Source organism: Vicia villosa, linkage group LG6, assembly GCF_029867415.1.
Source record: "Vicia villosa cultivar HV-30 ecotype Madison, WI linkage group LG6, Vvil1.0, whole genome shotgun sequence".
NCBI classification, from domain to species: Eukaryota; Viridiplantae; Streptophyta; class Magnoliopsida; order Fabales; family Fabaceae; genus Vicia; species Vicia villosa.
The window spans coordinates 111,924,543-111,995,865 of NC_081185.1; the positions used below are offsets into that span (position 1 = coordinate 111,924,543).

The 71,323-nt window shown below is 33.6% G+C and overlaps 6 protein-coding genes across 19 annotated transcripts; 1 reads left to right on the top strand and 5 right to left on the bottom strand.

Moving 5' to 3' along the window:
• The first annotated feature begins 3,511 nt into the window (after positions 1–3,511).
• Positions 3,512–7,741, top strand: LOC131609610 (uncharacterized). Its single transcript, XM_058881356.1, has 3 exons — positions 3,512–3,739; positions 6,912–6,966; positions 7,167–7,741. The coding sequence occupies exons 1-3, from the start codon at positions 3,572–3,574 to the stop codon at positions 7,427–7,429; spliced, it is 486 nt and encodes a 161-aa protein (XP_058737339.1). The 5' UTR covers positions 3,512–3,571; the 3' UTR covers positions 7,430–7,741.
• Positions 7,742–13,567: 5,826 nt separating this feature from the next.
• Positions 13,568–17,420, bottom strand: LOC131614352 (acyl-CoA hydrolase 2-like). Its single transcript, XM_058885948.1, has 17 exons — positions 17,405–17,420; positions 17,118–17,264; positions 16,955–17,022; positions 16,790–16,880; positions 16,672–16,718; positions 16,435–16,560; positions 16,263–16,340; positions 16,091–16,178; positions 15,906–16,018; positions 15,726–15,791; positions 15,584–15,639; positions 15,379–15,483; positions 15,216–15,272; positions 15,031–15,132; positions 14,881–14,929; positions 14,727–14,795; positions 13,568–14,636 (listed from the first exon to the last, which is right to left on the bottom strand). Exons 1-17 carry the CDS (start codon positions 17,418–17,420, stop codon positions 14,559–14,561), a joined length of 1,356 nt encoding a protein of 451 aa, XP_058741931.1. The 3' UTR covers positions 13,568–14,558.
• Positions 17,421–18,205: 785 nt separating this feature from the next.
• Positions 18,206–22,916, bottom strand: LOC131609611 (acyl-CoA hydrolase 2-like). Of its 12 annotated transcripts, none has more exons than XM_058881363.1 (18): positions 22,772–22,916; positions 22,510–22,602; positions 22,218–22,285; positions 22,053–22,143; positions 21,939–21,985; positions 21,714–21,839; positions 21,530–21,607; positions 21,359–21,446; positions 21,098–21,210; positions 20,912–20,974; positions 20,772–20,827; positions 20,586–20,690; positions 20,347–20,403; positions 19,953–20,054; positions 19,806–19,854; positions 19,641–19,709; positions 19,361–19,507; positions 18,206–18,846 (listed from the first exon to the last, which is right to left on the bottom strand). In XM_058881363.1, the coding sequence occupies exons 1-17, from the start codon at positions 22,785–22,787 to the stop codon at positions 19,430–19,432; spliced, it is 1,299 nt and encodes a 432-aa protein (XP_058737346.1). In that variant the 5' UTR covers positions 22,788–22,916; the 3' UTR covers positions 18,206–18,846; positions 19,361–19,429. The 12 variants fall into 12 exon arrangements, with proteins under 12 accessions (XP_058737346.1, XP_058737347.1, XP_058737343.1 ...); XM_058881364.1 differs by having other exon boundaries at positions 22,062–22,143; positions 22,772–22,915; XM_058881360.1 differs by lacking the exon at positions 22,772–22,916 and having other exon boundaries at positions 18,206–18,677; positions 18,809–18,846; positions 19,412–19,507; positions 22,510–22,765.
• A 9,302-nt stretch (positions 22,917–32,218) lies between these two features.
• Positions 32,219–35,284, bottom strand: LOC131609613 (acyl-CoA hydrolase 2-like). The gene is made up of 15 exons (XM_058881370.1): positions 35,099–35,284; positions 34,944–35,025; positions 34,817–34,863; positions 34,580–34,705; positions 34,375–34,452; positions 34,205–34,292; positions 34,018–34,130; positions 33,841–33,903; positions 33,698–33,753; positions 33,519–33,623; positions 33,329–33,385; positions 32,966–33,067; positions 32,816–32,864; positions 32,646–32,714; positions 32,219–32,550 (listed from the first exon to the last, which is right to left on the bottom strand). Exons 1-15 carry the CDS (start codon positions 35,234–35,236, stop codon positions 32,473–32,475), a joined length of 1,251 nt encoding a protein of 416 aa, XP_058737353.1. The 5' UTR covers positions 35,237–35,284; the 3' UTR covers positions 32,219–32,472.
• Positions 35,285–38,521: 3,237 nt separating this feature from the next.
• Positions 38,522–46,852, bottom strand: LOC131609614 (acyl-CoA hydrolase 2-like). 3 transcript variants are annotated; one of them, XM_058881371.1, is made up of 18 exons: positions 46,499–46,852; positions 46,305–46,397; positions 45,993–46,060; positions 45,671–45,752; positions 44,518–44,564; positions 44,292–44,417; positions 44,014–44,091; positions 43,847–43,934; positions 43,175–43,287; positions 41,213–41,275; positions 41,073–41,128; positions 40,917–40,933; positions 40,224–40,311; positions 39,942–39,998; positions 39,318–39,419; positions 39,136–39,184; positions 38,848–38,916; positions 38,522–38,758 (listed from the first exon to the last, which is right to left on the bottom strand). In XM_058881371.1, the coding sequence occupies exons 1-18, from the start codon at positions 46,512–46,514 to the stop codon at positions 38,681–38,683; spliced, it is 1,290 nt and encodes a 429-aa protein (XP_058737354.1). In that variant the 5' UTR covers positions 46,515–46,852; the 3' UTR covers positions 38,522–38,680. The 3 variants fall into 3 exon arrangements, with proteins under 3 accessions (XP_058737354.1, XP_058737355.1, XP_058737356.1); XM_058881372.1 differs by lacking the exon at positions 46,499–46,852 and having other exon boundaries at positions 45,993–46,106; XM_058881373.1 differs by lacking the exons at positions 40,224–40,311; positions 40,917–40,933 and having other exon boundaries at positions 46,499–46,851.
• Positions 46,853–52,898: 6,046 nt separating this feature from the next.
• Positions 52,899–59,059, bottom strand: LOC131609615 (beta-amylase 7-like). The gene is made up of 11 exons (XM_058881374.1): positions 58,707–59,059; positions 57,854–58,520; positions 57,154–57,444; positions 56,278–56,355; positions 55,874–56,077; positions 55,586–55,780; positions 54,885–55,049; positions 54,336–54,596; positions 53,731–53,949; positions 53,335–53,554; positions 52,899–53,198 (listed from the first exon to the last, which is right to left on the bottom strand). The coding sequence occupies exons 2-11, from the start codon at positions 58,304–58,306 to the stop codon at positions 53,170–53,172; spliced, it is 2,115 nt and encodes a 704-aa protein (XP_058737357.1). The 5' UTR covers positions 58,307–58,520; positions 58,707–59,059; the 3' UTR covers positions 52,899–53,169.
• Between the last annotated feature and the right edge of the window lie 12,264 nt (positions 59,060–71,323).

The window sequence follows — 71,323 nt, forward strand, 5'->3', positions numbered from 1 at the left end:
CGGTAATGATTGTTCAAATTTGTACGTAGCAAGGTACTTGTTTATCGCTTTCAATAGCATAACATGTTTATGAGACTTTTCATTTGTACAAATTTCATATTACACATTCTTTTTGCATAACTTGCTCATGACTTGAATCACAGTTAGTTTTCCCTTTTTACCATAAATGTGAGGTGTCGTTCCATTGTGTACATATGCGAGTGACCAACATTTCTTGTTTTAACTGGATGTTATTATGTTTAATCTTTCGTTTGTATTGATTTTGTGAATGCACGAAAGTGATCAAGGAACTTGTTTGATTTTGAGCACAACTACCATAGCCAAATGTCAATTCACCTTGTGAGTGTGTGACCATTAGTACCTCCTTTGAGCCTTTTTGTCAATATCCATATTGTTTTTACTTAATGCTTGTCTATGAGCGTTTGGTTTTTAATTTTTGCATGGATGTTGATTCTTTGTTTCTTGAACCCTCAACTTTGTGTTGATGTATGAGTTTTTACCTTGCCTTATAAAGTAAGGAGTATTCACACATTAATGTTGATTGAATTCAAGTTGGGGAGAGATTGATTACTTGGTTGGTTGGTTGCTATGAGGTTAAGAAAAAGAAAGAAGAAAAAAAAGAAGTGAAAAAGAAAGAAAAGAAAAAGAAAGAAAAAAGAGAAAAATTTGAAAAAGAAAAAAAAAACAAAAAGAGAATGGAATGAAAGTGTGCAATAAGTATTGTGTTTGGTGTGAAACTTGGAATAAAAGAAGAAGTTTGATTGAAATTCCATTGTTTGAAACTTTGTGGAAGTAATTACTCCCTTAGGTTTAGGCAAGTTTTTGTTTCGATTAGCTTTAAGACTTATCCCTTGTTTGTTAACCGAGCCACATTACAACCTTGAAAGCCCTTGTGATTCGTGTTGTTTCATTTTCAATACTATTTTTGGATGAACGCGTAATTTTGTCTATTTTTGCAAGATTGTTGGGTGTGTGTCAAAGTCCTCACCTTTCGGTGTTTTTCATCTGCCGATGAGTTTCTGTTAGGCGTTATTCATGATTGAGCTTGTTTTGTTTAGAATGTTTTGTATGATTTTTGTACTTAGGATTCGTTTCATTTTCATGTGTCGTTGTAGGATTGTGGTAAGTTTTTACTTTGATTGTGCATTTTTGATTTGAACCGTGCAATTGTTTCGTTTTTCTAAACTGTGTTGATTCTTGATTCTTCGGGTTTTTACTTTTGATTATTTGGGTGTTTGGCCTTGTTTGAGGACAAACAAATTCAAGTTAGGGAGATTTTCATAAGTACCAAAATGTAGTTATTTTGTGTTTGTAAATAGTGGCACTTATCGATATTTTTTGTTAATACCGTTTGAATAATTCTCCGTTTTGTGTATAAATACGTATACTTTGTGAATAGTTGTATTTTCATATACTTTTATATCTTTTGATAGTTTTTGTGTCTTTTTGTAGGTATTCTTGTGTATTTGGAGCATGAGCAATAAAGTGTCGAAGACACGGCTTCAAACGCGCGATTTTGAGCAACGGAACCAACTCGTCGACGAATAAATCTCAAAAATCAAAGAATAATAAATCATAAATTTGGTTGATATTTTGTCATTGTTAAATAGGAAATTGAATAAGCTTTCCAACGCTTCGAACCAGGTGCAAATCGGAGTTACGGTTCTCAAGTTATGGCCAAAACACTAAAGCTGGTTTTTTCAAGTCAGCGCGCGGCGCGCCCTCATGCGCGCGACGCGAGCTACATTAGATCCAAAATTGCATAAATAGGGGAAAAACACATTTTTTAGGTTATGGTTTTGGGGTATTTGTTCCCAATCCATCAAACCTTCATTTTTTGGTCTAGATAACTTAGAAAACATCATTGAAGGTTGTAATCGGATGATCCGGAGTCAAAGCTTCTTTGCTCGTGATTGACACCGCGAAAGATTTGGTTTTCTTCTCTTCCTCTTCTCTTTATAACCACTTTTGTTGGGTTTGTTTGTAAGTTTACTCTAAACCTATGTATGTTTGTTACTCTTTCTACTAGTTGTATAAAGTTTGCTTTACAAATCTTAATCGGTGTTTCCTTGATCTTTTTTCTTAAATGCTTTGGATTTGTGTTGTTGTAGAAATAGACATCATAAATCTTGATTATGAGGATATCTGTTAGCATTAGATTCTAGACATAGGGTTTGGGGTTAACATCCACATAATATCTAAGTTTACTATCTCTGTGTTGTTCGATCGGTTGAGACATCGTCGAAAGAGCAATATAGTTGAACTCTCGTCGGTGTTGCAGAAATGGACATTGATGTGAGGGATATGTGGTGATTCTGATGAGTATTGTAGATTGAGTAAGGCGGAGTGATAAATCTAAGTTTGTGAGGAGTAGTTTAGATTCAAACCAGATAAGTTATTCTCTATCAAGAATGAATTTATTTTATGTTCACATGTTATATTTTTCCTGTTTACTTAAAACCCATTTATCCCAAACTCAAGAACTCAGAATCCGTCGAACGGCAGTTCAGTAGCACTAATCTCAGTGGACACGATAATTTTCTGGATAAATACTTCCAAAACTTTTGTTGCTTGCTGCTGTACCGCTCCAACACCGACTGGAGCGGATGTATGAATTGAAACAGCAGCTGAGAGCCCCTCAATTGTGACAGATGTAGAAGTCCCAGCTGGAGCGGGTGTATCAGGTGGAACAACAGCTCCATCAGTCACTTGAGATATAACACGCGCCCGTTCACGACGCACAGATGCGTGCTACGCCGTCTTCCTATGTATATCTCTATCTGGTCTGTGAGTCATAATGTTTGCATTGTAAAAACATCTACTTAACTAATAGGTAACCATACATGAACAATGAAATATAAATAAACAAGAAATTTAAAAAAAAACTTTTTCCGTAGATGCACCTACTGAAGTATGTTTGTTTCAAAAATATTGGGTGCTTCCGTAGATGGACCTACGGAAGTATCTTAGTTTCAAAAACATTAAGTGCTTCTGTAGATGGATCTACGGAATGCCCTAACATCCATCTCTTTCGTAGATGGATCTACGGAAGCAACTAAAACTCATAAATGCAACAATGGCGTCTGAGTACTTTTCCAGCCACTACAAACTCTATTTTTTGTGGCTTGATCGTCCGTTTAAAACGTCAAACAACCCCTTCATTGTCTCTAAATACTATTGCTAAACTTATCAATTCATTTCTACACCTAAATATCACATTCTAATTCAATTTCAAATCTACATTGTCTTTAATTCAATATTTGATCTTATTTTGCTATTGTGTTCTTGACTATCTTACTTCTTTTTTGTAAATCATTCTTTTAACTTAGAACATACTTTTCATACTATTAATATCTTATTAATAATTTTTTTAATGATTAATTTCTATTTTTTGTATGCAATCTGACCAAACTTCCTTACTACAATTTTTAATATAGTTCAAAAAATACTATAGTATAAATAATACACTCAGATGATAGCACGAATCTGTGACTAATTTTTTTATAAAAGAGTAAAGAGTGAAATATAACCACTATTCAAGAAAGAGAAAAATCATTTCACTTCATCAGCTATGGAACAACCAGCAAAAGCACACGTAGCTGTTGCTCCAACTCAACACACTCTTCAAACTCAAATTCCCACATCCAAGAAGAGACCTTTCGACTCTCTTTCCAATTCCACTTCCAATTACTTCAAGATTCGTGCCCTAATTCGTGACCTTCGCCCTCATTTCATCCAGGTACGTACATATTACTACCCCTATTAAAGATTCTAGCTTTCTGTTCTTTTGTCCATTGTAGAGTCTTGTTAATGTCAAATTTGTAATCTTTTTAGCTGTTCCAACTTTTTCATTTTTATTTTGGATTTAGGGCTGGATTTGTGTGAAAAAGCTTCTAGCTTTCTGTTTTTTTTTTCATTGTAGAGTGTTGTTAATATCAAATTTGGTATGTGTGTGCTTTACCGGTGTTAGGGATTTTATTACAGCTTTAGGGTTTTCCATTGGTTGTCAATAACATATAAGAAGGACAATTTATAAGGGGTTCTAACAAGTTATGGTGGACCTAGTAAGATAGTTAGGTCTTTCTAATCTCACTATCTTATATATAGAATTTTCTTGAAGTTGTAGTACTTTTTTATGGTTTAGCATTGGCAGTGTGTTAATTTTATGGTATGAGAGACCTAAGTTAGGTTGAGTTTGTATACTTGGATTGTAAACTTCTTGTTACTAGCTTGATTAAGAGATGGCTTATTTTTGTTTGATTTAAAGGAATTAATTGAAAAGATAACGGAATTTGAGTGCGGCGCGGCGTGCTTTCTAGAAGTAGAACCAACTTAAGGAAATTAAGATAATGTGTTATATTGTTGGTTTTTTATTTTATTTTAAACTTTTGCATCATCATAGGAGACCAGAGTCCCTACAATTTAAATGGTATTTTCTACTGGCCTTCCATTTCAATGGTCATACTTTGCTGAGAGACTTATTCTAAAAATGAGTAAGGTATTAAGGTGGGAAAACGAATGATTGGGTGATTGGTTGATTCGAAATCTAGTGTTAGAACGACCTAGGGTTTTTCGACACGACACTTTTCACTGGCTTCCCAATCACACCCTGAGGTTTTCCAGCCTATGTAGTCGTCAGTGGCGGATTGGGGATCGTTACGTCCGGGCCCCTAAACGCTATTGACTATTGCGGTGAAGTGGGTGGTGGTATGACCGCTAGCCGAAGCTTAGGGAAACAAGACAAGCAGTTTAAGATCATCACATATACGAGCTCAAAAATAGAAAAATACACAAAATTAAACACATTCATAACTAACAGTCAAAGTTCTTTGTTACTTATTTTCAAAACTGATATAAAGCAAAAAAGAAAATATGCAGAGAGAAAGGATGGGTTCTTTTGCAAACAGAAGAGCGGGGAAACTACTTTTTCATGTGCAGAAGAGAGAAAGTGACGTTGTTGGGGTTTATTTCTCCAATCAGACTTTCTGTTATTTGGGGATACAAAATGTTTGAAAAACGGCTATAAAATAAGGATATTTTTGGGTTTTATTTCATCTTCAGTTTTGTGGCTGGTGCATTCTCACTTTGGCCGCAATTTGGGGTGCTATGGCCACAACCCTAAAACGCAATGTCTAAGTCTGTACTGTAGTGCCCTGCCTCCACTGCTGTTAAATGCGGCCATGGCACCATCATGACGGAATGATGTGGCAGGGTTTTTTGATGACCACCATAGTCAATTTGTGAAGAGTACCCACCATGGCGGTGTTATAGGCCACAATAGTGAGTTTATACGGCAAACTTTTGACCTTATTCCATGTTCCGTCATCAACAACACTGCCTGCATTTGCTATGCAATGCAGTTATGGTCACTGCAGGTGCAATTAAGTACATAGTTTCAGACCAGCTCCCTCGCCTAGAGGGAAAATGAAGATTCATGAAGAAGAAAATAAATAGAAAATTATGGTCCTGTTTCCTTCTTTGTTAATTATGAAGCTAATAGAATTTTTTTTATATTTTACCAATTATTTAGTCTTAATTATTTAATAAATTGAATTTATTATTTATAGTTATACGCCATACTGTTGTTCTAGTTTTGGGTTTGACTTTCCGGGATTAACAACATAGCATATATTATATATGTTTATTATTCACAATCCTAAGCTAGTTGATCTCTTTTGCCTCAATTTATAAAAATAATTGATGAAGTTTTCAATTAGACATGAAGGTGAGTAATCTTGAAAACTCTTTTTATTTAAAACTTTATTATCATAAACATATATAGAGGATAATTTTATATACACAGAAATGGAAGGCTAGCGGGCAGCCAGCTACGCCGCTACCCATTAAAGAGAGGAATCTTGAAAACTTTTGAAGATTCAAAATCTTTAATGCAAGTAGAAAACAGTAGAGGGCATCAACTGGACAGAGCAAACTAGTCCGCGCTTGCATATTGGGTAAATAACCCTCAAATTACAACTAGTTGAAAATAATAATTAAAGGGTCTAATAAAGACCCACAAAAGGTGAAAAAAAACAACTACAGTCTTTCCTCACCCTCGAAGCCTGAATACTCCAAAACAAATGGGATAAGTATTGCGTTGGATACGTATCGTAACCGATACTCTTGGTATACTCTCAAATGTGTCCTAGAAGTATTCAAATTGTGTTTTTACTTTTTGAACAATGCATTACATGATACATTTGAGATTTGATGTTGCATGGCTGGATATGACATTACATTTTTTAAACTATCTTTACAAGTCTTTTGTGACGCTTTTTTTAACCATTTATTTTTTACATTTTGAAAGGTAAAAAAATCTCACCCCAATAAACATAGAAAATCTCCACAACCTCCTTTCGACATTACAGCGTCTGTGTTTATGTTGATGTCAAATATATTTTGATTTAGGTGAAAATCCTACAATTTTTGTTATGATCACAGCTATCTTTTCATTAACTGTGATCATTATAGATATATATTAATAAGAAATAATAAATGTTTCTTTCCTTACAAGTATTTTGCTTCTGTATAAGTTTTTCTATAAATTTTTGTGTAACATATCAAGACTGAATATTATCTTGAATTTCAAAAATAATCTATACCTGTGTCGGTCGTATTGTCCCCGTCCCCATGGTAAATATCTGAGCATTATAGTTCTTCAGTACACATTTTGGGACTTCCCTTTTTTGTCTCTTTTCTTTTATGGTTGCAAGTGTATGCTCCTCTTATGATGATGTATCATTAATTATAATAAACTCTTGCATTGACTTTATGATGTACTGGATTATTATGCATTGAACTATTGAAGGATGATGTCTCAAATAGTTGAAGTTTACTCGTCATTAATGACTATTTTTTTGTTGCTAAAATATCTATAACAAGTGTCTAATAGTTGCGGTTTGATCTTGCAGGTTCTCCAAACTCCTGACTACAAAAACTGCAAGGCGTCACATGAAATTCGAGACAGTAAGTTGACCAAATTTTCAAATCATAGTTCAGATTACGTAATCATAGTTCAAATTACGTATACCAGTAATACTTCTGACGTGTTGAATACACTTTCTCCATGTTTAAAGTTTCTTATACTTATAGATTAGGTAGTGTAAAATATATTTGTTTTGTGTGGTTTCTTGAATTGCAGTATTGCTTTTGGCTTGTAATTGCAGAGCTGAAAACCGTGCTGAAGGTATACAATGATCTGAAAGTGGATGTAGCTTCAGTAGGGAAGCAGCAGCAACCTCAACGTTTCAAGTCGTCGGAGCAGACTCATGTAGGGCGGCAATCTGTGGCCGAAGAAAGTCAGACATCGAGCACATACGTTATTGGAGGATCGGCTTTCGGCTGGAATTTCATCACTTTTCCAGTTGCCAATTCCGTCTATTATGGTAGGACGAAGGAACAATTTCGATCAGATAAAATGACCGAGTAATTCTTTGGTGCCATGGCGCAGTAAAGGACTTACTAACTGTGCAACATGTCTGTCCATTGGAACACCTATTCATTCAACCGAAAGTATTGTGTATCAGCTTCCTTAAATTTACCTTTTTTTTTTTTTGGAGGTTCTTTTGGCAGTGTCTGTTATATTTTTACTATTAGTTGAACTTCATTTTGAAAGCAAATCATATGATTTTTTTTTTTTACAAATTTACCTAAAGGTTTTTTCTTGTATCCTATGCAAGTTATCTTGCTCTTTTACAATGAACTCCTATTATCTCATACTAAGATCATTTTAGCAGTGTTATTATTTACTCTAAACTTTCTTTACAATTTCCGGGCTCCTATTTTTCAATCTAATAATATATGAAAAATATACATTCTTACATAATCTATTTCTATTCAGTTTTGAATCTTGAAAATGGAAATATATGAGTGTACTTTTTACAATATTCTATTTCTATTGTTCTGGTTTCAAACTGAATTAGATGAACACGAATTCTAAGAGTTTTCTCAATTGCACCACTTTGATGCGAGGCCTTAGGCCTTGCACTTTATCTTCATCACTTCTATCCCTTTCTCTAAGCATTAAAATGTTATTATTTAGAGGATATATGGTAGCACATCCATTATAAACTGAAAAAAACATTTATCGCAAATTTATTATGGCAGTTCTTCTTCACACACTGCAGTTTTGATGAAAAATATACATATAATAAATAGATATTGTTTTTCTAAATAGTGATTTTTTAAAAAATTAAAAGTAAAACCAAATTTATTCATTAAACACTATGGAGCAGAGACCCGATGATGAAGACTATGTTGATGGTAAGGGAGATGAGGAAAGGGTCCTCATTTAAGGGCTGCGCTAAAAGAAGAGGATTTTTTATTACATCCTATATAGTTTAAAAGAATCCTTTAAAAAACCGAAATTGTCCCTCAGTTTTCAGAATTATATTTTTGAATGCACCATTTGCATTATACAAAATCGAGCAAATTTGGTGTCACCCTCGAGTTAAATTAAAAAATATTTCGGAGATATATCTCTCGAAATGTAATATAATAAATTACTTCAAAACCATTACAAGAATAATTCCGTAGATGTAACTGCAGTGATATTGTGTGGAAAATTGAAATTCTGTCACCTTTGCATGTCAGATTATTTCGGAGATGCATTTTCAGAAAAATCAAAAGTGAAATTGCTAAAAACAGAAACCTGCATGATCAATTTCATTTGCCATATTTTTCTTAAACCCTCTCCAAAAATTCTTCTATTCTCAATCAAATTTTTCACTCTAAATCTCCAGTCTTGTGTTTCAACAAATCAAAAGGAGCTAAAGGAAGCGGAATTTAAGGTAAAGTTCATTCATTTCAACCCTCATTCCTCGTATTTATATGGTTTTGAAACAAAAAAAAGTCACGCTTTTACCATAAGTGTAGTTCCGAAATTTCTATGAACACGTCCAGAGATACATTTCTAGAAGCTGTCTGTGCGGATTTACCATCAATCTTTTTTTGTGTTTTGGATGTTTCTTAATTTTTATGTTTTTGTTTACATTAGGTATGCTGCATCCCGATGCTATCCCCAACCCTATTGTGTCTTAAGATGCTTCACTTGTCCTAGTGAAGGTTGTAGATATTCATAACCATTTTATAAAAATCAAGAGTATGAATTTCGTGATGACATGTTGCAATGGATTCATACAGAGCCACCAAACTGGGGTTTGATGTTGATTGGAAGGTTCGATAATGGTTCGGATAGAAGAAGTGCATTCGTGACATTTGGATGTGAAAGAAGTCGTAAATATAGACCTCCCCTCCGAAATTTCAAACGAGATGAAACCGGTTCAAGAAAATGTGAATGCCTATTTAATTTGTGTGGTTATCGCTTGACAAATAATAAATGGAGATCTAATGTGATACGTGGTTTACATAACCATGATTTATAAGCAAAGTTAGTCGGGCATCCAATTGTATGTTGCCTCTTGTCGAAAGAGAAAGAATGTGTTTCCGACATGACATTGAATTTGGTACCTCCCAAAAATATACTTCCGACCTTGAAGCGCAAAAGACCTAGGAATATCTCAATATCAAGCAAGTGTACAATAGGCGCTATCCATACAAATTAGTGTTTAGGAGGGATAGAACCGAAATGCAACACCTCTTGAAACTTCTAAATGATAACAATTACGTATCTAGGCACCAGATATGCAAGGATGGAGAAACAATAAGAGATATATATTGGACTAATCTTGATTCCATAAAATTGTTCAATATGTTTCCCACCGTGCTTATAATTAATTCAACGTATTAGCCAACAAGTACATACTTTCATTATTGGAAATTGTTGGTGTTACGTCTACTAAGAAGACATATTCTATCAGTTTTGCATTTCCAGAGTGCGAAAAAAAGAACAATTTTGCTTGGGCTTTAGAGGAGATGTTAGTTTTTATGCACAATTACATTAGAGGAGATGCTTAATCCCTACACCGCCTCCACCGAAAATCCCATTCATTGAGGAGATGCCAGTTTTTATGCACAATTACATTGAACGGGTCGTCAATGTCAAGGATGATGGTAACTGTGGTTTTCGGGTTGTTTCTGCTTTACTCAGTAAAGGGGAAGAGGATCACACACTTTTCCGTCATACTCTTATCCAAAAGTTGAGGAGCAATAACGAATTATACACACGGGTGTTCTGGAATAAAGAAAAAGTTAAAGAAATTTATCACTCTCTTGTACCTTGCATTAGTGAACATGCACCGGAGGATAAATGGACGCGATTCCTTAAGATGGGTCATTTCATAGAAAATGCGTATGAGAGAGTATGTATTGATCTTACAAGATGCGGTTTCCCGTAAAAAAAATTCACACTGCGCACTGCTCCACCACCAAATCCCAGTGATTGTATCATCTGTATTAGGTGGGTTTCATATCAGTGACATTTTATTCAAGTGTATTTGAAACCGAGATGCCCTATATCACTTTCATCACCGAAATGAAATGCTCATTATACAATCAAATTTGAGACCTTTACGAACCAATTTATTGAAATGATGCAAGAGTACATCAAATTGAGCAAGGTTGAAAAAAAAGAAAAAAATAAAGAAAAGTCAAAGGGGGTACCACCTATAGATTTGGCCAGCGACAATTATTTCGGTTCATTTAAGTAGTTATTTATCATTTTATTGTAAGTGACATTTCATTAATGTGTCATGGTTTCTAATATATACATTTTGTAGTTTGTCAAAAAATATCTTCATTCAATACAAGTTTCTGCTTGTTCTGTTTCTGTTTGCTATGCTAGGAAAGATTCCAAAAATACACTTTCGAAATAAAGGAATAAAGGGTGGTTCCGGAGTTACATTTTCGAAACGTTTTCTCTTGCAAGATGGGATTTGTGAGGTCCACGTTAGCCTTCAACTACTATAAATCAGCTCACTTAGCATATTGTTTCATACCAAAACCCCAAAAGACATAATATATCATTTGTCATGTTGGAAATGTTCACTTTACCGACAATACACTATTAAGAGAATTTAAGATCACAGAGTACACTCCTCTTGAAGATCTGCAATACACACTGCATGACCTTCTACCGAGGAGGAATTCATGGAGGGAGCATCTCAATTTTTATTGTTATCTTTATTGTTAACATTGCATTAGAGTTGGTTTAAAAGTTGCAATCAAGGAGGAATTCATGGAGGGAGCATCTCAATTTTTATGTTGCTGTAGGGATGAGCTTCCATTTAAATTCGTACGCATCACAGTAGGATCCAATCCAAGAAGATGTGACTCTTGGAATCAGGTGGTTCGCTCTCTCAAAATTAAACTTTCAAATTGGAAGGCACGATTTTAATCTATAGAGGGAAGAGTAACATTATTGAACTCTATTTTATCAAGCATCCCCATTTATACAATGTCCTTCTATCGAGCACCGGTCAGAATTATCAAGGAGATTATTCAAATTCAGAGTAGATTCCTATGGTGTGGAAATGAAGACAAAAAATGTATTAGTTGGGTTAGCTGGGACAATATCTGTAAACCGAAGGCGGAAGGGGGTCTTGGTATCAAACATATTGGAGCTTTCAACAAAGCTTTATTGTGCAAGTGGAAATGGCGGGTTCTTAGTGAAGAGGGAACTTTGTGGAAACAAATTCTGGTTACGAGATATAGTGATGTGATAAAGGTTGTTCTATTGGGTTTTGAATCTAAGGCAAACCAAAAGGCTTCAACTTGGTGGAAAGATCTCATGCAGATTAGCATGGAAAAAACTAACATGTTTGACTATTTTGCAGGTAGCATTACTTGTGGCCTTGGAAAGGGTAATTCGATCCTGTTCTGGATCAGTCGATGGTTCGGTGGGTCTCCTCTAAAAGATTGCTTTCCCACTCTTTTCAGTTTGACACAAGTTCCATTTGGAAAGGTGAACGAGATGGGAGAATGGATCGCGGAGGAGTGGCAGTGGGATTTTAGGATAGATGCAGATGCAATTCTTGATAATCCGGTGGCACCCTCGAAAGCGTTAGAGCTATTGGAACTTTCAACAATCCAAAAACCGTTGGTTGATGAAGAGGACACATACAAGTGGTGGCCTTGTCTAGATGGTTTGTTTTCTGTTAAAACCTGCTACACTTTGCTGCGCAACAATCATCTGGAGGTCGCGACAAATGGGTTTTCACCTTGGGCTCTGAATCAATTTTGGCTCTCAAAAGTTCCTTCAAAGCTCAAAATTTTTGGATGGAGATTTGTCCTCAATCGTCTTCCAACGAAGAATCAGTTGGTAAAGAGAAACATCATTCACAATGAAAATGACAAGGTATGTCCTCTTTGCGGTGTTGAGGGTGAAGATCGTGATCATCTTTTCTTTTTGTGTGATTTTTCGAGGAAAATCTGGCTGTGCATTTCTGTTTGGTTGGATGTAAAGGGGCTGGATGGGTTACAGGGGCTTAACCATTTTGATTTTTTCTACAATTCTCTAGCTGGGAGGATTAAACAGAAGCAAGTCTCAATGTTTTGGTTAGCCACTTTGTGGTCTGTTTGGTTGGCTAGAAACAACCTCTTATTCAAGGGTATTCCAGTTGTTGTAGATGATATAGCGGAAAACATTAAATTTGTGTCTTGGCCTTGGTTTTCCATTGGCAACAAGGGGGTAAAATGTCCCTTGTGGTACAATTGATTCCATGCACCATTAACTTGTTTTTCTTCTTGCTGATTGTATTTTTCTTGAGTACTGTTTGTACTCCTTTATAATACATCTCTTTTGCTTATCAAAAAAAAAAAGAATTGGATTTAGGTTCCCGTTTGACGTGAGTAAGTGTTAAAGTTGAATTAAAGTCTCACATTGTTTAATTTTATGAATTGTTGGGTGTTGAAGTTGTATTAAAGTCCTACATTTCATATGTTAAGAGAAAAATAAATCATAGACAAAAAAAGGAACACAATCACAACACAAAACATAACGTAGAAACTCTCAAACCGGAGGAAAAATCACAGTCATTGTCAATAGACAACGAGAGAATAACATAATATATGAAAATTATTACAACACATAATATAACCTCAACTAACTCAGACCCCCAGTACACGAACACCTTTCAAAACAAATATTTAACTGCATCTCACAACACTCTAGTATAAGAGTATAAGAAAACAAAGAAAATCAAATGCAAACTTAAAGTGCTTTTGATTGATGCATTTGGTAATGAAGATATTAAATCCTATATATAAGCTTGGACTTCATCTTCCTTCAAAAAGTTAAGCGATGCGGGACTTTAAAGAACGTGTATCCTATATATAGCCTTGAAATCCCTCTTCATTCTGAAAATTAAGTGATGTGAGACTTCGTCAACATGTTTATTTTCAACAAGTCCCAACAATCTCCACCTTGATTGAAAATATTACATAAACTTTTATTGTCTTCACCGACAATCATACTCAACTATAACGAATATAGTCACTTGAAGCTACAACACTCCAAGAGTTTTCACATTGTCTTCACCGACAATCATAGTTTTAAAAACTATCATACTCTACCTAAAGAGTATAGTCACTTGAAGCTACACCACTCCAAGAATTTTCACATTGTCTTCACCTACGATCATAGATTTAAAAACTATCATACTCTCTCACGAAAAATATATTTCACTTAAAGACAAACCACTTCAAGAATTTCACATTGTCATCACCAACCATCATATGTTTTATCATGAAGAATAAACTTCACTTGAAGTTAAATCACTCCAAAAATTTCACATGTCAAAAACTAGGTTGAAAACTTATGGGGCTACTTCCTAGTTGGCAGGAAGCTCTTGTGGTCCTGGCGCGTTAGTTCCATTAGTGCTCTGGATTCTCTTTGACTCCCCAAGAGTAGTATCAGAGCCGCAGTTCAGCTTGGTGGGTGAACGGGAGCTGGATCTGACGTTGGATCCTATTATAGGATGTGAGGGACTTAGATATGTGGGGAAGAATCTTAGGTGCAAGTGTGAGTGATTAAATTTCCACATTGCTTATGAATGAGTGAAATGTTGAATTTATAAGAAAGAGAACTCATATACCTAACACATTAAGGTTTTAGGTATAGACGTGACGTGTCTCTCTCTTATGATCCTAGAGCATTGGTTCCATTTGTACTCCCGACTACCCCGGAGTCCCCAACACCGTAGTCGGATTAAGAATTGCGATGTGAGAATTAAACTCAAACTCATGCTTGACATGAGGATGTCTATTAAAGATGTATAGGAGTCTCAAATTGTTTAAGTTCATGAAACATTTTTAAATGTATAAGTGTGTTTGAACAATTTCATCTATTAAGCAGTTTCTGGATGAAAACTAAACTCATTTAAGAAGTTGAACTAGATCTCAGGATAAAAAAAAACACTATATAATCTGAAAAGTTACTGCTATAATCATTACATTGAATGACAGGAAATAATCTCCCGGACTATTCTTGTTTCTTATTTCTTATTACTACTCACTGACTGCATCCATACATAATCTAGTCACATGTAATCAATTTTCATATAACACCTGCATCAAAAGAGAACTAAAAAGAAAACCACTTATCATGTGAATTTTCAGTTGTTCAAACCTCAGGAGTTTTGACTTATTTTTTTGGCAGAAATTCACAGCTTAGAGTTAGTAGCTGATCTTTTCGGAATATATTTCATCGTAAGGCCTTCTTGAACCAATGATACAAGTAGCTGCAATTCAACAATGAAAAATCTTAGACTAGTTGAACTACGGAAAAGAAATGGAGATAGAGGTATAGATGAAATGATGTGATCCTTTACCTCTCCCTTCTGATTGAACATTTGGCCTATAACAAAGCCGCGCGCATTAAAGGAGGTAGGACTAAAGATCTGTAGAACAAATTTGGTTCAATCCACACACAGTTTTGTTGTTGCAGGTTTACTTTCCCAAAAAATAATGAAAACACTCACTCACCACATATAGTACCCAGTCATCAGCTCTGAAAGGTCTGTGAAACCACATGCTGAAAGAAAAGGTAAAAATTGAAACATCAAATATTAATAAGCTTCAAAGCTTGAAAATTGTTAGGCAGGTCGGTAAAACCAAAAGGACTGTGATACTTACGAGTGGTCCAAACTCAAGGCGCGCATCTTTATACCCCTCCTGCGATGAGGATTCATACTTACATGAAGAAATATTAGATCAGAAGTAAATGCAGCCACACACCTGCAATGCAAACCATACGCAGATTGTTTGATATACGAATTTCAACATGAACTCAACACTTTCAAAGATATGTAGTGTAGTACCTATGCAAGGCCTGATCATCTGACAACTTTCCCTTTGATCTAAACCAGAATCTCAAACTGCATTCAACTTTCAAATAAGTTTAGATGATGATTAACAGAAGAATGAAAGCAAGGGATTGCTGTATAAATGTAATAAAAAATCAGGTGAGAGCACCCAACCAACCTAGGAGGAGTCTTGGTCTGATTTGTAGCAGGTATAGGTTCACAGAACCGTATCTCTATCGGCCAGGGAATGAATTCAGCTGTAGCAACTTTGTTGCGGTAAGTTCTGAAGCAACCAAATTCGTAAATACAGCATAGAAAATCATCATATAGACACACACACACATGCACATCCTTATCTGGATATGCAGGATAATAAATCTTACCTTGGAAGACGAGGATCAGTAAGACGTTGCTCTCTTAACTCTTCCATTGATAAAAGCTATAACAGAAAGCAAAATCAATTAGTCCATATTTCAAAGCAGCATTTGGCCGTTTTCTTCATCAAATAAAAATTGTGTTACTTGCCTCATCTGGAGTAGGGACAGATGGCATAGACACTTCCTGGTGATGAAACCCTGATTCCTCCTCTTTCTGTAGAATTAACATAAGAACAAAAATAAATGTACCTACTTGAAATCATCGACTAGTTATATTTTTAAATCATGAAAAACTGAAACTGCAACTACAACGAAGAACGAGGAATACCTGAAATGAAGCAAGCAAAGTGAATATGACCTTTTCCTTTTGAATGGCATCCACTTTCCTCATAGCAAAGCATCTCCCATCACGCAGACGCTTAACTTTATATTGAATTGGTACTGAAACAAGAAAGAGCACACAATGTATGACTATTGTAAGCAAACTATAGTAGTTAACATAAACATGCTTACCGTTAAAATCCCCTGCTCGAAGAAAATACGAATGCAAGCTATGAGCAACTTTTAGACAATCAACAGACTTTGAAGCTGCAGCCAGTGCCTGGGGATTACGCATTACCTCATAAGAAGTCTACCATTAGAAAGTACTATTTTATGTAGAAGAAAAAATAATTTTATCGCGCACCTGTCCAACTAACTGCCCTCCAAACATGTTTCCATAGTTTGGAGCATATGAAGGGGTTGTTCCTTGAAAAATATCTACCTTTGAAAGAGAAAGAGTTGAAAATTTCAAAAGGCTTAATGCTGGAGTAACAGAAATCAATTGTAACATATCATGTGTGTTATTTATTGAGCACCTCTATTGGTTCCAAATGCAATATATGCTCTACAAGTGAGCCTGTCGCAAGAGAATTTTCTGCACTACCGATAGACTTTCCCTGCAACAGTGCCGAGTGCTCGCTGGGAAGCACTAGACAAGATAGCTGCATAGCAAGCAAAATAAAAAAAAAAAGAGTTGCTGTCATTTTATTTACAACTATGTCATGTTGATATTGGAAGGCAATAATATGGCAATAAACCGAAAAATGGAGAACCTTAGTCAAAGCTACGACATCAGCACGGTGAACTGCATTCGATAAACCTGCAAGTTGCAAGTTCATATTAAAGAGCAGTTTTGAACATAGCTGCATAAGCACGAAGTTTATTATTTACCAGTAACGCTAGATCCAAAATAGTCATATCTTTTAAGATGAAAATCTTGATCCTTTTCATCATCGGCGATACCAGGTCTAATAACTCGAGCCTGCAAACAAAGAAACCAAAACGTTACACACAAAACAATAAAAATTTATAGAATAATTCAAGTACTGAGCATACCTCTCCTTCCGAAATGAAGTAAAGACCTTCACCGGGCTCACCCTTGCGAACAACATACTCTCCTGGCTCTACACAACAACCAACCATTCAACAACTCAAAACACTAATGCATGTAGAACAAAGTATAACTATCAAAATAAAAATTTCATTAGTGATTAATTACCATAGTTTTTGACGATAACATGTTGAGATAAATTTTTTAAAGACGATGCAGGAAGCCTCTGAAGCAGAGGAACACGACCGAGGAACTCCAAAACTGCAACAAGATCAAACAAACTGAACCAAACTAACTGAAATTCAAATGCATACAGAATAAAGGTTTAAATGTAATTTTAAATATTTATTAAAAAATAACAAAATTTTGATCTTTCATTTTAAAGACCATCTACCTAGACTAATTTAATGACATAGCCTATATTACATTAACAAAATATTTGCAGTGAGTCTCACCTTCTTCTGTTGCCATTACACTGAGATAATGGATTCAAGGATTAATATAGTGATTTTTTAGATATTAACGCCTTTGCTAAGATTTTAAAACAAAGCCATAGATTTCAAATTATTATCCTCGGATTATGTCTATAAACAACAACATTTTTTTAATAATTTAAAATATAAATAAAATTATTATAAATATGAATAAATATGTATATTTTATAAATGTTACTTTTATTCATTAAACGGTTACTTTTTAATTTTCTTAATAAAATTAAATTTTTAGTTAATTTATGTTAATATAATAAAATTAAGTAAATTATTGATTTTTGTTTTTATTTTATAAAGACTAATCTTAATGCATCAATTTTTTTCCATCAAAATTTTTCTTTTTTTCTTCAATTCCAACAAAATTCCCACCGTCCATCTACTACTCTGTGCCACTTCAAATGTTAGGTTCACTGAATTTGAAGATTAGTATGAAGATAATAGTAGAATTGGAAATTGGGAGTGCTCTAAATGCATGACATACTACAAACTTTTAGAAACAGATGGGTTTTAACATTAGATTTGAATTTGAAAGTGTTCTAATTTTGAATGTCTGGATTTTAATTTTAATGAAACACTAAATTATTTTGATATGTCTTTAAAACCAGTTCATTTAGTAGATCTGCAGAAATATTCAATTAAAAGGATATGAATTCGAGTTCATAACATCTTATTCTCCTTTAAGAGATAAATTATAATCACGAGACTATTACACTAAAATAATTTACTCTAATATCCTTATAATTATACAATCATTTGAAACGTATATAAAGTAAGAATATTTTCTCCATGATTAACACACCATTTTTTTTTAATGACAAATAAATTATAGTAATAGAATGACGAAAACAAATACAATTAGAAAGTATAGCTAAAAAGGCACAAGATGTGCACTACAAGCTCACCAACAATTACAAGACTAGAGAAAATAAAATAAACAGACATATCAAAAGAAAAAGGACCACCAACAACAGAAACCAAAGCTACCAATAGAAGAATCAGGTTAGATCTCAGAAAAACAAACCACCATCAACAAAATAGAAGTCTCTGCATGCAGCTTAGACCACACCCTTAGGGAACCAGAAGACACACTCGAACCGCTATTGTCGCATGCAAAGAATAGGGTCTTCTACTACTCTATAGGAGAAAGAACAAGCACACCTCAACGACATACCAAGAAACCATTTCTAGGCAAGCGAGATGCACTTATCTTCCAAAGCCTCCTCGTCATTCGGTGATCCTGAAAAGATTAAATTGTTTTGGGTTTTCCTAAGAGTCCACACCACTAAATGTTAAATCATGATAAGACCACTTCTAATCCTAGCCACATCTCCTAGGGAAGTAAAAAGCTCATACAAAGATACAATTCACCTGGTAAGACAACTATCTTCTCCAGCCACCGAAAAATCCTATATCACAAAGAAGTAGAGATAAATCAAGAGACAAACAAGTGGGAATCCGACTCTAAAGATCCAACACATAACCCACAGGAACAACCAGCATGATCTAAAACTACCCGCTTAATACAAATATTCTCCCTAGTTAGGATCTTATCTTGAAGCAACTGCCAAGAAAAGTAATGGATTCTTTGTATGTGCAAGTATACTCTGTCAAACTGATAGGAAATGTTAAAAGTAAGAGTATCGATCACACAAAGATTGTACTAACTTAAGTTTGTTTTCAAGTCAAAAGTTGTAAATAGTCATGAGCAAAAAATAATAATAGTTGGTGTTGTCATTGGATTAGAATGAATAGTATTATCTAAACGTAAGGAGGTTTAACTTAATTGAGAGTATGTTGAACAAGGATCTATTTAATGACTTCACCTAATTTGGTATTGTGATGAGATATATTGTGACAAATGAGGTCACAACGTGACCTAGTGGTGCAAGCCTACAACAATATAGTAAATGCATCAAATACCTATGGAACAAATTCCTAAGTCTCACAATAACATCAGTGCATGTCTTTTACTTATTTTTTGGCAGAAGTTCACAACTTAGAGTTAGCGGCTGATCTTTTCGGAATATACTTCATCGTCAGGCCTTCTTGAACCAATGAAACAAGAAGCTGCAATTTAACAGTGGAAAAACTTAGACAAGCTGAACCAATGAAAAGAAAGAGGTCTTATGCTGATAAAACTATAGAACACACAAACAGATAGGAAGATAGTGATAACAGATGAAATGATGTGATCCTTTACCTCTCCCTTCTGATTGAACATTTGGCCTGTAACGAAGCCGCGCGCATTAAAGGAGGTAGGACTAAAGATCTGTAGAACAAATTTGGTTCATGGTATTAATAACTTTACAACACACCATACACTATATTGTTGTTGCAGGTTTGCCAAAATAATGAAGACACTCACCACATATAGCACCCATTCATCAGCTCTAAAAGGTCTGTGAAACCACATGCTGAAAGAAAAATAACAAGTGAAACATCAAATAATAAGCTACAAAGCTTGGAAACTTGCTAGGCAGGTCGGTAAAACCACAAGGAATGTGATACTTACGAGTGGTTCAAACTCAAGGCACGCATCTTTATACCCCTCCCGCGGTGAGGATTCATACTTACATTAAGAAATATTAGATCAGAAGTAAATGCAGCCACACATCTGCAATGCAAACCATACTCAGATTGTAAGCCATAAGCTCAAAGGGTTTTAATTAAGGGAACTTGTTAGATGTAAAACCAGTTCTGTGCATTCACCGTACACCTCGCAACTTAAGGCTTTGTGATTTGGATCTTGACATAGGTTCAGCTTAGATGCATATGTACAATAAAATCAAATTTTCTGCAATCTCACTTTTCACAAATTCTTCAATCAAGTTCTTTCTCATAGCAAAAGTTTTCCAGGACAAAACAAATTTTAACATAAACTCAACACTTTCAAAGATATGTAGTACCTATGCAAGGCCTGATCATCTGACAACTTTCCCTTTGATCTAAACCAGTATCTCAAGCTGCATTCAAATTTCAAATAAGTTTAGATAATGATTTACAGAAGAAAGAAAGCAAAGGATTTCTGTATGCCTAAAGTTACACTGATGCTTTCCTTTGTCCTCTTTCCAAATCTTCCATAAAAAAAAAGCATATAATAATGGTATAAATGTAAGCAAAAAGTGGATGAGAGCAGTCAGCTAACCTAGGAGGACTCTTGGTCTGATTTGTAGCAGGTCTAGGTTCACAGAACCGTATCTCTATCGGCCAGGGAACGAATTCAGCTGTAGCAATTTTGTTCCGGAAAGTCCTGAAGCAACCAAATTTGAAGTTTTAGCATAGAGAAATAAACAAATATCAAAAACCATTGCATCAGGATAATAAATCTTACATTGGAAGACGAGGATCAATAAGACGTTGCTCTCTTAACTCTTCCATTGATAAAAGCTATAACAGAAATCAAAATCTATTATTCCAAATTTCAAAGCAGCATTAGCCCTTTTTTCATTGAATAGGAATTGTGTTACTTGCCTCATCTGGAGTAGGGACTGATGGCATAGACACTTCCTGATGTTGAAATCCTAATTCCTCATTCTGTCAAATTATGGTAATAACAAAAAATAATGAACCTCGAATATAAACTAGAAGTCATCAACTAGTAATATTCTTAAATCATGAAAAGTTGAAACTGCAACTACAACGAAGAATGAGGAAGACCTGAAAAGAAGCCAGCAGAGTGAATATGACCTTTTCCTTTTGAATGGCATTAACTTTCCTCGTAGCAAAACTCCTCCCATCACGCAGACGCTTAACTTTATATTGAATTGGTACTGAAACAGGAAAGAGCCCACAATGTATAACATTTTCACTATTATAAGCAAACAAATGAATTAGCTGAACTCATAACACACATTAAGAAAACATTGCTTGATTTACTAAAACATGATCTGTCATCCTAAAAGACATAAACATGCTTACTTTTAGAATCCCCCGCACGAAGAAAATACGCATGCAAGCTATGAGCAACTTTTAGACGATCAACAGACTTTGATGCCGCAGCCAGTGCCTGGGGATTACACATTACCTCATAAGAAGCCTACCCTAGAAAATACTATATGAAGAATACAAAGTAATAATTTTACCGCGCACCTGTCCAACTAACTGTCCCCCGAACACGTTCCCATAATTTTGTGCATATGAAGGGGTTATTTCTTGAAAAATATCTACCTTCGAAAGAGAAAGAGTTGAAAGATTTAAAAGGCTTAATGCTTCCAAGACAATATATTTTCATTCTCTAATTCAATTAAACCATATCATATGTGTAATTGAGCACCATTATTGGTTCCAAATGCAATATACGCTCTACAAGTGAGCATGTCTCATGAGATTTTTCTGCACTACCAATAAACTTTGCCTGCAACAGTACCGAGTGTTCGCGGGGAAGCACTAGACAAGATAGCTGCATTGCAAACAAAAGAAAAAGTTGCTACCATTTTATTTACAATTATATCATGTTGATATTGGAAGGCAATAGGACAACGAACCAAAAAAGGAGAACCTTAGTCAAAGCTACGACATCAGCACGGTGAACTGCATTTGATAATCCTGCAAGTTGCAAGTTCACATTAAAGAGCTGTTTTGAACATAGCTGCATAAGCATGAAGTTTATTACCAGCAATACCAGATCCAAAATAGTCATATCTTTTAAGCTGAAATTCTAGATCATTTTCGTCATCGGCGATACCAGGTCTAATAACCTTAGCCTGCAAACCAAGAAACTGATCATTATGCGCAAAACAGTAAAACTTTAAGATCAACAGAAAGAAAATGAGCATACTTCTCCTTCCCAAATGATGTAAAGACCTTCTCCGGGCTCTCCCTCGCGAACAACATACTCCCCTATCTCTACACAAGAAACAACCATTCAGGAACTGAAAACATTAATGCATATAGAATTTGAACCCTGGTTTTAATTTAACCCTTTTCAAACCGGTTGAATTACCAAATAACAGAACATTTAGTTCGAAACATTTTCGCTCATAAATAATTCATTGAATGAAGTTGAATTAAACAACGGAGCAAGGTAAAATTAACAGAATTAAAATCTCAATAGTGATAAATTTAATTACCATAGCTTTTAACAATCAAAAGTTGAGATAAATTCTTTAAAGACGATGAAGGAAGCCTGTGAAGAAGAGGAACACAAGCGAGGAACTCCAACACTGAAACAAGATTAACCAAACCAAATAATCCTAACTGAAATTTAATATTCATATCATATCATAGATATTAATAATTGAAATTAGAAAAGAAAAATTAGTTATAAAATAGGCATCAAAATTCTAAATATAAAAAATCAGACTATAAAAAAGTATTATGAGTGAGCTTCACCTTCTTCCGGTGCCATTTCAGTGAGAGAATGATTATGGAGATAATAAAGTTGAAAGTGGACAAGGAATTGTTACCTAACTTTTAGAAATAACATTAGATTTGAAAGTGCTCTAATTTATATATTTTGATTTGCTCTTATTTTGTCATTACCCCTTTTTCGAAGTGTTTTAGTTGACATTAGTGGTTAAACTTAGCATATTTATATTGTTATAGAAATCAAACTAAATCAATTTAATCGTTTAATTATTTAATATTATATTATTATTATTATTATTATTATTATTATTATTATTATTATTATTATTATTATTATTATTATTATTATTATTATTATTATTATTATTATTATTATTATTATTATTATTAATATTATTATTATTATTATGTATATAAAATTTCAAACAATTTAATCATATCTTTAATATATTCTAAAAGTTGATATTTTATATATATTTTTTAATTAATTTATGTTACGGAGTAGCCCAATTGTTTCAATTGGTCCAATTCACTCATAAGCATCAGCGGCCTAATAAGCATTGGCCCTCTCCCCCGAGCAAGCCAAGGACGAGTCTCCCTTCGACCGAGCACGGCTTATCAATGGTTCCCCCATAATGTAGGGTTATCCGAGCACGTTGGACATTCGTCTCCGCCAACGGCTAATTCATCTTGCTCGGTTAACCAAGACTTAATCAACGGTTTCCTATATTTTGGGCCCTGGAATTACGCTCAGGCCCACAAATATAGGACAACCTAGTTCAACACCCAAGAGAACCTTATAAATAGCCCCTACATCTAGAGGGCAAAGTAATCCAAACTTTGCCCAAAACTTCATATTTTCCGTTGTACCTTTGTTCTCTTTCTTACTTTGACATCGAAGTATCTTGCAAGTACAATCCTTTTTTCCTCAACCATCACTGAAGATCAAGTCGTCGTTGTTGGCCATCTATTCCGACTCTTCCCGAACAATTTATTATATGTTACAAAATTAAATAGCTCAACAAAAATTCTAGTAACTCTTATGATGAAGAAGTTGATAGACATCTCATAACCTGCAGGAATGATATATGAAGGAATCAATAGTGATCTTTAGAGAGATATAATAGGTAAAACTGAAACATGAAAAGAATATCTTATCAAGGGAGTAGGAAAAAGTTATGTTGGACTCAAAAATGGAAGTAGCTAGTAGTTGCATGGTTAAATTTAAGTGTTATTTTTCATGTAAATAGTATAGTGATATAGAAAGGTAAATAAGAAAATAACAAATCTAAGTGTTATCTAGATAATGCTATGAAACACTTCTTTGAAGATAATATTGGTTGTTTGAGTTAAGATGTTTTTCTTTGTGATGAATAAATATTTTCAATTCAGCTTTACTCTTGACCCTTAGAATTGTCACATTTGTGATTGAGAAAATCTTTAGGCAAGTATTGTTGTAGATTATGTCCACCCATGCAGCTTGATTCCATCTTTTTGAAATGATTAATCTTTTTCCTGCAAAATAATAAATAATTATATAAACCTGAGGCGTGTAAAAACACTGTCCTTAAGGATTTATCCGCCTCATAAGCGCAAATCCCTCAGGATTCAACAGGTTCTTCTCAAATTCTTAATAAGACTCTGAGGCATCAGAACAACAAGAAACATATTGACCGGAAGATGTAACCAGGAAAAAATAAAGAGAGCTTTTCACGTTATATGTTCTAGTATTTTTTTATTTTTCTCCTCTCTCCAAAATAGTAGGAAAATTGTTATATATAAAGAAAGGAAGATGAAGTAGTAGGTTTGACTAAGTCAAGTCAAACTAATTAATTGCAATTATTTGATCAAGCCAAATTATTATAAGTCATAAAATAAATAATAATATTAATAATAACATTAATAATAATAATAATAATATAATGATGATTGATATTTAAAAATATTTTTCTATATATGATGTGAGATAATATATTTAGAACTTTTGAAATATAATCAAAATTTTCAACAATCCCCCACATTTTTCAAAAGTTATAAGGAAAGGTAACAAAAAAAAATTCCTGGATTAACATCTTAGATGTGATGCTTCAAACTGGTGTAGCAAGCTATATGAATCAGTCCTAGAATGATAGTACTTAACACACAATGAAATTGGTGTAGCAAGCTATATGAACCAAAGTCACTTAGCGTATGTTAGAGGTCTACCACTCACATCACACCCCCATAATTCTTGTTGTTGACGATGTGACGCGCTAATAGGCCGTGCGCATGCCTGGTTATTTTCATGAGTGCTCTAGAGATTTTGCCAAGATCTCATATAAGCGGCCCCACTCAACACTCATATAGGTGATTTCATGAAGTGTATGCTGCAAATCATACACCACCCATAAGGAATATGAAATTCATTAAAAGCTTCATAAGCTTATCCTCTCGGTAATGCAGTGTCTAGCACTTTCCCATTTACATCATAAGAAAAGGACGCAAACAAAAATTAATCAAATAATTTTTGGTGCTAGCAGAACTAACAAGCGACTTGTTCTTACCCTTATGAATCATTTTCACGGGATCTCCAATCATAAAGGTTGGGTTCCCATCACTTGTTAATTTCAATTGGCTTAAGTCCAATTCTCCTCGATGTGCCACAAATTTATTTCGTCCTAGGGATTTGTCAAAGGATCGACTAGGATCACTTTGATCTGACTTCATATAAATTGACGATATTATCTCATCGTTTAGTAGCTACTTTTATACACAAATGAGGAAGTCACCATTTTCCTTCCTAAAAAATTATTGACTAAGACGTCTCTAAGTCAATGAATCTCAAATATTACTCAAATTTTAATATTAAACTTGGTCTCCATAATTAAATTTATACAAGTCTGCTTATATCATTTATAAGCGACATTGTTATTTCCAAATAGAAATAAATATAAATCCACTTAAGATATTATTATAAATGTGTCCTTGAATATTTTTCAAGTAACAACACCCCCACAATGAAAAAATAGTTTCATATTAGTTTTATTTTTATTTAAATCATATATTAACATTAATGTATTATTGTAACACATTGGATCATCCACACTATAAGAAATATCACAATTATCACTTAAAATATATCATATATCACGTGATTAAAATTCACCCTATGTATATTTTTCACAATACTCAATAAATAATAAATAATCAACAATACAATTTTTTTCCCACATTGAGAACAATATTATCTCGAGTTTCTAATTATTATATCTTATAAACTTTTCAAAAATGTATCAATAATAATAATCACATTTTTGTTTCATTTGCTTTTCTCATTCATATCATATATTCAAAAATATTTAATCACTCAATAAAATAATTAAAAATAATTAAATAATATTTGATAATGAAACAAAATATCTCAATTTTTTTATTCATACTTGCATAATCACGTCAAATAAAAGTCTCCTAATATTATATACCCCACAATAAAATATATTTTGGACAAAACCAAAAGTATATCCCAATTCTACACTTTTAACACAATTCATTATTAAGATTAAATAATATTAATTAATTTATATTTAATTAATATCAATGAAAGTTAATATACTTGATTCAAAACTACTAAAATACATTAAGTTAATAAATGAATTATCATTAACATCTAAATTAATTTCAATATCACAAATAATTCTTCATATATAAACCTAGCACAAAAACTCCATATTATAAATAGATAGTTCATATCTATTAAGTTACAAATTACAACAGAAATAAACACGCGTCCATAATTTTAGAGATGTGCCACTTTTGATACTCTAACAAAATTATCCAACCACAACACAATTTCAATAAACATTAGAGTTAATAGGCATTTACACTCCTGTAATGTTAGCGAATTTTGCTTTTCCCCCCTCCGTTGCCAAAGACAGGTTTTGGCAACGGTTTTTCGTTGCCAAAACCTGTCTTTGGCAACGGAGGGGGAAAAACAAAATTCGCTAACATTACAGGGGTGTAAATGCCTATTAACCCTAAACATTATTATATTCACAAAATAAATTTATTATTTATTTATAAATATTCACTATTCTTGTAAAATTAAATTAAATACCCGACGTATTTAATTTATAGACATAGTTAAAAAAAATATTAATAATATAATGTGTTGGAATTCAAATAGGAAACAATTTATGACACACGTATTTAACACACGAGCATTATAATATTATAGTTATGATTTATGAAAATCAGATTCACAGTCACTCTTTGCATTTTTTATTTTATTTTAATTTAGATATATGATTTTAACTATATAAATTCATTTAAATAGATTAAAAAAAACTAAATCTACATTTCACAATCTTCATTTATTTATCAATAATTGTGTTTCTAATATCACAAAATAAATTCAATAAATATTATCATAATAAATATTTAATATATTCAATAATTCATAGAAATTAAATTAATTATATACTAGAAAGACCATTAATTCACCATCAATATATGTATCTAATGTAGGAATAATTACAATAATATCCTACAATATGTTTCTAATAGTCTGTTTCTAACGGTAATAAACTAGTCAAAGGAGAATTTATTTACTTACTTTTATTATATAAAAACATTATTTTCATATGATAGCATAATATTAATGCAATAATGAATATAATAATTTATATTAATATTTAAGAAATAATATAAAAAAATACTCGCCCCCGAACCGGACTAAACCGGTGGTATAAAGCCAAAAAAAAAACGTTACAACAACAGCAATAAAATAAAATCTTAATTATATATATATATATATATATATATATATATATATATATATATATATATATATATATATATATATATATATATATATATATATATATATATATATATATATATAACACTTTTCATTTCTTTCTCAATAAAGATAACATATTATATAACAATAACAATGAATATTAAAAAAAAAACAAAACCATATATAATTCATTCCAATGATGTAGAAAAAAATTTTAATCCAAATAAAAAGAATTCATTTTGTTTTCTCATCACAAATGATCAAGCCAAATTATTATAAGTCATAAAATAATTAATAATATTAATAATAACATTAATGATAATAATAATATAATAATGATGATTAATATTTAAAAATATTTTTTTATATATGATGTGAGAAAATATATTTAGAACTTTTGAAATATAATCAAAATTTTCAACAAGTATAAACTAACATAGTTTAATTATTAACCTTAAAATGTGTTTATTGTCATAGCAAATGAAACAATAATAAAGAATTGTCTTCTGAGAAGTTTGAATAACTAAAGAGATTAAGAAGGAGACAAAGACATACTGGGTATATAAATGATGTTTCTAATATTTTTACCTGAAATGATCTTTGCTTCATTCACATGGTTAGCAAGTATATTAATAGTCAGCCTAGTACCATTGTAGAGTTATTCAAATTAATCCAAATTCATTAACACTATAGTTGTCTAACTGATATCCAAATTTTATATCCGAAACAAATTAAACTCGCTAGTACAACCCATAAATGTGTATTCATTAGGTATGCATTAAACAACAATGCTTATAAGTTTTATGACCTAAATTCTAAATTGACCGTAAAATCAAACGATGTTGAACTTCATGAAGACAAATTTCCTTTTAAATCGAGAAATAGTGGGAGCACTGAATCGAATCACATTTGTGTAATAAGAAGCATTGAAAGCAATGACGAAGTAGAAATAGAACTTTAACTAAGTAAAAATAGTAAGATTTATTAAAGACTATGGGTTCAATTATGCATCCTATACAATACAAGAAGATCCAATAATTTTTAAGAAGTCATGTCATCTCTGGATGCACATTTGTGGCAAGAAGCTATTAACGATGAAATAGATTTTCTAGAGTCTAACAGGACCTGACACTTGTATTTTGGTTGCAAACCAATCGGTAGTAAATGAGTTTTGAAAAAGAAACTAAAACTTAAAGGAATAGTTGATAAATACAAGGCTCGTCTTGTAGGCAAAGGTTTTAGGCAAAGAAAAAATATAGATTTCTTCAATACTTTTCTCTAGTCATTAGAATCACGTCCATTATGGTAGTGATTTCAATTGGTGTTATTTATAATTTAATAGTACACTAAATGGATGTTTAAATATCTTTTTTAAATGGTGACTTAAAAAAATAAATCTATATGGACCAACCAAAAGGGTTTGTGATTCATGGGCAAGAAAGCAAGGTCGGTAAGTTAGAAAAGTATATGTATGGTCTAAAACAAGCTCCAAAGTTATGATGTGAAAATTTTGATAATTTAATGATATCGAATGAGTAAAAAATAAATGAAAGTGACAAATGTGTTTATTAAAAATCTGAAAACAAATTCACAATATCATATGTTTCTATGTATATGACTTACTCATATTTAGATCAAACATTCAAGTTGTTAATGATGTGAAATCATTGTTGTGAAACAAATTTGATATGAAAGACCTCGAAGAAACTAATGTGATTCTCATAATCAATATCATCATATGAAGGGAATATCTTTGGCTCAATCTCTTTATGTGGAGAAGTTCTAAAATAAATATAACTACTTTGAATGTAAACTTGCATTCACACCATACAATCCTGTAAAACTATTTAAAAACACTGGTAATAATGTTAGACAAAATGATGATGTGAGTATCATTGGCAGTCTTAGGTATGTCATTGATTGTACTAGACCCGATATTACATAAGTTAGAGGATTAATTTGCAGGTTTACTAGTATACTAAGAAATGAGCATTGGCAAGTCATTGAGAGAGTTATGTGATACCTTAAAAGGACCATGGATGATGTTCTACATTATTAGAGATTTCTGGTCGTACTTGAAGGATACAACGATGCGTATCGGAATACATCATCAGATGATTCTGAAATAACTAGGGACTATATATTCAATATAGCTGGAGGAGTTGTATCTTACAAATCAAAGAAACCGACTATCTTTGCTCAGTCCACAATAGAGTTTGGAATCACAGCAATAGCAACAGCTAGTGAAGAAGCAAATTGGTTAAAATGCATGTTTGTTGAGATTCCTTTGTGGGAAAAAAACCTATGCCAAATGTATTAACCCACAACGATGTTACCTCGAATATTGGAAAAAAAATGAGAGCCGTTATTATAATGGTAAAAGGCGTCAAATAAGGAGAAAACACAACATTGATAAAGACGATAGCTCTAAAGGAGTTGTAAGAGTGGACCATGTAGGCACTGATGAAAACTTAGCAAATCTTTTGACAAAAGGATTAACTAAAAAGAAAGTTTATACATCCAAAAAATTGATCATGATGGTAACCCTACTTAAAAGATGGTAAATCTCAAGAATTAGGTTCAATGGTGATAAAAAATTCTTAGTAATATGAGATGATCATGCTAGTATAGATAAAGAGAAACATTAATCTTGAAGCAATAAAAGGATGAGACAATAGTAACTCTTAATGTGGTTTGTATTATGTACGAGTGAAGTGCCTAGCTACATGGATACTTTTAATAGACTCAGTTGTGTGATTGTAGAACTTAGGTTGGTTCCTATGGAATTTTGAGGCAAAATTCTTAGACCTTTCACTAAATAGGAATAAATGTGCCATTAAAGCACATGCTTTTACAATACACCCTAAAATAATATTGTGTACGAGTATGATGTATGAGATAGAATTAAAAATTTATTATTAAATTAATTTATTATTAAATATAAATGGTTTAAATCTTTTAATAAAATTAATTAATTAATTAAAATGAAAATTTTAAAATTTGATATAAAAAAAATATGATAGGATACATAACAAAATTAGAAAAAAAAAACATAAACAAACATAAAAGAGTTATAAAAAAAATCAAAAAAGTGAAATGATTATGATTTATATTAAGGACAAAAATTTCAAAATAATTTGAAGGTGGAGAATAATTATAATAAGTTAATAGAAGCAATCGAGAAAAATTACACAGAAGAGAGCAATAATACAAAAGAAAATGAAAAATTTTGAAATATTAAAATAAAATTGAGGATATTATAGTAATTATTATAATTTTTAAAATATTAAAGTTGAGATTCTCTCCCCTCCCCTCCAAATCCCTCCGATTTGGAGGGACGCAAAAAGTGTGTTTTGGAGGGGTTTTGCTCCCCTTCCCTCCCCTCCCCTCATAAAATTTGAACCAAACACATTTAATTAAAAATATTCCCTCCCCTCCCCTCTCCTCCCCTCCATCTACCCCGAACCAAACACACCCTAAATCTCACATCGCTTGGATATCATACTTTATCGTTAACAAATTTTTAATTTTCTGAATACTATAACAAGATAGATTATATTTAAACAATATATCTAAGCTTTTCAAACCCCTAATTTTGTTTTTTAATTAGCAATTTGTATCTAGCGTGTTTCGAAACTGAGACCTTGAGAGGAGCACACTCTCATGACCCAAGCGTTTCACCACTAGACCACACACACGCACACTCAAACCCCTAATTTAGAAAAAAAAATTAATTACCCAAATTATAGAAATTTTGATTTTTGTATTAAAAATAAAATTTCTAAAACCCTCTTCACTTAAATTCTTCAATTCTTTTAATTTAATCTTTTCCTTTTTTTCTAAGTCTTCACCTCCCTACCCTTATAACTCTCGAACAAAATCTTAGAGAATTATTTGAGTTTCTTAGTGTTTGAGAAACTATCAAGTTTTTTTATTCTCTTTGAAGAATTATTTAAAATTTTCTTTGAGAAATTATTTTGAGTGATCAAATAAACATTATTGAATTTTCTTTGGACAAATTTAAATTTTCTCATTTAAAAAATTATTACAATGGGTCTTTCTACCATATACTACGAGTATTATTTGTACCATATTTAATCGTCCTTTGTAGCATCAGATAGTGTATTTTTAGGCTGATTGTCTACCACACAAGTAGTTAGGGTGGCAAACGGACATGCCCACCTCGTTAAGGCCTGCCCATAAAAGCGGAGCGATGCGGGCCTAAAACATTGTTCCGCCCCACAAAAAATGAGTGTGGGGCGAGGTGGGCCCATAGTCATTTCACCTTTTTAGCCTAAAATTGTAAATTTTTATATTAATGCCCGCGCATGCAAAAACTTGCAAAGAAACGGAACAGTGCGTGTCCAACAGGTCAGATCCGTCTTGCCACCCCTGAAATAGTCATAGATTAATATAGAATTGAGTTGTTTCATTGTGGAGATGTCGTGGTTGATTGTTAGCCTATCACAATTTTAAACACCGACGCAAAAATGTCTTAAAGAGAGCGACCTGATCCGCAATTAGACCTGATAATTTCTTGGCGGCATTTTTTTCAAAATTATAAAACAACCAAAAAAAGAAAATTTCTCAAAAAAAAAAATGCATATGCCATAGAAAACTTACTTTATATTCTAAAAAGCTGCATCAATAATCATTACACTGAATCACAAGAAATAATGGCACAGGTTATATCTTATTTTTTTTATTACAACTACTACTGACTACACCCAAGAATAGTGTCTATAACTACATATAAAGAATTATCAACAATCATCCTTCCTTCTATTCGTATAGAAGAGGTTTTTTTAAGCAGATTAGTATAACCAATGATTGAATTGCTTATCAAACTTTTTTATTTAAGACCTGCATCAAAAGAGATCTAAAAAGAAAACCACACATCATGTGGAAAACTTAAGAGTTGGTTAATATTTTTGTTGGGGGTGATAATTCATAACTTAGAGTTGGTGGCTGGTCTTTTGGGAATATGCTTCCTCGTCAGGCCTTCTTGAACCAATGAAACAAGTAGCTGCAATTCAACAATGGATAAACTTAGACGAGCTGAACCAAGGAAAAGAACACACAAAGATATGAAAAGGAAGATGAAATGATGTAATCATTTACCTCTCCTTTCTGATTGAACATTTGGCCTGTAACAAAGCCGCGCGCATTAAAGGCGGTAGGACTAAAGATCTGTAGAACAAATTTGGTTCGGGGTATTAACACCTTTACAACACACCACACACAATTTTGTTGTTGCAGGTTTACTTTTCCAAAATAATGAAGACACTCACCACATATAGCACCCAGTCATCAGCTCTAAAAGGTCTGTGAAACCACATGCTGAAAGAAAAATAACAATTGAAACATCAAATACTGATAAGCTACAAAGCTTGAAAATTAGCTAGGCAGGTCGGTAAAACCAAAAGGACTGTGATACTTACGAGTGGTCCAAACTCAAGGTACTCATCTTTAAACCCCTCCGACGATGGGGATTCATACTTACTTGAAGAAATATTATATCAGAAGTAAATGCAGCCACACACCTGCAATACAAACCATACACAGATTATTTGATATAAGATCATTGATAAGCTGAGTCAATTTTCCAAAGTCTCTACTTTCACAAACTCTTCAGTCAAGTTCTTTCTTTGAACAATAGTTTTCCATTAACTCAACACTTTCAAGCACAAGGCTCCTGGTTTAGTACATCAGTAAAAGCCCTCCCAGTTCATGCATTAGAAAATTTCACTAAACTGTTTGAAATCAGAATATCTAACAAAATATTAAAAAAAGGTAGTACCTACCTATGCAAGGCCTGATCATCCGACAACTTTCCCTTTGCTCTAAACCAGTATCTCAAACTGCATTCAAATTTTAAACAAGTTTAGACAATATGTAGTACCATTAAGAATCCCAGATATCAAGGCTATGAGAAAATGATTCACAGAGAAAGGATTATTGTAAGCGGAAACTACGAGAGAGCGCCCAGCTAACCTAGGAGGAGACTTGGTCTGATTTGTTTCAAGTGTAGGTTCACAGAACCTTATCTCTACGGGCCAGTGAATGAATTGAGCTCTAGCAACTTCGTTCCGGTAAGTTCTGAAACAAAAAAGTTTGTAAATATGGCATAGAAAATCATCATATAGACACATACCTATGTGAGATTGATTTACATTGGAAGACGGGGATCAGTAAGAAGTTGCTCTAGTAACTCTTCCAATGATACAAGCTATAACAAAAAAGCAAAATCTATTATTAGTCCAAAATTCCTAGCAGCATTTGGCGTTTTTTATTGAATAAAAGTTTTGCTGCTTGCCTCATCTGGGGTAGGGACAGATGGCATAGACACTTCCTGGTGTTGAAACCCTAACTCCTCTTTCTGTAGGAGTAAGTTAATAACAAAAATAATGTACCTCGAATATTAACTAGCAATCATCAACTGGTTATATTTTTAAATCATGAAAAATTGAAACTGCAACTACATGAGGAATACCTGAAATGAAGCCAGCAAAGTGAATATGACATTTCCCTTTTGAATGGCATCCACTTTCCTCATAGAAAAGTTTGTTCCATCATGCAAACGCTTAACTTTATATTGAATTGGTACTGAAACATGAAAGAGCATACAATGTATAACATCAAAGCACTGTCAACATAGTTCAGTGATTAAACATACTTACTGTTAAAATCCCCCGGAAGAAGAAAATACGCATGCAAGCTATGAACAATTTTTAAACAATCAACAGACTTTGATGCTGCAGCCAGTGCCTGGGGATTACACATTACTGCATAAGAAGTCGTCTACCCTTAGAAAGTACTATATGAAGAAGACATAGTAATTTTACGATACCTGTCCAACTAACTGTCCCCCAAACACATTATCAGACTTTGGAGCATCTATAGGGGTTATTCCTTGAAAAATATCTACCTTCCGAAGCGAAAGAGTGGAAAGATATAAGACTTATTATCATCAAAGATAAACGAGGACATGATTTTTTCATTATCTAGTAACATAAATCAGTCAATTATAACATATAATGTGTGTTATCGAGCACCTCTATTGGTTCCAAGTGCAATATATGCTCTATAGGTGAGCATTTCTCAAGAGATTTTTCTGCACTGTCGATAAACTTTGGCTGCAACAGCGCCAAGTACTCATGCAGCAGCACTAGACAAGATAGCTGCATAGCACAAAAACAAAAGTTGCTAAAGGACTGAAAAAAAAACATTTATTTACAATTATATCATGTTGATATTGGAAGGAAGTACACAATAAACCAAAAATGGAGAACCTTAGTCAAAGCTACGACATCAGCATGGTGAACTGCATTAGATAAACCTGCAAGTTGCAAGTTCACATTAAAGAGCAGTTTTGAACGTAGCTGCATAAGCACGAAGTTTGTTATTTACCAGTAACGCTAGATCCAAAATAGTCATATCTTTTAAGTTGAAAATCTTGATCCTTTTCATCATCAGCGATATCAGATCCAATAACCTTAGCCTTCAAACCAAGAAACTGAATGTTAAGCACAAAATGTAAAATTTTAAATGATAATATTACATAAACAACGCACCAATCCTTCCGAAATGAAGTAAAGACCATCTCCAGATTCTCCTTTGCGAACAACATACTCTCCAGGCTCTTCACAAGAACCAGCCATGCAAGAACAGAAAATGTTAATTGCGTGAAGTTGAAGTAAACAACGAAACATTCAAAATTATGAATTTACCATAGTTTTTTATAATCACATGTTGAGATAAATTCTTTAAAGACAATGTAGGAAGCTTCTGAAGCAGTGGAACACAAGCGAGGAACTCCAACGCTGCAACAAGATCAAACAGTGTGAACCAAATCAAATAATCCTAACTCAAATTCATATTCATTTTTAAGTTTTTTACGCCCGAGTTTTAGTCTCAATCATTTTCGGTGGATTATATGAATTTTAAATGTTTGTGACAATTTTGCTAACATTAAGAAAATTGACTTTAAAATAACATTAAAAAAAAAAAGGTTCATTTCATAAAATAAGTAGAGGACCAAAAATGTCTAGAACTAAACAAAAAAGTGAAATCTCGACAGAAAAAAAAACTAAGAAAATATTTTTGGTGAGGCTCTCACCTTCTTTCCTCGTCATTATAGAGAGACAATCGAATTAAGGATTTTGAATTTTTGTCATTTTTATATAAACAACAACAACAAAATTTAATGATTTCAGATATAAATAGAATTTAATTACAATTATTATAATTAATTGATTTATATTTTTTTTATGTTTTTAATTTTTTTTTATGGTTTTTAATATACACTAATTCAAGTGGTGTAATCGATTAACACAGAGAGTTTAACCACCGGTTACATCTTGGTGAAGCATTTCTGAAAAAAGTATTTTAGGAGTTGGTGTGATTATCATTCTCACCGTCAATTTTTTTTTTTCTATTTCTCTATTTCTGTTATAAAAGAATTACAAGTGTGAGTAATATGAGAGGAAGTCCCATATTAGTTCGGAATGTGAAGACTTGAGCATTTATAAGTAAGAGAATCAACGCATCTATCACCTCAAGGTTTTAGGTGAGTATGTGGTACTAGTGTGTCTCTCACAAATGTGTGTTGCTCAAAAATGAAATGTCCGACGAGTAAAAATTCTTCCTAGTGTTGATCCCCCGATTTCCCCACCAAGCGCGAACCCTTCACTTTGAGTTGAAGACGGAAGAAGATTTAAGAGTTGTGAAGAAACCAATGGTCTAATTTAAGTGGATGTAATAATTACAAGACCGACAATGATGTTGCAACGTCCTGATGAAATGTAATATTAAATTTTTGATATCGATTATCTACGTAATGTTACCTATTTTGATGTTAATTTATGTTTTTCTTCAACTTTCTGCATTTGTTACTGGTTTTTGTTTGAGCTACTTAACATAGTGTATTTTAGAGATGCATCTCCGTAAAAATCTCTGAATTTTGAAATAATGCTATTACTGAGATACACCTCTAGATTAACCTTAATATAGATACAGAGATGTATCTCCGAACAAGTTTTTTGGGCAACCTCAGGGTGGCTCACTCAAGAAAGCATTGGGGAGCATAATATACATGCAACTAGAGATAGATCTTCAAAATCTAGGGATATTTCCAGCATGATGAACTAGTACCTCATGGAGTGAATAAATTAATGCCCACCATTAATCCCTCAAACCTCCATCCTTTCCAACAATCAATTCTCATTCTCAATCAGGCTCTAGCCCATCCCTACCCTTAAGTCCAAACATTTCCTTTCGGTCAATTTATTTTCCCACCCTTGTATTTTCTCACAAATTCTTTGGCGAAATTTCAAAAATGCCCTTAAAATTTGAAGATTTTTCTCAGGATGTACCCTTTTTTTTACAAGATTGATAGCAAATGAGTGAGTCACCCTATTATAATTCTTTCAGGGATGTATATCCGAAAATACCTTATTTTCTTAACGAAAAGTAGTGTTTTCCAATATGCATATCCGAAAGTTCCTTATTATATTTTTGAAAATTTAGTATTGGGTACATCTGGATAGACAGACCTAGAAGTCATGCTCATGCATCAACAATGCAACAAATATTTAAATATCATCAATTCCTCTATTAAGAAAAACAATTGAAAAATAAAAAAACGATTAAAATAAAATTATAAAAATACAACAAAAAAATCAAATAAAATCAAATTAATTGTCTACAAATTTTTCCGAAAACTTTCAAAAATATGAAAAACAAAAAATAAATCAGATAAAATAGAAAAACAAGGAATTTAGGGTTTTTAGGGTGGTGTCACATATTTTAAATAGTTTCAATATACAGGACTTTGATCCTTGATTTTTTCTGATTAAATAACACGTTAAATTTTAATTCAAAATCAATTTTTTAGAAAATCGAGTTTTTACGCTAGATTGTGTAAAAGTCAAATACGCAGAACGCTATGGCCAAAAATACAATTCCTATGACTCTAATATTATTTAAAATTGATAGACAGTCCCCAACAACAACGTTAATTTCAATGAAAAACATGTAGTAAATAAGATAAGGTGTTTTTGAGTATGTATCTCCAAATTTATCCTAAAAATTTTCGAAGATGCATCTCTGAATCAATTTTTAACAAAAACGATGTAAGGTGCACTCGGTGATGCATCTCCAACATTTTTTATGGACAATTTTATATTTTTAGAGGTGTGAGAAACACCATAAGATTGGGAAAAGAAATTGTCATCCTTCCATGCTGCTGAAAGGAAGAATTGTGATATTAGATCTTAGTCATCACAAAATGAAAAGTGATATAAGATCCATCGACTCAAATCTCTCTCAATACCACAAAGGTTTTAAAGTACATAAAACTATACTAATGGCAGATGATATACGAGCAATGTTATTAATCAGATGTATGGTTAGGTCTCATTGTCATATAAATCAAGTCTCCCAATTTTGTATACGAGAGAAAACACATTTAAACTCAAATATAGAGTTCATTACAAACACAATCAAGAAAGATTTCCCATTGATGAAGGTTTGTAATTACCATACAATTGTACTTTTCAATATCTTCCCTCTCAGTAGGCCCCTGTAACTTACATACAATTGTTAATGAACCATTAGTTCATTTATTCCTTGCATAAATAAACATGTCAGTTTTCAACTAAATGTCTAAACTCTTTTCCAACAACGCCTTCACCTTTTCCCACAATTCACAAAGTATACCAATTGACATTGATAAATCCGTCCATTTTTCCCCATCATCTTTCTCTCAAGCAAATCCATCATCCTCTACTATGGAAGCTTTCAAATCTTATTCATCCCCTTCTCATCATCTTCCTTTTTCTACCCCCCAAGTAAGCTTACCATTTTTCCTTCTTATAGTAGTATAGTCATTGAAGTAAATATTCCTCATTTATTAGGATTTCCAGTAAGCATAGCATTGTTCCTTATCTCATAATTCTATTTATAAAATGGTCTAAACAATCTTAAACACTATAATATTAAAATAATATATTACAATTATTTTATATATTAAAAATAAAATAATATTTGTCTGAATTATTCAACAAGTGTCGAGCTACTATGCGTATCCAACACTACAACAAGTCCAGAATAGAGCTTTCTTCTATTACTTTTTTTAATTATTTTTTGGTAAAAATTCATAACTTAGAGTTGGTGGCTGATCTTTTGGGAATGCGCTTCCTTGCCAGGCCTTCTTGAACTAATGAAATAAGTAGCTGCAATTCAACAATGGAAAATCTTAGACTACCTGAACTAAAGAAATGGAGATAGAGGTAATAGATGAAATGATGTAATAATCCTTTACCTCTCCATTCTGATTGAACATTTGGCCTGTAACAAAGCCGCGCGCATTAGAGGCGGTAGGACTAAAGATCTGTAGAACAAATTCGGTTTGGGGTATTAACAACTTTACAACACACCACACAATTTTGTGAATAATTTAAATTTAGTAAAAGTCAACTATTTAACTAGTTAAATAATTAATGACCTAATAAAATATACTTGGATAGTTTAATTGTTATTAAAAAATTGTTTTCACCAAGAATTTTGTTGTTGTAGGTTGTGACATTCCCAAAATAATGAAAACACTCACCACATATAGTACCCAGTCATCAGCTCTTATAGGTCTGTGAAACCACATGCTGAAATGAAAATAAAAATTGAAACATCAAATACTGAGCTACAAAGCTTGAAAACTTGCTAGGCATGCCTCACATTTTATCATTTTAATATATAAATAACTTATTTTACAACCAAAAAGAGTGTGGTACTTACGAGTGGTCCAAACTCAAGAGACCAATCTTTAAACCCCTCCGACGGTGGGGATTCATACTTACATGAAGAAATACTAGATCAGAAGCAAATGCAGCCACACACCTGAAATTCAAACCATACACAAATTGTTTGATATAAGACCATTGATAAGCCTATTGTTTAAACTTATGGGATATTTGGTTTGGATGTGACGTAACAGTTGAATTTCAGCAAAGTAAAATGGACCAGTGCATTGGTAAGCCATAAGCTCAAAAGGGTTCTTGTTAAAGGAACTTGATAGATATAAAAATCAGTCATGCACATTCACCTAATAACTTCCAACATAAGCAGTTGGGAGTTGGATCTTAGACAGGTTCGGCTTAGATGCATATGTACAATAAAATCGAATTTCCCGCAATCTCAATTTTCACAACCTCTTCAATCAAGTTCTCTCATAACAGAAGTTTTCCCTGACAACAAATTTTAACATAAACTCAACATTTTCAAGCACAAGGCTCCTTTGCTTTCCCTTTGCTCTATACAAATTTAGTACATCAGTAAAAGCCCTCCCAGTTCATGCATTTGCCAATTTCACTAAACTGTTTGAAATCAAATATCTAACAATAAATAAAAGATATGTAGTACCTATGCAAGGCCTCATCATCTGACAACTTTCCCTTTGCTCTAAACCAGAATTTCAAACTGCATTCATATTTTAAACAAGTTAAGTTGATATGCAGTACAATTAAGACTCCAAGAGAGGCTTTAAGAAAATGATTTATAAAGGTAGGAAAGCAAAGGATTTGCTGCATTCCTAAAGGTACACTGATGCTTTCCTCTGTCCTCTTTCCAAATCTTCCATAAAAAATAGCATAAAATACTCTGGTATAAATGTAAGAAAAAAATAGGAGAGAGCACCCAGCTAACCTAGGAGGAGACTTGGTCTGATTTGTTGAAGGACTAGGTTCACAGAACCGAATCTCTATGGGCCAGGGAATGAATTTAGCTGTAGCAACTTTGTTCCATAGTCACACGGTTCGCAATTCGCTCCGGTTCGTGGTACGAATTCGGGTACGCGGTTCGCCACCCTAAAAGAATTCGGTACGTGGGGGGTATGCATAGTTGGTACGTTATTTGGGTTCGTGGTACTTTGTTTGAATTCGTGATACTATTCATATATTATATTTAAAAAATTAGTAGTATAAAAAAATAAATAAAGAAAAAACTAAATGTAAGCTTATAAATACTGAAAGCATGCAGAGTAAAAGTAGCTTACAGAAGTCCCACATCGGATATATTGATAGCATGGAGAATAATAGTAGCTTATAAATAAAGGACAGCAAACATGTGGTCAAGCAGAGCAAAGAACAACACTTCGTTGTAATAGGCCAATGGAAAATGTGGGGCCAAGTATAAATAGTCATAATATTTATTAATGGCATTACAGTCAAGTAAGTATAAAGTCTGGCAACATTGGCTTTTCTAAAGTGGTTCCTTGGTACGTCAGCTTTCCTGAATTCTAGGTGAATTGACGTGAACCGGTTCACAAAAGTACCGCGAACCGGTACTCACGAACCAATTCGCGGTTCGCTAGGATGACCAGCGAATTATGTAACTATGCTTTGTTCCGGTAAGTTCTGAAGCAACGAAATTTATAAATACATCATAGAAAATCATCATACAGACACACCCTTATCTGGAATTGATTTAAATGAAAAATAAACAAATATAGAAAACTATTGCATCAAACAGGATATGTAGAATAATAAATCTTACCTTGGAAGACGGGGATCAGTAAGACGTAGCTCTCGTAACGCTTCCATTGATACAAGCTATAAAAGAGAGCAAAATCTATTAGTCCAAATTTCAAAGCAGCATTTGGCCTTTTTTTATCGAATAAAAGTTGTGTTACTTGCCTCATCTGGAGTAGGGACTGATGGCATAGGCGCTTCCTGGTGTTGAAACCCTAACTCCTCCTTCTGTAGAATTAAGGTTATAACATAAATAAATGTACCTCGAATATAAAGTAGAATTCATCCCCTAGTGTTAGAGCATATGATGAAAGAACACGTGCCAATCGACTAAAGACAAAGATTGGCATCTTTGCATATATGAAACATAAACCATGTTATATTTTTAAACCATGTAAAACTGAAACTGCACCAACAATGAGTCATATCTAAGTAGATAAGGTCCGTAATATAACTCCCTATCACCTATAAAGTTTAAAGATAGATTGTTCACCTCTAAATATCTCTCAATGGTTTGACCTGTAGTTTTTTTTCTTAAAATATAGATACCAGAAAAGGAAACTCATTGGTTTATATTCTTCCGATTGAATTGACAATGCTAGACAGCATCTCATTTACTATTGTTGATATTGCATCGAAACTCCTATTCCTGGCAGAATTTAATCCAATCAAGGATCTAGGTAGTCAATAGCGACCTAGAGCGTCCCTATATCCGCGATGCCAAGCCGAGGTTATCCGTGGAAGCGAGGTCGGTGGCGGTCCGGAATTGGGTAATAGGCGCTCCTAGGGTTTTTCGTGGGTCGTGGCCAGGAGCGGACTCTTGGCCACTTTCCTGTTTGTCACTTGAAAAATCAAAATTACTCCTTAAAATTAGAACATTTTAATGGTAATTTGTGCTTTTAGCTTTCCTTTGAGTTCTAAGCTGTTTAAACTAGCCGCTCATTTTGTTCAAGGCTTCAAGCATGTCGTTCCCTCCGTTCATCCTCCATTTATATAGTTGCACCATCTGAGTGTTCCCAAATGGCATTTCATCTTTTAATTCCCAGCAGAAACTAGTCTGAACTATGAAATATTAAGTTAAACTGCTTGGTTGCACTATCTGCTGTTCCCAAATGGCATTTCATTTGTTATTATCTATGAAGTGCCGACACGCCATTCAGAAGGCGTGTCGCCGCGTCGGACACAGATACTCGTACGACACGTATATGACACATTTTTGCAGTGTCCAACAAAAAAATAATAATTTAATTGCAGTGGACACGGATACGACACCGTGTTTCAAATAAAGGACACACCCAACTCAAAAAAAATTAGATTTTTTTAAAAAAAAAAAACAGGCCCAACTCAATAATTATCATATTTTGATTTATAAAAATAATAGGATTTTTTTTACCTTTCATATTTCACTTCTCCAGTATAAAAATAACACAATTAGGATTCCTTTTTTTTCTTCTTATTCCTTGGTTTAGAGGCTGATTTTATCAATATGAAGTGACTATGATAGGATTTGTATTATTTTTTGTTTTGGTGGATTTATGTCTTTTTTTGTTAATTGAAAGTATTGACTTTAAATATATATAAATTTTGCTTCTCGTTTTAAACTCTATAAATTCTCATTTTAAACTCTATAAATTGTGCTCATACATTGCATTATTTTATTAAGAGGAGTGCTAGCAACACTCTCTTTTCAACACTCTCTCAAACACCCACTTTCTTATTGGTTGAAACATGTGTGGGTCCCTCACTTTGAAAATAGGTCCCACATAAAGTGGTAGGACCCACACATATTTCAACCAATAAGAGAGTGAGTGTTTGAGAGAGTGTTGAAAAGAGAGTGTTCTTAGCATTTCTCTTATATTAATATATAAAATATATATAGCCGTGTCCATGTCCTATATTTTCTATATTAGCGGTGTCCTCGTGTCCGTATCCGTGTCGTGTCCTGTGTCCGTGTCCGAGTCCAGGCTTCATAGGTTATTAATATTATGCACTATTCATTTAAGAATGATAAGAAAATGCATATATGAATTAGAAAGAGTGTATAACTTGACCTAATTTACAGCGAAATAAATAAATAAAAATGAATGAAAACTTATCCTAGTCCAAGTCAAGAAAAATGAGGATTACCTGAAACGAAGCCAGCAGAGTGAATATAACGTTTCCCTTTTGAATGGCATCCACTTTCCTCGTAGCAAAGCTCTTCCCATCACGCAGACGCTTAACTCTATATATAATTGGTACTGGAATAGGAAAGAGCATATAATGTATAACATTTTCACTATTTTAAACAAACAAATGGTTTAGCCATACGCATAACATACATTTTATGTTAATGATGACAATGAATTGTGTGTTCTAAATTTTCTATTTTGAAGAAAAGATTGCTTGGTTTTTCTTAAACATGATCTATCATCTTAAAAAGACAGAACCTTTATTAGAAGAACCTAATGAAGTCAACATAAACCAAACTCGAGGATTATTGAGACACTGACTATTTTAACAACAAAACATTGAAGTTACTTGATAGCACTAAGTTTGGCTATCAACAAAAAGAACTTGAAATTACTTCCCCGTAAGATGGTGATGAAAATCCAAGAGTTGGATTTGTCAAGAATAAAAATTGTAAACTGCCAACTAAAATTAAAACTGCAGCCATTTAAAATGTAATTTATAAACAACATACTAAAAAAACTAGCTTATACAAATCAAATTTAACAGGTGGATAGAGAAAAGAAAAATGGATCAGAGGTAAATTACACCAGAGCACTGTCAACAAAGTTCAGGATTAAATGTGCTTACTGTTAACATCCCCCGCAAGAAGAAAATATGTATGCAAGCTATGAACAACCTTTAGACAATCAACAGACTTTGATGCTGCAGCCAGTGCCTGGGGATTACACATTACCTCATAAGAAGTCTACCCTTAGAAAGTACTATACCAAAAATACAAAGTAATTTTATCATACCTGTCCAACTAATTGTCCCCCAAACACGTTCCCAAATTTTGGAGCATCTGGAAGGGTTATACCTTGAAAAATATCTACCTTCCAAAGAGAAAGAGCAGAAAGATATAGAAGGCTTTATGCTTTTGCAAAATAAAATAAAATAAAATATAAAGCATAATTATAGGAAATTTAGTGTTTTATTACTACTTATTATCAAAGATAAACCAGGACAATAATTCTTCATTCTCTAGTAACATACATCAATCAATTATAAACATATCATGTGTGTTATTGAGCACCTCTATTGGTTCCAAATGCAATATATGCTCTACAAGTGAGCCTATCTCAAGAGATTTTTCTGCACTCCAGATAGACTCTGGCTGCAACAGTGCTGAGTGCTCATGGGGCAGTACTAGACAGGATAGCTGCATAGCAAACAAAAAAAAGTTGCTACATGATTGAAAAAACATTTTATTTACAATTATATCATGTTTATATTGGAATGTAGTTGGACAATAAGGGAACCTTAGTCAAAGCTACGATATCGGCATGGTGTACTGCATTTGATAAACCTGCAAGTCGCAAGTTCACATTAGTCTTTTGTAATTATAGTTATGAACCTTAGTTATATAGTAATAATAGGCTCTGGTACATTTAATGTAACAAGGAAACTCTAAACAAAAAGCTCATTCACAAAAATCAAACAAAACCTATCTGTTTTAGACTAATAAAACCTGGTTTGTATGGCTACAAAAATTCTAACTAATTCCATATTCCCAATGCAGAATATTGTTGAAAATAGAGGAATGGGTGTGTTAAACTACTTTCTCTTGTGTGTAATGATGTGTCAAAGTTCAGAGTACCAAAACCTATTCATACTAGTAAATAGTAGTAGATTTCTGATACTAATTAAATAGGGAAACAGGTTAGACAATTTAAGAAATCTAGAGGACATGAGGAAATGGGTTAGGCAATCTATGAGGTGATATATACTAATTTAGAGACCATAAGTAAACGGGATGACAATCTTTGAATACTAATGCTAACATATTAAACACTAGAATACTGCACTAAGCCACTAACTAGATAAAGAAGAATGGCAGCAATACAATCTTTAAACACTCTTTAACACAATCTTTATGATTGATCCGTTTCAATGAGAAAAAATCAGATGCTTGCTTCATAATTTGCAAACATCCTAAAGGGCAAGTTGACTTTTAGAAAATGGAACATACTCCTCTTAGAGAAATACTATTAAAAAGTGTGAGATGCTAATGCTAGCACTCCTCTTAGAAAAATATTAGCCTTTTGTTTTGTTTACCATTACCCATGCTAAACTTTCAAAATATGTATTATCTTTTCTTAATTCAAATTTGTATACTTAATTTATTTTTTACCTAATCTTAGTTTGGTGTATTCTAGGGCCTCTTGTTATTATTTATAAAATCTGCCATATCCTCGTACCCTCAATGTATTTTGCCCATACTGCCCCTCATGTTGTGTCCTTGTTTATCCTAACATTTCCGCTCAAGCTAAAGCGTTGACCTTACAAGATAGTTTCTAGATATTCTGCTAGGCCTTTGATTACCAAAAAAACAAGCCTATAATTTTTGAAATGAAGGGAAAACACTATAAAGAGCAGTTTTGAACATAGCTGCATAAGTATGAAGTTTATTACCAAAACCAAAATAGTCATATCTTTTCAGTTGAAACTCTAGATCCTTCCCATCATCAGCAATACCAGATCCAACAACCTCAGCCTGCAAACCAAGTCAACTATAAGCACAAAACTGAATCTTCACATTTAACGAATAGTATTGCAGAAACAAAATCTTCACACCCCGTTCCCATCATAATCATTCAGTCTCGACATCATTAAATAAAGGCGATCAATGATACTTGTACACTATTCTCTGGCCTTAAATATTAGCAAAAAAAGAAATTGTTTAATTTATTTTGCTTACAACATTTAAGACAGAAAGAAAAAAAAATGAGCATACCTCTCCTTCCCAAATGAAGTAAAGACCCTCTCCAGGCTCTCCCTCGCGAACAACATACTCTCCCGGCTCTACACAACAACCAACCATTCAATATAGTTCAACAACCATCCTTCCCTAAAATTAAACATCTCCTCCAATAAATTTCAAAATTCTTTAAAACTAATAAAAATTTCTAAAATACATCAAACACAATTACAAATAAAAATTTAAAAAAAAAAATAACTACCACTGCATAACCAAATCCCAATGATTAATAAAACAACAAAACAAGGTAAAATTATCAAAATTAAAATCTGATTAGCGACTAATTACCATAGTTTTTGATGATTACAAGTTGAGATAAGTTTTGCAAAGACGATCTAGGAAGCCTCTGAAGAAGAGGAACACAAGCGAGAAACTCCAACACTGCAACAAGATCAAACAAACTGAACCAAATCAAATAACCCTAACACACAAATTCAAACTCAAAAAAATCATAACAGAAAAAATGAAACTACGAAACTCACCTTCTTCCCTCGCCATTACAGTAAGCGATCGCGATCGCGAACGGATTTAAGAATTACAGTGATCTCTCTTTGTATATATTAAGCACTAACTAACGTCTTTGGTAAGATTTAGAAAAAAAATGAAAGATTCCACACGACAAGGAAGTGATTATTAAAACTCTAATAATTTATTAAATGATTAATTTAAAAAAAACTGTGTTACTGTAAAATGATTATTTAAAATTTTTCTCTTTTTCAGTCCGATATAGGAGTGGCGTAGGATAATTGAATGAAAAAATGAAAATAAGGAGGGTGAAAGCGTTCATAAAGCATTGGCGGTGGAATTGTTGATTCATCTTTTAACAAGGAAGTGAATGGTGGATCAATGACCGCTAATTAAGGAAAATATTACAGACTCTAAATTTATACTACTTCTCTTTATTCCTTATTACTTGTGTTATGTATGCAAACATTTTATTTACCTTATTTATTTATTTATTAATTTTAAATTTTAAATTTTTAGAAACTCTAGGTAGCTTAGGTTATGTTTGGATACGCCAATATTCACGGAGTGGAATGGAATAAATGTGTCATTTTTATTGTTTAGACATTTAAAGATGGAATATATTAATTTTTTCATTTCGCCTAAATCGAAGGGTACAAAAGTGATTGAAAGTGATGAAATGTGATGAAATGCATTTCATTCGATTCCGCTTCTTCCATTCATTTTTAATTACCCTCCCATTACATCTCATCTCATCTCATTTCATTTCATTCCATTAATTCAAATATACTCTTTAAAAACATTTAGACTTAAATGCAATTTTGATCTCCTACTTTATTTTTCTAACATAATCTAAGGTTCTCAGTTTAATATAATATTATATTATTACACGATACAATAATAAATTCACCTACTTTTTAGCTACATATAATTTACATTCCTTTGGATTAAAATGTCTTTGCACACATACCCCTTCACTTAGAGAAAGATTATTGAAACATTATGGCAGTATTCCAAAATAGGGAAATGAATTGAAAAAGTTTTTAAGTCAAATCTCACATTGTGTGTTAGTTGAAAAAAACTCCTTAGTCCCACATTGTTTGGATTAGAAATTTTGGCTAGTTTATTTCATTATATAAGAAAGTCACTTGTTTCATTTCAAAAGACACCAAAAATTTATTTTGAGTTTTTCCTTCCTTACTCCCATAACTCCGCATCTTTCGAATTGCTAAAGCACCAACTTCTTCCCCTTTTTTTCTACACGTAGAATTTTCCAAATACTTTCTTGAATTCTCCTTAGAGAATAATATTAATTTCTCCTCGTTTGAATTGAGAAATTATCTAGTATAATTTTTCTTGAATTCTCTTTAGAGAACTATTCAAATTTCTCTTTGTTTGATAAATTATTGTGATTGGTCAAATGACCATTATTGAATTCTCTTTGGAGAATTATTGAAATTTCTCTTGGTTTGAGAAATTACTAGGACAGGTCGTTATACCAGATAATAAGGTGGTATTTATATCATATTTGAATGGTCTTAGTATCATCTGAGTGTGTATTTCTATATCGATAATCTATTGTGCAAGTAGTGATCGTGCAGTATAGAACTGAGTTATTTTATCCTTGAGGCGACGTGGTAGTTTGACTGCTTTACATAATTTTGGACAATGTCACGAAAGGTCTTAAAGAGAGCGACCTAATATGCGACTCAACCCGATAATTTTTTAGGTGGCAAACTTTCTAAAACCGTAATCCAACAAAGATCATACGAGAATAAGGTAGAGAAATCAAATAACTATACCACAAAATCAACCCCGATATTCTCTAATGAAAAGGGTAAAGTTTCCCCTACATATATTATGTGATAGTGAGCATATACTTAGCTAATTTGTTTGAGCATGAATGCCTTTATTTGTAAATGTAAGAGCATAAAATGTTCTTCAATTAATACAAAATTTAATATCTAATAATTCTTTAGTCCCATGTAACAAATTAAAAAAAATGATATCCTCTTTTTGTCCTTTGTTATATAACCATTTAAAAAAATATTAGTTTCTCTTTATATATAATCTCCAAATTTTTAAATGCATTTTTTTAAATATATCATTTATCAATATTATTAATTTACTTTAAAATGTAAAAATTGATATTAAATTTATTACACATAACTAATTAAGTAATAGACATATAGTGGACCAACTCGTCACATCTACTAAGTAGGCGAGGTCTTCACATCATAAGAACAACTCGGTCTTAAGTCATGATAAAGGATTCAAATAGGAATCACGCATTCTAGATCTAGGAAGGAATAATGCAACGAAAAACAATAATAAGAGTAACTTACATAAAGGTCAAAGCTTAAAGAAAGAAGAATAACTATAAATGCCTTAACATGAGAACCAAAAAGTAATTTCTTATTTACATTTCATAAACATTGAACATTTGTTCACTACATGCTATGCTACGTTATAGATATTGTATTCTTCGCAAGTATAATACTTATTAATCTACATTAATTATTTTTGCATATTTAAATGTATTATTCTAAACTAGAATTGAAATGTAATATTTTTTTAGTAATTTTTTATAAAATATCAAGTTAAATACCAAAATAAAATTTAGCTATTTTGGAGAACTTACGAAAATAAGTTGAAAACAACTATAACATATAAGTTGCTTTTATAAACTCTTCCAACTAAATAGTCTATAAAAACATGTATGCAACTAAGTTCAAATGAGTCAATTTTTAAAAGAACTTAATCTCAATGGTCATATTACGCATCAGCCTATTTAAACATAAGTATGATTATTTATTCAAATACTACCTTCAAATGAAATAGATTTTAAATAGGCTAGCAAACTAACCCAGATTTCAAAAAGATCAAACTTTAACCTAAAAATAACCATATGACATACATGTGAGACCTAAACCTTAATTTTTGGGCATTACTCATTACGCCTCATGCCTTGCTTACACATCCTCGCAAAATTTTAAAATTATCTGCAAATTTTGGATTTCAATCTCCAAACACACAAAATAAACAAAAAACTCTTTCTAAAACAAATTAAATTAAAGGTAAAAAAAGGTCGGAATTTTTGAATTCGTCCGCCCCATAAAACACCACCCCAACTCATTTAAGAACCAATGGAAAAGAAAGTTTTAAAAGAGTTCAAATTTCAAAATTCGGATTTATCTTACAAATATTAAAATCGGATGTGTTCATTTAAGTATTCACGCTGAGATCATTCCCTTTTTCTTCTCTTTTATTTCATCAAATTTGAACAAGTGAAAACAAAGCTTACCACTGCCTACTCATACACTAAGATTTTTCAATCTTTCTCACAACTTCTTCTCCAGTATATTCAAGCCTAACATATTTGTCAAGTGCTATCCACTACATTCAATCCAAGATCACTCATCTCTCATATTTGATAAGTTTCTCATTTTCTTACATTTTTTTATTTGTGATGTATGTGTTTTCTAAATAGGCTATAGTTATGCTAAATTAGTTTACATGCCATAGAAATATAGTATTTGTTTTGTCCTAATTATATTTGGTTTGAAATTCTGAAATTTTGAGCTCAGGGTTTGTAAAACATCCTTTATATTCTAGGCTTGTGCAGTTCAGATTTTGAAATTCGAACCCTTAGTCCTTATAAAAAAAATCCAGATTCCTCTATTTTGTGGACTATTTAAAATTCGGTTTGCTAATACATTGTCTCTACTTCTTTGTTTATGATATGTATTTTCTTATTTTATTTTAGAAAAAAATGACTGACAACCAAGAAAGATTGAGGCATGATAGAGACTCAACGTGCCACAGTGTGCATGGGAGAAAGTTAGACCATCACAATTTTTAGTGGAGAATCATCCAAAATTATCGTGTTCGATAGTTTTCTAGGAGGCCCTTCAGACTTTTACTACTTCATTTATATGCACACCATGCTGCTAACCACATGTGGGAGGAAAAGGTAACAAAATTAATTGAAATGTGTGTGTTTAACATTTGTGTTAAAATAATTGAATTGTTTGACAAAAAGTTATTTATTTTTGCAGTACCATGAGATGTTGAAATGTATCAACAATGACAGGAAGGTAGCAAAGCTTATGCATCCTGATGAATCATGGTTTCAGGATGTCTTACATCTCTCTGGACTAAAGAAATTTCACAGACTGGATATGATTATATTAATCATGGTTTATTATTTGAGTTAGTTGAGAGATGACACGTAGAGACATCGTTATTTCATCTTCGGATTGGTGAGATGATCATCACACTTAATGATGAATAATGCCTCCTAAATATTTTGATCACAAAGATTATTAGATCACTCTAGAATCAGTAAACCTGATGCACTGAATTTGATAGCAACATATTTAGGAGTTGATTCGAGTGATGTTCAACAGGAGATAAATGACACTAGAGGATGTCATGCCATATTCTTTTCCTTATGAAAAATCATGTATACCACCTGAATGTGGTTATGGATGTTGCATGTGATGACGATAGATATAGAGTATGCGCATTGAGGTTTTATTTCATGGTTTTGTTCCACACAATCATTTTTATGGACAAAAGTGGGACTTATGTCAACATTGTCTACATTAGATACTTCCTTGATTTTGAAAGGATTCATGAGTACAGTTGGGAGCATCTTGTTTGGTGTACCTCTACTCCAAGTTAGTTGGAGGTAGTCAATGAAAAACGAGACAATTGACAAGATACAACTATCCATTTTCAGGCATGGATTCACTAGCATTTTCCATGTCTCTCTAGATGAGAATATGTTGAAGACTACTTTAAGGAACTGCCACGTGTCTGATCCATTTTCCCACTCAGGGAGAATCTGGCAACCGATTCATTTCGAACTGCAATTGACTGCATCATGTTGGATGGCACCTGTTTCACGATGTACTGTGAACACCATCAGGCACGACCCTTGGAGATGATATCATAGTACTCTATATGGTTGTCTTTTGGGTCTCAACTTATGCATCCACGTCTACCTGAGTAAGTATTGCAGCAGATCAGGTATCTGTATGGTATACCTAGGGGCGAATTTCAAGAAAACGCTCTTAAAGAGAGTCACTCTATAGACAATCTTAGTAGAGGCACGACATGTACTGCAATATAGGAGGCAGAGGAGGAACATGGGCGAGAGATATACTCAGTAGTGATATTTCAATTTGTATTTTGACATTAACATTTAGAGAATTTACATAGTTTGTTGTATTTTATGAACACTGGTGTATGGTTTACCAACATTTTGTTCGACACTTCGATTTTATTAATGAATGAATAATGTGTATGGTCTATTGTGGATATTATTTAAAAATGACATATAATGTATGGTTTATTAATAATGAGACATTTCTTCAAAGTTACTGTCCATGGATGCAAATATTGTCTCGGTGTTTGTCTAGATTTTAAAATCTGAATTATCCTCATTTTTAACCATTTTGTGATGAAACACATATTCAAGCCAATGTGCGAGATTTATCCAAATATTGAAATTCGTATTTTAATTGGCTATAGTCGGAGATTAAAATCCGAACTTTTTAAGGGAAAAAATAAAATATTTCTCTACTAAAGTGATTTTTTTGTAAATTAAATGTGTCTGAATTTAAATCTCTAGACGCTACGAAAAATCATTTTCGAATTGCTATAAAGGGTGTGATCACTACATGAATATAGTGATCATCACCCTAGTGAATTTAAATCTCTGGACACTACGAAAAGCCATTTTCGAATTTCTATAAAGTATGTGATCACTACATGAATATAGTGAATATCACCCTAATGTTTTTTATATCAAATCAATATATGCCGAACAAAACCTAACTCAGCTCAATCTATTTTTCACCTATAACCTATAATTTCAATCGAATAACTCTACTTTCTTTTTTTTAATAACTATAACATTGCATGTCAAAAATAATTTATTTATTAAATGATAATCATCTCATTTTAATTGCGACTCCCATTCTCATTTTTTTCGTTACCCAATGGGTAATTATGAACATTATTTACCATTTGAATCAATATTTAATCCCGTTAAACCAACTCAGATAGTTGTGCAGAAATATCAGGTGTGGGACACAGGTTCAAACTCGTGACATCCCACTCGTTCAGCTTTAAAAAGTGAATTCCAAAAAATATATATATTTATTTAGTTAAGGCTTAAATGTGATATTGATAACTGTTATAAGAGTTATTCCAAGCTTGGTCTGTTACTGTTTATTGTAATCATAGAAGTTTAGAACTATATTAAATTTTCATATCAAGGATTTGCCATGATTTTCATTCGATGCACAATGAAAAATTGTATGTCATCAGCTCATCCAATCAAATTTATGACATTGATAAACTAGCAATATCATTATATTTCTCTACTAGATTACTACTATACTGATATTGATGCAATGTACAAAAGTTGTAGAGATCACTGTAAAGGCTAATACTGGTCAGAGTTGCAATGTATGGACAAATTTTACATCCAGATTCTAATCGGAATAGTTTGATCCCATAAAAAACCTATCCCCAGTCTAACTAAACTATTTGATTAACAACTAGTATGTGCCACAGCAAGTAACAATTCTATTCTACTAATCTGTATCAGAATCCTCCAACCGTTTTGTAGAGGGAACTATAAATACAAACTCCACAAGATTCTCTTTTCTGCTTGTTAAACCTGAAGATCCAGAACAGCTTCTCCTGCAGTGAGAAAAGACAAATCCATCAACCCTAAAACTTGTTAATGTCAACTGATATAAAACTTATTCAATACTGTTTTACGTACAAATCAATAAGAGGCTACAGATACAATTAAAATTTTCTTGCATTAACTTACCATGCATTCTCTTGACAAATCGTTCAAACTCTATGAAGTTTTGCCGCTCAAGAAGAAGTGGACTGAGCCTCAGGTATGTAAAGGATGAAAAGTGCCTTCCATCTGGATCATTCACGGGCTTGGTATTATCCAAAACATTGTTATAGCCAACTCTGTTTAGGCAAGGAAGTGCATTCTCACTGACGACGGGTAGTCCAACATCCCACCCGGCATTCAACAGCTGCAATATATAACCAAAATGTGTATGTATTTTAGATCACACAGCTTTTTATTCTAAAACTGTATTTGGCACATCCCAAATTTGTCTTATGATAGAACAGCTACTTCTTAATGTAATTGCTTATATGAGAAATCAATTAGATACAAAATTAACTTAATCAAGGATTAGATACTAACTTGCCATACTAATCGCTCAGGGTCAGCATATGGCTCTGGAAAGCTCTCATGTTGATTCACCGTGTGCAGGTCAACACAAGCAATGTTTAAGCTAACTCCATTTCTCTTTAACATTGCAACAATTGCCGCATAGCCATCTCGATTGCATGGATTATAATACCCAGCAGTTAATTCAGCGGCATGACTAGCAGTCTTGTACCACCAATAAATACCTGATAGCTGTATTGAAATTAAAATATATCAAACATACTGCAGAAGGCCACAATACACATACACCCGCAAAAACTAAATGAAGTTCCTACAAATGAAAAACTCCTAGTCAAATTGAGAAAGCAGTAATGTAGCATTGATTTTACACTTTGGTTCTATTTTTTTCAGGTTTTAACAGAAAATGTTTTAGGTTACAAGAACAAACAACAACCAAGCCTTGCTCCACTAGTTAGGGTTGGCTATATGGATCAAATGACATCATCATTCTCCAACAAATTGAAAAACAACCAAGCCTTATTCCACTAGGTAGGGTCGGCTATATGGATCAAATGACATCATCATTCTCCAATAAATTGAAAAGTTATCTTCACGTTACAATTGTTTTATTATCTTACCTTTGCAGAAATGCAGGACCCCTCAAAAGCTAATTTTGCCAAAGAGAGTACCCGGTTTCCATGATCAACTAAAGCCTGAGAATACCAGTTGAGAAAAAACCTGCCATAGAAGCCATCATAATCACCCCCATCGCAAAAGAAACCTGTTTCGTGTGGCTGAGAATTATAGGTACCCACGTTATCTGGCCCTCTAGCCCAAATAGTGTGGCCTCTTGCTTCTGCTGCTTTCCTAAGACTTTTCAACATATACTGATCATAGCACTGCACAGAAGTGAGAAAGATGATGAGCACACTGGTTAAAAAGGTATTGGAGCTTCTGAGGTGAAAGCATAGGCAAAATTAGCAACAATAAGTGGAGAATACAAGTAAAAGAGATGGATCCACAGTCTGTGACAATACATTGACAGCAAACAAAGAACATTTAGCTTACTCATATACAATGAAAAATTGAATCTGAAAATTGTCACATTTAGATAACAAATGCTTAAAGAAGGAAAAAAACCTTGTTTTTTTTATTAAAAAAAAAAGTACATTAAAGAAAACAATTACCTGGAATTCACCAATACCAGGATATCTCCAACCATGCTTTACTGGACATGATGGGTATCTTAGCTCTCCACATGGTCCTAGTCCAACTTCAACAAGCGAGATAAAACCATCCTCAAAATACTCGTCAAACTCTATCCGGAAACTTCTCATGAAATCAAAATAAACCTAAAAAAGAGTACAACACACAAATTGCATGCGTTAATTTTATTGGTAGAACATAAAACAGAAACCATGTGTCCTCTCACTTCCTTGAAAAACATCTCATAAGTAATTCAAATGGATTCATTCAGAGAAAAGAGTGATTTAAGGCTAGCACCATAATATGTATATAGGAAGGATTAAAGCCTTCTCCATCACAATGTTATCGATGGCGGATTGCATACTAAGGCGGAAAGCCAAAAAATCCATCATATGGCGCCCACATATCAGCCATAAAATGCAATGGTGCCGACATATCCGCCATAAAACACTGGTGGTTGTCAAAACATCAGCCACCTTAATATGCCATGGTGCCGCCATGGCCGATATTTGACAACACTGCTCCATTTCATTAAGCGTAAGCAAAACTCCATTTCATACCAATCCCATTCAGTAATAGTAGTATTAATAACAACACCAACAGCAATAGTTGTTAATAACAGAAGCAACAACAACTAAAACAAACAACGGTTGTCATAGTCAGATTATAACGTCGTTATTACCTCAACAGCATTCCGACCACTCAAAACACGTTCCTTATCTATTCCCCAAGAAAGACATTCAGGATTGCGTCTTCCCTCTCTATCAGTGAAAAAAATATCTGGATTGCTCCTACCAATTTCAGCAACCCAATGGGGCAATGGAATACAAACATCATCACCAACATTGCCTCCACATTCATGAAAAGACATGACAACCTAATGAAATGTAAACAAGACAACTCACTATCAAAGCCAGACTGAATCAGCAAGAGAGTGAACCACAATGATTAAAGTAGTTTAAAAACCCACCTGCAACTTAAGCTTAAGCTCACGCACCATTTGAAAGAGTCTCTTGTAACCATTCCAATTATATTCCTGTGGAGTATGTGCTTCCACTATTCCCCACCAGCAGTCTACCATAACACCATCAACATTTGCTGATTTCAACATCCTCAGCTGCTTTAGTAGACTATCCGGATCAACAAGTTCACATTTAATATTGATCACTCCCAACTGTCAATAATATAGATAAAATATGGTATATAATGTTAATTGACGTGTACAGATGATTTCCAATGATGATTTATTTATTTCACCTAACAGACTTATAAAAAATTCCACACAATATATTGAGAACATCATATTAAGCATGACTACTTACCAAGAAACAAAACTTAAAATAACTGGATATTAAGAGTATAATCATAGCTTACTGGTAGCATCACATAAACAGGAACATATGGGGACCCGGCAAAATCACGTTCTGGTAATCTAGCTGGAATGTCCAAAATCTGCAAAAGATAAAAAAATGTAAATCAATGCCAAGAGACTTACCTACAAAAGGCACTATATTGAAATAATATAGTACAAAATAAAGGAAGAATATGCCCTTTTGGATAATCATTCATCTTTCTTAACTGTAGGGACTGATTTTCAATGTGGAGATTAGCGCTTACTACAAAAAAAGAAAATAGGAAAAATAAAAAATAAAATCTAGAGTTCTGCAGAAGCACAGAACCTCTAGCCTAAAGTCATTCTACTTTTTCTTCTAAATTCATGTCTGCCATACACTATCTATCCTTCCCCTCATATTCTCCTTCCCCCCAAAATGAGTTCACTCCCCGCTAATCTTCTCCAGCTCACAATTCGTAAAGCTTAAACAAACAAAAAATCCTCATTAACTTCAATTAGATACCCCTGACAAACCTCGCCGTGTGTTTGTTTATACTTCCCAACCCTTTCCTAGCAGCACATGCCATAGTAGAAGGGGCCTAATACATCCAATGGAACAAGTTGAAAAATATTAAAGAGGTCAAGAGGGTCACAATGACAACCCAGATAAAATTCATAAAGCAATAAAGATGTTATATTTTCAATACGTAACTTTTTGTATTAAATGCCAATTTAACATGTTCTGCATCTAAAATTCATGAGTGCAAATTTGATATTAATATGTAAAGAAATAATAATAACAATAATGTAATAGTAATGTAGCCACCAAATCACTCCATCAACATATTACCACAGCAAAAGGAAGAAACTTATTTCTAAAACAAATCAACAAGAGGCCAAACGGCTTCATTAAATACCTGCTTCTCATTAATGGTATCTATTGAACCACCAATCACAGGTGGATTGTCTCTTTGCATTTTTCCGTCCCTTAACATAGATGTTTGAGACCGGGAACTTGAGGATAGATCATAAGGGGATGGAGATGGAGCTGGAATGTAAACATCTTTCATTGGACATGCATTGTACTCTAAAGGAGTCCTATTGCCAGTAGCAGCGCCTCTGAGGGAAACAGACGGAGGGTGTTGGGAAGGCACGTGGGATGATGATGAAGTAACACCTGCAGAACTGCCGCCAGCTGGTACCTGACCCTGCAATGTTGAGAAGAAAAGGTTCCAATATGAGTGTTTTTCTGAGATTTGTCAGAACTGAAATTCGCAGATAAATAGCAGCAATAAGATTTGCAGAGACACAATGGTAACAAGCCATTGAAAGTTAAAAATATCAAATAGGTTTTACTTGACTAAGCTGAGAACTCAACTATATAACAAGTGCCAATAGTTAATGTCAACACTACACGTAAAACTAAATAGAGCTCTCTCCAAAACAAATGTTTATAAGGGTTTTTTGATGACAGAACAGGGAAAAATGATCCGGTCATAATACCTGTTTTCATGGAGAAACTGCACATGATGCCAGATGCAAAACGAAAGTAACAAAATCCAATTACCATTAGAATTAGAATCGGAAAAGCATAGCTTTAAAATTGACAGGTAATACCTGAGATTTTGAGGGAAAAGTAGTGCCATCTGGAAGAACCACCCATCCAGCTTCCCTAGCTAGAGCAGCAATAACATCATTTATGTCAGCCCTAACCCTAAGATTATAGTTACCATGCCTTCGAAGCCCTGCCAAGATCCGAGCAGTGATAGCCCTCCGGCGCCTTTCTCTTAGCTTAGTCCTCTCTTTCTCTTCTACCGGTCTAGATCTTCGATTACCTCCACCTGGAGTGCCTACTTGCTCTTGAAACTCGTATTGCTGCTGAAACCTGTTGTCACCAGCTCCAGTTCCCATCCCACTCCCACCATCAAACTCTGCCACTTGTAAAGCATTTCCATGCTCACCTCCATTTTCCTCGTAATCTTCGTCCTCGTCATCCTCGTCTTTCACACCCATTCCCATTTCTCCATCATCCTCACTCATTCCAACCAGCCTTTGCATATCAGTTGCCATAATCCCAAATCTGAACCCTCAATAACTTAATTTAATTTAATGTATAAATATCCTACCAATTCTGTTGATTCTCAAAACCATCAAAATTTATCAATGCCCTCCTTTTAAAACCTAAAAATTCATGTCCAAAGGAATTCCACAGGCTTCACAATAACACCACCAAGTAAAAATGTACTCTTTCCTTAAATTATATTAACCCTTTGTAGGAATTTTGCTGTAAATAATAAGGAAAATGCCAAAATAGGACACTTTGGTAATTAAAATCACTACTTAATTCACTAAAAATGATTTTTTTATCTCTTTCCCTAAATCATTATAAGCTTCGATACCAATAATTTACAAGAAAACAAAATGTAGAACCATTTTGTGATAAAAAAAGCACGAAGTTACGTAGATTTACCAAAAATCACTACGAGGTTACCATCGAGATCGAGATCATGATAAAATTAATGAATTCTCCGTCGATCGGTCTTCTCCCTGCTGGATCGTTAAGAACTCCGTCGATACCGAAATTCCCGGTGACCGTCGCGGGATTCCAGCACGGATCGGCGGAGGACGAAGAGCCGGAGAGTGGAAGGCGGCTCCGGGGAGATCCCGGCGGCGAGAAATGGGCGAAGTCTGGCCGGCGGGGATATGGTGGCGAACGTGCGAGTGAAGCATGCGAGATGCGTCTCACGAGGTAGGGTTCTCGCTCGTGTCGTGTGTGTGGAGACAAGCGTGTTTGAGAATTTGGCACGAACGAGGCGTGCGAGCTACTAACATTCAAGGACCTTGCATGCACGTGCAATGAATTTCTTTTCCTGATTATTTGTTTTGATCCTATTTATTCTAGTTTACTTTTTTTTCTTATATGATGATTTTTTTCAACCAACTAACTATTGCATTAAAGCGTTAATTTGTTTTAAAAACTATAATTTTTTAGCCTAAGGGCATGACATTGTAGTAATAGTTATCATAGTTTGATATGAAGGCGGTTTTGGGGAACCAATATAATCCATTTGAATTTGACTCTATCCCTAGTAATCATCCATAAAGCTCAACATGTGGTAGTCTGAGAATTTGTCGATAAGGAGATTAATGTCGGGTAGTGGGTACGAGACCTTGTGACAAGCAGCGTTCATATAGTGAAGTTCACACACATGTGTCATATGTTGTTTGCTTTCCTTACTAATACCATGTTGTCTAGCTTGGTAGGATATTTTGTTTCCGTAATAAACCCGACGTCGGATAACTAGTGTGTTTCTTCTTCAATGGTGGCCCTCTTCTCCTCGCCAATTTTTTGTTTCCGTTGCGCCACTAGTTTGGCAAGGTGATGGCTTATCGCCTTAGTATATATCTCGGGCATATAAGAGGGGGCTCAGGCGAACAAGTCGAGAATGAGTTGGCCGACTAGCTCATGTTCTTCTTTCTTAGTAAGCGAAGTACCTATCTTTGTCACCTGATAGGCTGAGGGGCCTATTATGACATCTTTCAAGTCCTAAGTAGGCATAAGTCTCTCATTGTTTGTGCCAAACCCGAGATCCCAACAATCAATATCTTCATTTTGAACATGAAGGAGGGAGCGCCCATAAGTGCGAGCTCTTCCCTCTCTATCACCAGGCTATTCTGATAGAATTCTTTAGCAATCTACTAGTCTCCCTGAATCGTATCAAATGGCCCACCGGGTAGCAAGTACTTTAGGACCAGGTATCAGGTGGAAATAACTTCCCTAACGCATTAATGATAGAACATCTACTATAAGGTAGTTGACTTTAATCGCAGTGGCTTCTCCTCCCTCGCCACTTGTTGCCTCTAGGGTCGCGTTGCCCCTTACTTGTACGTGTTCACATAACTATCCTATTAACGAGCCCTTGAACACTTTTACATCGTTAAAATTGAGGTGAAGTTTCTAAAAAGAATTCTATAATAGGACGTCAGTAGAACTTCAAAGATCTACCAAAATTCGCTTAATATCACAATTTCCATGTTGCACAATGATGACCATAGGTTCATTATCATGAGGGTTGACTATGATGGTATCCCTGTCGGGAGAGGTGATGTTAACCCTTGTTTCCCCTCATTCACCCTTGGGGAAACTAGGAGATATCACATTCGCAACAAGCACCCGCCTTGCGTATTTCCTTAAGGAGGAGATGAAACTTCCTCCACCAACGAAACATCTAGCTATGGTGTTTGTAGTGAAGTGTATAGCTTTATCAGACATCTTTATAGGGAATATGGAAATTATGATAATGAAAGAGGTGTGACCCAGGTTAGTTTTATTAAGGCCCCATTGTGGGCGTCATTGTACTGGTCAAAAAGTAGATATGTGTGTGGTATCCCTACAAGGGTATCGGATACTTAGAGGCCTTAGTAAGTTTATAACAGTTTTGGATGGTTAGGGTTTTCCTGCGACTACAAAAGGCCTTATATGGTAGTGTTACAATATTTATGGTGGTTTAAAGGACTTGTTCACGTGGGATGAAAGGCTCTGTATACAAGTGTGGTTCTTAGGTATGATTGTGTAAATTATGATATATCGTTTCTCCCATTGAGGCAAAAGTATCTATATAGGAATTTGGGCCTAGGGTTTCCTTGGGAAGGATTATCGCCCATTCAGTCAATAGTAAACCGTTAAATTCCTATTTCCTATGGAGACGTTGATCAAGTGTTGACCGGGACATCTCTTTGACTAAGAAATGTTTATTCCCTTGTTGCCCAATATTGGGTGAGTGGATGGTACTTAGGGGTAGAGGTGTCAATTTAGGGGGCCAATAAATCTGAGCCCTAGCCCACTTAATGAGGGGGCTTAAAAATATCTAAGAATAATGAGCCCCTAAACATATAGGCCCCAAAAATATAAGGCCCCAAAAATTTAGAAGGGGGCCTTGGGCCCCAAATCAAAAATTAATAATTTCAAAAAAAGAAATTCAAAAATTATTATTTAAAAAAAATGTATAATAGACAATATATGACTTATTTTATAATTTTATACTACATCTTTAATTATATCATCGATTCCCATGCATTTTTCAAAAAGAGCTTATTCAAAAAGAGATTTTAATTTGTGGTGTTTTTATTTCTACCTACTTATTTTTTGTCTGATTACATAGTTTCTCCATTGGGAAAGATCCATTATGCTTGCAGACTATTTGAATCGAATCAGATAAAAAGCTTTTAATTATATATCATGTGGTTATTTTATGTTGTTTTTCTTAAAAGATATTTTTATTAAATTATAAATTGTCTTACATTTTATGTTGTTTTTCTTAAAAGATATTTGAATCGAATCAGATGAAGATATTTTTATCAAAACACCACAAATCAAAAAGAGCTTATTCCCATGCATTTTCCACAAATGTAAAATAGCTTATTCAAAAAGAGCTTTCTAGGAACACTTAAATGTCCCAACGACTTCCCATGCATTTTCCAAACAAAAAATGTATTAATGAAATTAATATGAAAAGCATGAATATGAGCATATAAAAAATTCCAAATTTTTATTATTACTTGAGACAATATATGTGTGTATGTGACAAGTTGAGTTATTTAAGATTAAACAACATTTACTATATATAATAGTTACATCTAAAAGAAAATAACAATGCCTTATTGATGCATCACTTGGTATTTTGAATTTGTCTCACTAAAACCGAAGGAAATAGTAAAAAATTACTGCATAAGTGGAATTTTTGAAATAGAATAAGGCCCTTTCAATAGGGCCAAAAAATAACACATTAATTAAGGGGCCTTAAATTATATGGCCTGAAAATTTTCTCATTAAGAGAGGGCTTAGTAAAGTGGGGCTTTAGTGGGGCCAAAAAATTGGGGTTTTGAAAAATTGGGCTTATTTGCCAGCTCTACTTAGGGGCGAGGTGATACCTCTTAGAGGGCGACCTAAGGTTGTCGTCTCCCTTGGAGCGGCAAGGTTCTTGCCCTTGTTAACGTCTTTACAAATATATTATTATAAATATATAAATTTATTATAAATATAAAAATTTATTATATCGATTTCTCATAAGCATTAAACATAAAGTATGAACTATATACAAGAAAAAAGAGAAAATGTTATTTTTATTATTATTGTTTCTGGCAAGATTTGAACTTTTTCTCTTACATATCTCTCAATACGATCGAGAATTGAAAGTTACGTAGTTATATGGGTAGAAAAATCTTGTGTGTTGGTTGATTTTAAAGAGAAAAAGTTTGATCACATTAAAGCAAAAAACTAGTGTTTGATTGGTTGTGATTGTTTTTTAGGAGGAAGACAAATGTTATAACAAACAAGTGGTACGACTTGTGTTCAAACACTTGAGGATAAAATGGATGTATATCCAAGTAATCCTTTATTAATCTAATTTTGTTAATAAAAGAAAGTATTTAACACAAATCGAGTTGTAATCTCTTAAATAAGGACTAACATTAAATAAGAAAGTTGTATGACTTGTGTTTGAACACTTGGGGAGAAAGAGATGTACATTCAAATAATTCTATTTTAATCGGATAAAAGAATGAACTTAAAACGATCAAATTATTAATTTTTTTAAAAGGAGGACTTGTGTCTGAACACTTGAGGATAAAAGGGATATATGTCCAATTAATTTTTTTAATTCAATTTTGGTTTATGAAAATATGAAATTCAAAACGATCAATATTTGAGACAATAGAGAAAATATCTTGAGTTTCGTAACTTCGACTGAGGTGGCACCAATGACAAATGAAAGATAACAAAAAGAGCTATTTATATTCAATAATTAAAAACTGAAACAGTAAAGACATGTAAGTGATTACCACGGACATCACACATACAACATGCATACAACAATTGCACACATGCATCATGATGTATGTCTGATAACTTGATCATATTTTGAGTTTCGTAACTCTGATAGAGGTGGAACCAGAGAAAATTGAAACCTAACAAAAATATCTAGCTAGTCTCAAGATAAAAAAGGAAACAACAAAGGTATGAAATTGATTTTCACGAGCAGCATACATAGAGTTTTAGAGGTTGTGGTCGTTTGAAGCTAATAGTTATCAATCTAAACATGTAGCTACGAAATGTTAAAAGGTTAACTCAAATAAGAACAAGAACCCAACAACACATAAAATAATAAAAATACAAGGTGTGGGGAAATAGGTTACCAACAATTAGGGGTGTGCGTGGTCCGGTTTGGGCTTGATTTGGCCAAACCCAATACCCAATCCATATAGGACACTCCGGTTTGTGTGGGGTAAATTAATCACTCGTTACACCAATGGACCGGTTTGGTCAAACCCATTAATTTTTTGGTTGTGTTCGATTGGATTGTGGGTTGCCCAAATACATTTTCTGTTTTATTAATATTAAATAACTAAATGATGAGTCATCATATTTTTCCATAAAAATTACTCAACATTAATCTTCTTAGAAAAAATAGATAACTTATTTTTACTATCTTTTACCATCATATAATAATAGACGATAACTTCAACTAATAAAAAATATCGTAAAATACTAGAAACAAATTAAAGTTGCATGGCATAAAATTGTATTAGCATCAAAATAACTAAAGAGTGAAACATTCAAAATTAGATAAAGTCATGGTTCACTAAAATAGTAGATGTTAAGAGACTAAAATTGCAAAAACTAAGTTAATATGTATCAAAATCATAAAAATTATAATAATAAATGTTTAATTAGTGGATCAGTGGGTCTTTTAGGTTTGGATTCGATTTTACCCGAAAATCAATTTTTTAAATGGGTTTTTTAATTTTTAAACCCATATCCATCCAATTACTGACCCAACCCACTTTTTTGGATTTCTTTCAAGTGGATTTTGTGGGTTGACCCAACCTTTGTACACCCCTACCAACAATAAAGCATTTGGAGATGGAGAATGTTGGCATTATTAGTAAGACCAATTAATAGTTTTTTTCTTCAACTCTCCAACAAAAAAAACTCTTTTCCGCTAAAAAATTTCACCACTTCTTTACTCTCAAAAAGATCTCCCTTTTTCCCACAAAATGATCACAATTTATAGTGGAAAACTATGTTTTGGGGTGAGAATATTGACAAACTTTTCTAAGATTTTGGTAAGAATCAAGAATTGGTCCTTAAGTCACTCACAATGCATCATACAAGACAACAAATATATTACAAAATAACAAGGCAAAACGGAGGGTAAATACGAAAGTAAAAAATGACAAGCACCATAGAGGAAGATTTCTTATTTAATATTGAAAATTAAACTTGATAAATCTTCTAATTAGTCTTTGATCATAGTTAAATATTTTGTCATTTTGTCTTTTCCTTTGAATTTGATTTTAAAATTTTTGCTAGAAAATGCAAAAATCCTATAAATGCATGATTTTTTAGTGTTTCAAAATGAGATTAAAAAAAATTTAAAAGTGGTGGTAAATGAAAGACTAAATTGAATATTATTGAATTTTGAGGTTAATTAAAGAAATTTAACAAACGGTGAAAATTGATTAATATAGCTTGGACAAAATTAGGGCATTACACACTTAAATACCTATATCTTGACTATTAGCTATTTGTTTTACATCCTTATCACTTTCTACCTCAATAATATTAAAAACATATATTGTTCCATACGAAGATTCTCCTATTTTGTCCTCTCAAAAAACATAATCATAAAAAATAATGACATGGCAGGGGAGTTTTTCAAATTTCGCCAATTTGACAGGGGTAAAATGGATATTAAACCTTGAAATTTACATGAAATTTAATAGAGAAAATTTTTTAGGAGGAAAAACAGGAGAATCTTCATATGGCATGGAGAAAATTCAAACTTTTTTATAGGGTTTTTTTAAAAATGGTCGATTTGACTTGGGGCAAAATAGATATTAACCCAAATTATTTTTACAAAGGAGAGGAAGAAGTCTCAGTTTTTAGGCGCATCCCCTTTTTAACACCAACCCAAATAAAAATGGGCCAATAGAGTTCCTTTAAAGATGAAACTCTAAACAAATATTCAAAATTCACAACTGAAATTTAAAACTCAAAAATAAAACTAGTTTATTGTTTTTAAAATTTATAAAACGAAAAACTACATTAAATAGGACCTTCAGTAATCTTAAAATAATTACCTAAAAAAATTGTGAGCAACAAGATGTATTATCCAAGGAGGATATTTATCTAAAGGAAATAAAATCAAAAACTTTGAATGAAGGAATTCATTTATGCATATTCTCCAACAATTATTTATTTCTTAAGAGATTAGAGTTTCAACAAAATGACTTCAAAGGCTTATAAATATACCTTTGATTTTTATTTTCCTTTCTTAACTCATAGGAATACCCCTTTCATTAACTTTTTTCCTAATCTTCCAACTAGAATCATTCCATGAGAAACCTTTTCATCCCATTGGTGCAACCAAATATACCCATCTTAACTACATTATCAAACTATAAATAAACTTAAATCAATTAAATAGATAAAAAACATATCATTTATGTATACATAAAAAGTACATAGTAAGGAATATATATATATATATATATATATATATATATATATATATATATATATATGGATTTACCTCATCAATCATGCAGAACATAGGTGTTGTGAATTCAATGCCAAAAACAAAGTATAATGCAAGGGAAGAATAAAGAACAAGGAAGAAGAAGAATACAAGAATTGATTATAACTGCTATTCTTTTACTTTCTCTTAGAAAACAAGATTACAAGTTTACAAGAATAACAAATAACCTCTCTCACCCTAAATTAGGATTTGCACTGATGCAATGATGAGAGACTAGTATGCTATTTATAATAAAACCTAACATACTAACTAATGGGCTTTTCCCACAAGGCTCATTACACAAGCCAACTTAATAAACAAGCTAATTTAACAAATTAGGGTTTAAACACTAAAACCTAATTTAATATGCTAACAACCCTAGCATCTTCGACACAAGCATGTGAACAACCTTCGATTTCATGCTTAATCCTGTCGAACCAAGAAGCTACCCTTCGACCATACTAGAGTTCAATCCAATATCCCACAAATCTCCACCTTGGACCTAACTCTACAACGTCAAGGGAACAAACTAGATTTCTTCATGCAGCTTTATCAACTGCATACAGTGGAAAAACTTGCAACTCGGCAATGTCTTGATGATCATATCAGTAGCATTGTCCTCAGTCGAAACCTTCAGCACTTGGACTTCTCCACGCTCCATTACTTCTCTGACGAAATGCAACCTCACATTGATGTGCTTAGTTCGCTCATAATATGCTGAGTTCTTTGACAGGTGTATTGTACTTTGACTATCACATTTAACAGTGATACCTCGACCATGAAGTTTCAGCTCCTTCGCAAAACCTTCAAGCCACAATGCTTCTTTCACAGCATCAATTAGGGCAATATACTCCACTTCAGTGGTTGATAGAGCAACAACCTTCTGAAGTGTTGCTTTCCAACTAATTGCAGTGCCAAACATAGTGAAAACATATCCAGAAATAGATTTTCTAGAATTCATACACCTGCATAATCAGAGTCGACATATCCTTTGATTACTGCTTTACTATCTTCATCCAAGGCTCCACCATAAATTAGGACCCTATTCAGAGCCTTTCTAGGATTCGCCATGTACCTGCTTACAAGACTTATTGCATATGCTATGTCGGGTCTAGTACAAACCATATCATACATCAAAGAACCAACTATATTAGCATATGGGATGCTATTCATATTGGCTCTTTCGACATCAGTACTAGGACATTGATCTATACTCAGCTTGAATTGAGGGTTTGTTGGAGTCACAATTGGCTTAGAATTCGACATACCAAACTTTTCGAGAATCTTTCATAGATATGCCTCTTGAGATAAGCATAACTTCGACTTCTTTCTATCTCTTCGAATTCAATTCCAAGAATCCTGGAAGCAGCTCCCAGATCCTTCATATCGAACTCCTTATTGAGTTCAGCCTTCACCCTCATCACATCTTTGACATTGTTGCTTGCTATGAAAATATCATCCACATAAAGCAACAAAATAACAAATGAATTACCAGGTTGAAATCTGAAGTAAACATAGTGGTCGAACTGGCTTCTAACGAAACTTATGTGTGCCATGAACTTGTCGAATCTCCTATTCCACTGTCAAGGAGATTGTTTCAGCCCATATAAGGATCTATTCAGCTTGCACACATATTGTTCTTTCCCCTTTTCGACATACCCTCCAAGTTGCCTCATCAGGATCGTTTCATCTAGATCACCATACAAGAACGCAGTCTTCACATCCATCTGTTCCAGTTCAAGATCAAACTGTACCACCATGGCAAGCAACATTCGAATGGACCTATGCTTCACAACATGAGAAAACACATCATTGAAGTCGACACCTTCTTTCTGAGTGAAACCCCTTGCGACCAACCTTGCCTTGTATCTTTTCGACGTCACTCCTTCAATTCCTTCCTTAACTTTGAAAATACATTTACAGCTGACTAACCTTGCCCCAGCAGGTTTCTTGATCAGTTCTCAGGTGTGATTATCATGAAGATATTTCATCTCATCATCCATGGCTTTAAGCCATTCAGTCTTATTTCGACTCCTCATAACTTCCTTGTAGTCTCTAGGTTCTTCGTCTAGAACATCACTTGCAGAGATTAAGGCATAAGCTATAAGATCTGCATACCAAAGTCTCTGAGGTGGCTTGATGACTCTTCTCGACCTATCTCTTGATAATAGATAGTCATCGACAGTTTCCACATCTTCCTCAGCATCTTCTGCTTCTTCTTCGACTTCATCAAGGATATGCAATTCAGCATCAACATGCTCCACCTCAACAGGAATCTCTACATGTTCCAGCTCTTCTGCACTTCGACCATCATCAACATCAGTTTTCTTGAAAGTCATCTCAGCTTCATTGAAAACTACATCTCGACTGGTGATACACCTCCTGTGACCTGGCTCTAGGCACCATAGCCTATAAGATTTGACTCCTTCAGGGTATCCCATGAACATGCATTTCAGAGCTCTAGGTTCGACCTTGTCTTGCCTAATGTGAGCATAGGCTACGCAGCCAAATACTCTTAGTTTGTCGAGATCTGGTGGATGTCCCGACCAAACTTCTTCAGGTATCTTCATATCTAACGTTGTCGAAGGACATCTGTTTATCATATATGTTGCTGTCGAAACAGCCTCAGCCTCGAACACCTTCTTTAACCCAGCATTAGTCAACATGCATTTGACTCTCTCCAAAATAGTTCGATTAAACCTTTCATCCAACCCATTTTGTTGTGGAGTACCTGCAATAGTTATGTGCCTTGCAATACCAGAGGCAGCACAAAAACTGTCGAATGCCTTATTGCAAAACTCAAGGCCATTATCGGTTCTCAACCTCTTGACCTTCCTGCTAGTCTAATTTTCGACCAGAGTCTTCCAACTTTTGAAATTCTCAAAAGTTTCATCCTTAGTCTTCTGGATGAATACCCATAACTTCCTGAAATAATCGTCAACTATGGATAGAAAATACCTTGCTCCTGAATGTGATGGACACCTTGCAGGCCCCCAAAGATAAACATGGATGTAATCAAGGGATCCATGTGTTCTTTGTTTGCCTTTGTTGAACTTCACTCTGCAAGATTTTCCAAGTACACAGGGTTCACAAAAATTCAGCTTTTCGACTTTGTCTCCTCCAAGCAGATTTTGTTTCCCTGATTCAACCAGAACCCTTACACTGACATGGCCCAATATGCCAGATTTCTGTCTTTGACAAAGGTTTCATGGATGCAACATTTGTCGAACCACTTACAACTTCAGCCTCAAGGGTATACAAGCCTTGTTTCTTCACGCCTCTCAAGACTTCCTTCGACCCATTCATGACTCTTAGGATACTTTTCTCTCCTTGGAAAATATATCCTTTCTTGTCGAATTCACCAAGAGAAAGCAGATTTCTCTTTAAATCAGGAACATACCTGACTTCAGTTAATAACCTTATTGACTCATCATGGAGCTTGAATCTCACAGATCTAACACCTGCAATCTTGCAAGCTTTGTTGTTTCCCAGCTGTAATACGGTGAACTGACTTTTTATCGATCGAAATGTCACGGTTAAACATGAGTCGCCACCGACTTTTATTTTATCCAAACAAATTCAGAAAGGCTAAAAGAAACAGAAAAAACCTTTTAAAGAAATCTGAGTTCGGGGGGTAATTTATGCAAAGGGAAGGTGTAAGGCACCCTTTGCATCCATGGTTTTCCACGGGCTCTTAATTGCTTTGCTTGCTCGGTTTTAGAAAATGTAGATGAAAGAGGAAAAAATGGACTTTAGCTCGTAAAATGAGCGTAGCCAGTTTTTGAAGAATTGTGAGAAAGAATATGAAAATTGAGCATTGCAAGGCAATTAGGGGCAATTACCTTAAACTCAGATGATAGGTCTCTTTTTAGCCTTTCAGAATGAAAGGGTCAATCCTTGCCATAAGAGGGCAGGAAGCCTTTCGTTTGGAGGTTGAAGGGTCGTCGAAACATCCTTTGCCATAAGACTGTCCCATGCCATAGAAGGGCAGGTAGTCTAAGGTAAGGATCAGAATAAGCCTTATTCGTAGGCAGCCAGAAGATACCTCAGCCTTTTCCGTAGGCAACTTTCGAGGGTCGAGGTCATGTAGTGTATCGAAGGCAGCATCATTAGGGTCGCATGACCTTTATTTATCGAGGCAGCATGGCTGAGGTATCCTCGTATTCGAGGGACGTGGCTTATTCTGCAAAGAACACAAAGGCAACAGGCAACAGGCAACAAGGCAACAGAGAGGTTACCCCAAAAGAGTGCGTGTGTGCAACAATCACGTGGTTAATTCAGTTATGTTATCTTGTAAATTAGTGATTCTAAATTCAATTCATGGTTGTCACTCCCTATTTTACTAACCACGCAGATAATATAAGGCAAGAAACAGTAATATGGGGGAGGGAAATTGTAACCAGCGGATCCCTTAATAGGGTTTGACATAAGTAATAATTAAACAGAAAAGTATTAAAGTCAGGGTTTAGGGTTACCAAACATTCGTAGCTTTGGCAATCATCGAACCCTGAAAAGGCAAACAAAATAAAAATAGGGTGAGTGTATGGCTAATTCAGAGGTGAACATCTCTAACCCTAAAATAAGAAGGTCGAGACAACAAATTGAAAGGAGTAAATAAATGAAAGGTACTTAGCTTTTTGCATTTGATCTGATATGGTTGATAGGGCGCCTTTAAGGTTAACCCTGAAAAGAAACAAGGCAGAAAAAGAAAAGTGTTAGTGCATTAACTAATTCAAACCCTAATTGATTAAAAAAATCTTTAAAAGTTTAAAAAAACCCTAAAAGGTTATTTAAGAAAACTTATTGTGACCCAAAAGGTTTGTGAGGCTCAAAGACGCGTTAATGGATAACACTTAACTGAGAATTCTAGGATTTGGGACAAAGGTTATCGATAGAAATCTGATAAGTATAATTGAATTAGCCTAAAATTAATTAGCCTAATTCTAATTAATTATCCTAAAACTATTAATTAAATTAATTATTCTAACTAACCTAAATTAATTAAAAGAAACATTTTTAATAATAATAATTAAATAGTTTTTACAAAAAAAGTTTTTTAGTTTTCTTAAAGAAAATAGAATGAACAAAATATTTAAAACATTGAAAAACAAAGAAAAAGAGAGTATTCAAAGAAAACAAAGAAATAATAATAGAACACTTAGCGGAATGCTCCCGTGCGGCTGCCTTATGGATGTCCACCGTGGGCTTGCGTTTTTGTCCTTCAGATGTGTCTGAACGGAGATCCAATGACTGTGGTGCGAGGGTGTATCGTATCCAGCATGGAGCGCAGCATGGGATCTATGGACAACACATAACAGCATGTTACCAAAAAATTAAAGGGGATTATGTACGCACCTGGGGATCGAACCCCACCCCCTTAAGTCGCACGCCATTCTCCTTTGCCATCTCTGCTGAGCTGTTAACTTGATATATATGTGACGCTCATATTGTATAACACAAATAAAAATCAGAAAATTCAAATGAAAAACAGCTTCGCGCCTGGATCTTC

Excerpts from the sequence above, each read along its gene's own strand:
- LOC131609614 (XM_058881371.1), bottom strand. Across the intron at positions 41,129-41,212 it reads CAGTCCCTACTCCAGATGAG|CTTGTATCAATGGAAGCGTT; the intron begins GCAAGTAACACA and ends TCTCTTTTATAG. Across the intron at positions 39,420-39,941 it reads GATGATGAGGCCTTGCATAG|GTGTGTGGCTGCATTTGCTT; the intron begins GTACTACATATC and ends TTTGAATTTCAG.
- LOC131609611 (XM_058881360.1), bottom strand. The coding sequence starts at position 22,654 with ATGAATATTAAATTTCAGTTAGGATTATTTGGTTTGGTTAATCTTGTT. Across the intron at positions 21,447-21,529 it reads GGGGACAGTTAGTTGGACAG|GCACTGGCTGCGGCATCAAA; the intron begins GTGCGCGGTAAA and ends TGTAATCCCCAG. Across the intron at positions 20,691-20,771 it reads ATTGATCCTCGTCTTCCAAT|GACTTTCCGGAACAAAATTG; the intron begins GTAAGATTTATT and ends TGGTTGCTTCAG.
- LOC131609615 (XM_058881374.1), bottom strand. The coding sequence starts at position 58,306 with ATGGCAACTGATATGCAAAGGCTGGTTGGAATGAGTGAGGATGATGGA. Across the intron at positions 55,050-55,585 it reads GTGGTCGGAATGCTGTTGAG|GTTTATTTTGATTTCATGAG; the intron begins GTAATAACGACG and ends ACTCTTTTTTAG. Across the intron at positions 53,555-53,730 it reads CTGAGCGATTAGTATGGCAA|CTGTTGAATGCCGGGTGGGA; the intron begins GTTAGTATCTAA and ends TATATATTGCAG.
- LOC131609613 (XM_058881370.1), bottom strand. The coding sequence starts at position 35,236 with ATGTTTCGTTGTTTACTTCAACTTCACGCAATTAACATTTTCTGTTCT. Across the intron at positions 33,624-33,697 it reads ACTGATCCCCGTCTTCCAAT|AACTTACCGGAACGAAGTTG; the intron begins GTAAATCAATCT and ends TTTTTGTTTCAG. Across the intron at positions 33,386-33,518 it reads CAGACCAAGTCTCCTCCTAG|TTTGAGATACTGGTTTAGAG; the intron begins GTTAGCTGGGCG and ends ATTTGAATGCAG.
- LOC131609610 (XM_058881356.1), top strand. The coding sequence starts at position 3,572 with ATGGAACAACCAGCAAAAGCACACGTAGCTGTTGCTCCAACTCAACAC. Across the intron at positions 3,740-6,911 it reads TTCGCCCTCATTTCATCCAG|GTTCTCCAAACTCCTGACTA; the intron begins GTACGTACATAT and ends TTGATCTTGCAG. Across the intron at positions 6,967-7,166 it reads GTCACATGAAATTCGAGACA|AGCTGAAAACCGTGCTGAAG; the intron begins GTAAGTTGACCA and ends TTGTAATTGCAG.
- LOC131614352 (XM_058885948.1), bottom strand. Across the intron at positions 17,023-17,117 it reads TGTTATCGTCAAAAACTATG|AGCCAGGAGAGTATGTTGTT; the intron begins GTAATTAATCAC and ends GTTGTTGTGTAG. Across the intron at positions 16,019-16,090 it reads TCGAGCAGGGGATTTTAACG|TACCAATTCAATATAAAGTT; the intron begins GTAAGCATGTTT and ends TTCTTGTTTCAG.